Here is a 56,295-nt window from a genome sequence, read left to right as displayed (position 1 = left end):
CCCCCCGCTGCAGCCACCAAAAGGAGGAACGTTCATTAGTTGCTGAGCTGAAGGTCCCAGCCTGTCGAGGTCAGTGGATTGCTTCCTGGGCTCGAACAACAGTTTGGTCATCCAGGTCATAAGTCATTTTGGGCCCGAGAGCATTGCAAAGATAAAAACACACAGCTTTTGGAGGGAGGAGAGAGCCTTTTAAATCTGTGGTCAGATTTTAGTGCTTGATATTCTTAAAAATAAAGTTGACGGCAGGCAAGAACTGCAACTTTTGTATGCTTCCTGTCCACGTAGAGGTTTGTAGTAGCCCTTTGTTTCTGCCCCCTCAGGCCTTCTCAGGCTTCCTAGTTCACCCCACTCCAGCTTTTGATTTCGGTACAAGAGTCATCTTCATGATGATTTCCAGCTACAATGGAAAAATCATACTCTAGATAACTTTTTTTCTTTTTTCCCCCCTACTTCATCACAATTTATAACTCACTGTAATCGCATAAGAATACCATACTCTCATCTCCTTGCTGGAAGCGCTCAGCTGTTAGAGAGAAGGTCTGTTTCCACAGTTGTTAAGAATTGGTCTTGGATTCTGGTGTGGTTGTCCCCAGTCTTCATTGGTGCTCAGCACTGGCTGTTGGGAAGCAGCATGCTCCTATGGACAGAATCCCATTTGGCTTTTCCTATAAACATTGATTGCTTTGCCTCAAGAGTTTCCAGTGGGGGTCTTAGGTAAAGGTTGGATGTGATACAGTAGGTTTGGGCCTGTTGTTGCGATGCTGCTCTTCATGCTACATTTCACGTGTTTGTGCTATGTCCAGTAAAAGGTTTCATAAGAGCAATGCTCAACTGATGTCTGTGTTTGTTTGGTTTTTCTTTTGTTTAGATATTCCTGATAGAGCTGCTAAACATGCAAGAGTAGGTACAAATGTCGTGTTGTAGAAGTGGTGCCTTGTCTGCCCTCATTCCCACAGCTAAACTACACCAACATTTTAGCAATTTGTTCTAAAATTCCCCTAAGTAGATGGGGCTATAACACTTACAGAGACCCAAAAAATCTAGGTGGTTTCAGTAGCACCAGTAGTGTGACAGGCAGATGCTGTTTTGTTTGCAGAGGATTCTGGAAATGGAAATCATTCTAAGTCCTGCTGCTCCTTTGCAGCTAATTGCAAACCAGCTTTGTATTGTTACTAAAAATAGCTGTCATTACCAATTGTGAGTTCCTTTAAAATGTAAAAAATAATGTTAAAAACTAAACAACAACAACACAAAATTAAGCAATCTCTTCATATTTTTGGCTTTGCAAGTACAGTAATGAATTTGTCTAGTTTATTTACAGGGGGGTTGTCTGGAAAAACTGTTTTGTTTCAATTTAAGAGGTTATTCATTAAATATTACCTGTTGGGGACTTTTATTTTGGCTCTTGCACTATTGCAGCGGATTTGAAAGTAGGTTGTAAAATACTTGAAAGGATAAATGTTGTTTAAAATGGTTTAAAGAATAGAAAATATGGAAGCAAAACATGATTGTTAACTAGACCAGACTAGATGTCTTGGTTTCTTCAAAAGAAAATGGATGTGGAATGTAAACTTTCATTTGAAAAAAAACCTAATCTGTTGTAGGGCAAGTTTTCTCATGTAGCCTGAGTGAAGTTCTGGGATACCCCAAAACGGTGCTTAACTAAACTCCTGCTGCAATCCAGTGGTATACAAAAGGAAGCTCTAATTCAGATTTACAATGAAATTTATAGAATGAGTAACTTTAAAGCTAAATTTCTGGTTCACTTGAGTGGAGAATAGCAAAGAGTGTGTAGGTTTAACCAGTTAGTGCATCCTGTTTCTTACTATTTCAGAGGAAACTCCTGGTGTCCTCAGTTTCTGTCAGAAAAGATTCTTCACCTGAGAGAAACAAGAGACAAATCACTACCTGTGTCTTAAGTGTACAACTACAATCTGAACTTACATCTGAGTGAAATACAGTGATAGAGAACAATGAATGATTCAACTTTCAGTATTATTACTAAGCATCAAGATACAGCCATTTTTATTTGCAGGTATTAGAACTGGTAGATGCATACAATGAAGGATTGGATTTTTCTTGATTATATTTGTCTGCTGTGTGGGAGGAGTTACTAAAAGATGTTGGTACAGAAATGCTGAGAAACAATGACTGAACTGTCATGTTAACTATGAGGTTTAGGGGGAGGAGGAGACTGTGTTTTTTGCTGGGGGGCACAAGCAAGGTCTCTATAAAGAATTAACTTGCCTATAAGCTAAAATTGGATAGTCTTATTTTATTTTGCATTTTGCAAACCATTATGTATTTAAGCTTTAAATGCTTGCAGCAAAATTCTTTTATATATATATATATAAGTGAATCAGCTGTGTGAATCATATGTGTGTGAGAACGTAATATATTAATTACGCAAAAAAGCCTACCTTCAGTTATTTTGGGACATTGGGGGGGATAAAGCAGTGATCTTTTTAAAATACAACAGTTTAGGGAATGGTTTAGATCACAAATATTTTTGTACAGAAGGAGAAAATTTGTCCTCTTCTAATTTCCTGTTCAGTCCTTAAATTTGACATCACTAACGCTAACTTAAACCCTCAATCAGAAGTATGTTGCAAAAGATACCGTGAAGCTTATTTCTCTTAAAGTTTTGGAATACTTATTCATGCACTATTACATTGATGCAGTAAACCATACTTCAAATGTAGGATCTTATAACTTCCTTGGTAAACCATGGGGTTTTCCAGCTGATGTAGCAGCAAATTCATAACCAAAAGTAAAACATGTAATTTAATTTAAAAAAAAAATAAATAAAAGCTGAGAGATGAAAGGTCACCAAAAACTTTTTCCAAGACTCTGAAAAAGGAATTTGGCTTTTAAGTAATGAAGTGATAACCATTTGTTTATTTTATAAAAATGCTAAATGATGGAAAAAGCTGTTAAATTGTAAAATACAAGTAATTTTCCACACACTGTGAATACAGGAGAGAACCAGCTAGTAAACGCTGCAAACAGTAGGTTTTAAGTAGCTGTAACTGGTTCTGTTGTCAAACCCCACAGCATGTGTGTCCTGACCTACCCTTGCAAAGGACGGGTTATGTGCGTGGGGAGGAGGGCGGGAGGGACGAAGGGGAGTGGGGTTTCTAGCTGGAAGCCTGTTAGTGTTTAGATTTCAGTGGCAGAAGGCCTGACCTCTTTCTGCTTTTTTGTTCTCTTTTCTGTGCAATTTCATGGTGGCTGACTGGCTTCATGATTAGTCTAAAATAAATACGGAGTTGATTCTTAAGCTCCTCCTGCCCCTGGCCCTCTCTAGCTAGATCACTGACTGTGAAGTTTTTAGAGGAATATCAGTTTTGATTCTGAGGAACTGTATTGTCTGGTTAAGTTTCTTTACAAGGAATCGCATGTAAGCTCCCAGAAGTCCTCATGAAGGCATAAAAGTACAGAGGAACACTTTTTTAGAGGGTCGTCTTAGACTGGTTTCTTCTAGGTTATGGAAGTGGTGACTGAACCTCCACGATGTTAATTGTCGTGATCTTGGTTGTGGGTTGTTTGTTTTGTTTTTTAACTAGACTTAGCTGGTTTGCATTTATGGAAAACTAATTTCTTCTTTTGCATCTCTTCCAGTAATAGTTATGCACGAGTGCGAGCTGTGGTGATGACCCGGGATGACTCAAGTGGTGGATGGTTACCACTTGGAGGGGGTGGACTAAGCTGTGTCACAGTCTTCAAAGTCATTCCCCAGGAAGAGAATAGCTGTGCTGATTTTCTTATCCATGGAGAACGACTCAGGGATAAAACGGTAACAATTTACATCCATTTAGTGTTGCTATTAAAACTACATAGGACCTAAGAATAGATGTTTGCTTATTGTTTGTCTAGATTAGAAAGTAAATTTATATAAAAGCTGAGCTTTTATCCATATCAATGATTGTATACACCTGAAGAGCCAATTATTTGTTTTAGGTGTAATATCATGCATTTCTGGAATTAAGCATGTTGATCTCTTAGAAAGATTAAAACATGCTTTTTTTCATTGCGTATTTCCATCCATTTTGCTATTCACTTTTTCCCAGTGGAGGGTTAAAATTAAATCTTGTTAACCTGGTTATACACCAATGATACAGTATTTAATAGGAGTGTTGGAAAATGAGATAACTTGTTAAAACCACAAAATCTGAATGAATTACTTGGTAATGAGTCAGTTAGTTGTGGAATTTGGCTATGACAAAAAATAGCTGTTTTAAATGAAAACAACTTTTGTATTGGAAGAAAGCATGAAGCTGACAGGTCCAAAAATTCATCTGACTTATCAGCTACGTTAAATAAAATACCAGTAATAAACTTGTCTTAAATAGCATCGTGAAAGTCAGCCTCAGAAAAGGAAACCTGTCCTGTAGGACCTCAGCCGTTTCTAGGTGCAGACCTATGGAAGACAAAATTGGCTTACTAAGGCTTGCTTGGTTTCTTGTGTGCCAAATAGGTTTCTGAAGGGGGGGTGTCTTACTGTGGAAACAAAGAGAAGTGGGGAAAGCGCAAAACCTCCATCTTAATGACTTTATTGAGAACTTACTATTTTCTGCTGATAATTTACAACTCCCATGTAAGCTTAAAAGGTAGAATTACTTCTTATACTATACTGCTGATTATTTCTCAAGCATACCAATTTCTCCCTCGAGGCAGGACTGCTGAATTTTCTGCCTTGACTATGACTGTTGTAGGAAGAGAGCATATAAATAGAAATTCTGCTGACTCAGTTGTTTCAGCGAGGCGTAGTGCTATTAGCAGAGTACCCTGTGTTCCTGCACAGCTATGTGCACCTGCAGTTCCTTCCTCACTTTGCAGTAGTTCCCTTTAGAACTTTTTTTAGCCTTATTGAGGCTGGTTTTGAGGAGCTTAATTGCATTTAGAAATAGTTGACAATTTTCTTTTAATTCTTAATACTTTTGACGTTCACAGCTTGCCTTTGGAATCTGAGGGTAATAAAATGCTCAGAACTGAAGGCTGGTTTAATGTTTCTCCAGTATGCATATGAAAATGTCGCAGGCATCAGTGTCCTGATCTGTTTGTGCTCTCACTCCTGCTTCCCCTGGGCAAGCCTTGTTTTCTTTCCACTTCTGGTAGAAGGCTTAAAAGTACAATGTACCTGCTCTTCTTCCTGTCCAAAATCTAGCTCGTGTTAGTATGAATATGTTTTCCAAGCCTTTATTGTCCTGAGCAAGGGTTTTTTGTTTTGTTTTTATTTTTCTGGTTTATTGTGTCTTGTCCTGTGTCCATCTGTCCCTCCTTCCTGCCCCCAAGTGTGACCTACTAGTCTGTCAGAGCAGATTTTGATCTTGCTGCAATTTTAGGAGGTTGCTGTTAGAAGTCAGCCCCTCAAAAACACAGTATAAAAGAGGGGAGAAATGAAGCTGGGACGAACATCTATCCGATGTATACTGAATAAAGCTCAGCTAACCAACAAATACAGATTTAGGTGGTGAGGAGGAACGCTGCAAAGCCAGTGATGCTTTGGTAACGGAGTAAAAGGAAGCTATGTATGCATGTATTTCTTCAGCCTTCAAATAATGTGCTTATAAGCAACAGCAACAGTTTAATGAATAAACAACAAAGTTGCACAGTATGCAACAAGGCCCCTGTTGGCATAAAAGAAGCAAGATCCCACACCACGATATGTGAGGACGTTAAGTCATGACACTTTTTCAGAAGGACTGTAGCAGGGACTGGAAGACAAATTCTGTTGGACGGGGATCCAGTCACTTATTCTAAAACAGTTCTAATCCTTGCGCTTTCAGTATAGTTCATGGCTTCACATTTGTTCTTAGGATATTCCTGTGGATTCGCTGTTCAAGCACAGTTTTTAGCCTTTTCTTTAATGAAGCCAAACAATCAGGTTTTTAGTCCAATAGAACTGACAGGTGACTATTGTATTTCATAATGCAAAGAAAAGACCAAGGAAAAAAAACACTTAAGAAATTGAAATGTAATTGTCTGTTCGAGCTGAAAGAGTGGAGAAAGCTGTGTTCTCAAAGAGGCAACCCTGAAAAGGACTGTGGAAGATTACTTCAGTGATACAAAAGACCAAGGAAAAAAAACACTTAAGTTGAAATGTAATTGTCTGTTCCAGCTGAAAGAGTGGAGAAGGCTGTGTTCTCAAAGAGGCAGCCCTGAAAAGAACTGTGGAAGATTACTTCAGTGATATAAATTTTTTATTTTTTCTTTAAAAATGAAGTAACAGTGGAAGTTGTTACGGGTTCATAAAGTTTACTATTGAGTAGGGACCAAGTATTTTGATCATCTTCTGATTTTGAGTAAGTTATACTGAATCTGCTGTTTCTGTGCTCAGGCATCACTCTTATCTCATTTTAGAATGGCCTCAGTGTGTAAATTTCTATATCTAAATAATCTTTTAGTTGTATGCTGTTTAGTTGGTTGCCCTGCCATTGTATTTGCAAAGAGAAAGTAGCAATATTGTTTTAAAACGAGCTTTCTAAACAATTTTGAACATTTCAGTTATTAAGACTTTGAGCATATGTGTCTTCAGGAACGTTTACTCTGTTGTAGTATCTGTAAGTCGTTCTGGCTCGGTCAGCTGGACCACTGATTTCCAGTTCACTCACTTTTTGCAAAGTACACACAGCCATTTCTGAAAATACTTCTGTGGATTTAAACAAGAAAGTAATTCTTACGAATGGAGTCTTCCCTCTACTCCCCAAGTCACATTACACACTGTTAAAATACCTTTATAACTAGATTGTATTTTTATTTCCTCTGGGCAGTAAATCTTTCTTTTGTGAACTGGTTCAGCTTCCAGAAAAGGTGCAGAAATTCCCTTACCCTGGAAATCTTATAGCGTGGAACTTGGAGCGCTTTTCTGGGACGCAGAGAAGCGTGGCTTTTGAAATACTTCAGGTTAGAGAGTAAACGGAATTTGTATCTATGGCTTTTACTTAAGTTATATGGGAAACATAACACCAGTATTACTGTTCAACGTATGTGTCAGTAGAAAGGTGGAACTTATTCTTAAGCAACTTGAAATCCATAGGTGAAGAATTTAATGGAGGTATCTTCCAGTTGCCTTTTAAATGGCTATACTCAAAAAGAATCTTTTGTCTCTTCTCTTTCTAGTTTTTGTAAACTAGCTTTAGGTGCTGCTTCTCCAAGTACTGCTTCTGACAGCACATTGCAATTGCAATGTGGAGGTCTCTCCATATATTTTATAGTATATTCAGGCATTTAATTAGGACTATAGATCTCAGTCTGTAAGTCAGCTGTATGAATTAAATACTTAGGGACTCAATGTCAAAATTTGAAGTTCCTTGTTTGGGGGGGTTCTTGTCGTTTCTTTATATACCTGAGAATTAGATTGCTATCAGCCCTTTTACGAACCAGCTTCAGGTTATATGTAGAACTACCAAAATTTTCATGCTGTGCTGAGCTATTTAAAACATTTCACAGGGTTCACAAAAAGCATCCAAGTTATCTGAGAAGAAAATCAAAGTGGTGGCACCATTGAATTAATTTAGGAGAGGGAATGCTCCCTGCTAGTTTGCTCAGGTTGTTTAGATCTGCTTTGGAATGTAAGGGTATTTTGTGAAGACTTTGATATAATTACACGTTTCCTCCTTTATTATACTCGCCTTCCTAGATCTGGCTCCAGCCAGTCTGCTTGGAACAATTGCGCTCCTTCCTAACCTGGTCAGGTCTGCTGCTCTCTTTTACTGTGTTTACAGTAGCTCTCTTCTATCTTAATAGCAGTAGTGTTAACATACATTAGGTTCAAGCTGTTTTAGGCTTTGGTGAATTTTACGTTCTTGAATGAAAAGTCTAATAGACTTCTCTGTTCTGTTTTATTTTCTTCAATCCTTTAACATGCATGTTTTTACTGAAGGAAAAAAAAAAGTATCTTTTGGATTGTGAGTCAGGAGTGACAAAGTTAAAAATCTTTCTTTTGAAGAACTGGTAAATGTGTAAAACGAGAGATACAAAGCTGAAACTGGTTATAAATACTGTTCTCTTTTAAAAATCTGCTGTTCAAAAACTTTATTTATCATTTTTTTAAATTGGCTTTAAAGTTTGAGAAAAAATTGATTCTGATGGGATGTAGTGCAGTCCTTACATCATACTTTTGGAATTGAAAAAAAAAAAGCATGCACAGAGTAATAATCATATCACAGGGTCACAGTGGCACTGGGGCCACATTCTCTGTAGCATGGATATACTCAGGTCGTGCTGCTTGGTCCCAAGACTAGTCTGAAGAGGCCTTTAAACAAAAATTGCTAGGGGAGGGGAACCTCAGTCCATCCCACTCCTACCAGTTTGATGCCAGTGCCAGCAATAGATGCCCAGAGCCTGGAGAATGATCACAGGTCGGCAGGGGAGAACCTGGAGCACAAAGGAATTCCAGCCACTCCAGCCAGTAAGTCAGCTTCATCGGAGGCCACGCTTAAATGCCTCTATGCAAACCCACCTTAGTGTGGGGAACAAACAGGAGTTAGAGAGGTGCGCACACCTGCAGGGCTATGATCTTATTGGCATCACAGAGATGTGGTGGGGTGGCTCCTATGACTGGGGTTTACTCTAGTTGTTTATCTCCAGTGTTACTATCTTGTAAAAATATTTGTTATCCAGGTATGAATTTTCAGTATAAAGTAATCTGGATTGACTCCTTTGAGAGCAGGTATTCATTGACATGCTATAAAACCAGTCTTGCAGTACTTTTTGTTGATATTTTGGGTGAAACTGCACACAAAATACAGTGTGAAAATAGTTTGCATTTAATATGGTAGAAATCCCCCAAAAGTGCTCACAGACCTAGAAAATGCAGTGATGTGAGAAATCTTCTTCATTTTTAACTCCTCCTCTTTTTAGGAGGAAGCAAGTTTAAAATCATCAGAAGGAACAGAGAACGATCTTTTAATACACCTTCGAACTGCAGAATGATACTTTTTTTTGCTGCAGCACCTTTTCCTGTGCATCTACAGCAAATACGAGATTCCTTCCTATGCTTTCTTGTAGGTAGTGGTATCTATGTATTGTTGACCATTTAGGGAATTTGGAGCAGAATAACAAAATTTATTTTAATGCTGAAAGGGTTTGTGTGTGGAAGAAATGTCATCATTCTAGAGACAGAGCTAAACGGCAGTAAAACTCAAGACGATTAGTCGTGGGGTGTAGGGTGGGGGGAATAAATAATGAAGAGCAGGAGAAAAAAACCTCTTTGCCTATGTAATAATGAAACAATGAAAGGAGAGGAAGAACACAAAGGATATGTAAGAATAATCATAGTACAGACAGTTGTTTAGTTGTTTTTTTTAAACATGGAGATTTTTGTTCTCTGTTAGATTTATAATTAACCTCATTTTCCACATACTGTAAAAAAGTGTATTTTTCCCTCAAAAAGCTGCATATGTAACAAAATTAAACGAAAATTTTGCAAATACATTAATGTTGAAATGATAAATATTAAAATTCCTCATTCACCTCCCAGTGTAGGTTTTAGACTACATGTTGTTGTCAGATTTGATGCATTAGTCAGTGATACCTTTTCCTCCTGTCTTCTTTCTGGAAGTGCATTTTATTATACCTACTGCTACAGGAGCAGATCAGTGCATGTCCCTCCGTACTTTCTTGTTTGCCTTGGATTATTTTTTTTTTTAATCAATAAACATTCTATATAACAATGTTGCGTAAAATACTTTTTGCAGGTACATTAAATATGCAAATATATCTTAAAAAACAGCCAATTTAAAGTGGGGAAATGATGTGAAGACTGCGATTTTACTTCATAACTGCATGTGTGTGTATACCAGTTTTGTAGCCAAATAATTCTGTTAATTATTCCTAATTGCTGTTCTCATTAGAGTTGAGCATGAGCCATAAATATATTTGTGTCTAGGTACAGGCAGTAATACATACAAAAAGATTTTAGTTTTGATTAATTTCATTTTTTAAAACAATTCTCCTGTATTATTTTCTCTTGCGTAGTAGCCTTTCTGGGAGAAAACTGGTATTGTCTGAAAGCAGCATAAAGTTAGTCCAGTGCTCAGAAATTTTACAGATTAAATTCCTAGTGATATAGTAATACTTGATGTCAGCACAGTAATGTTTGGGGGGGGGGGGGTATGGCCATTTTTATTTGCTGAACATCTGGCAAGTCTGTACTGAGAGAAGCGCTTTCTGCAGGTATGAGATACTTTTGAGGCTGGGAAGATTTACTGGTATACAAATAGTGTCCTTAACAAATACCACCTATTAGCAACTGTTACTGAATAATTTGGCCACAATGAAAACAACGTTATAATTACATCCTTGCAACTGGAAGAAATTTCAACAGAGACTTTTATCTGCTCTTATAATGTATGTGTTCAGGTAATTCACGAAGACTACATGTTCTCAAATTTGATACATTAGTCAGTGATACCTTTTCTTCCTGTCTTCTTTCTGGAAGGTGGTCTTGGAATGCACATTAAAGAAGGACCTCGTTTACAACAAAGTTACTCCTACTTTTTACCACTGGAAGATTGATGACAAAAAGTTTGGCCTCACATTTCAGAGTCCTGCTGATGCAAGAGCATTTGACAGAGGTATTCGGAGAGCAGTAGAGGATATTTCTCAAGGTATGTATTTCAGGTGAAGGGGTTGGTGGGGAGAGGGGAGTGTTTTGAGCATTTAGTAAATGAGATAAGTCAAAGCACTTTGCATAACGTTAATGCTGACAGTATTTAAGGATGTGGATTGATCTGTAGCATACTGAAATTTTAGCAGTTTTTAAATAGTACTTCTGGCATTTCTAAAGTGCCGTTCATCCAAGTGTCTTAAATTGTTTCACAAACACTAATAAGGTAATTCCCCAAAACATCACTATATAATAAAGCATTGCCTCTTTTTTTAGAGATGAAATGGAGGAAGCTAGAGCGTTACAGTGTCTTACTTGGATCTTCTTCTCAGGAGCTTGTTACAGCTTCTGTGTTCTTAGAGGATAAGCTATGAAGTTGGATGATTTGAGACCCGTTGAGTTCTTTGTTTACTAACAGCTGACAGAGTAGTTCTGAGGACAAGTGCATATGGGATGGTAGAAGCATTTACTCTAGTAGTAATATAGCAGCTAGTGAGCAAACTGAAGATCATCGAGCCTCGATTCTCAGCTGAAAACATGATAAATGTTTTGCTGGATGGGGAGAGGGAGGAAGGGAAGAGAACAGGTGTCTATTGAATAGAAAGAACATCTCTTTGAGGCTTGTAAAAAGTAACTCAAAGGGAGAAATTTAAACCAAATATTCTGTGCTGTGCTGTAAATTTAGGGATTTAATGTGTGTTATTATATTAGCAAAGGGAGAAACATGTTTCTGAAGTGAAATGCTTTTTGACATGCTAGAATGACTTCTTTGAGTTGTGCTGGTATCATTGATATCTCGGCAAGAGAAATTAATTAGAGAACGTATAAGTCCTTTTTTCTCTTAGGGTCTCAAGTTCCAATTTCTGCTGATTTATAGCAAAATACAGCACAGCGTGCATTCATGCCAACCATATATATCTGCCTTTACTTTTCAAAATGTTATATTAACAAGAATGTACTCCCTTGCTTCTGACTTCCGATGACACTTTGAAAATGCTGTTACAAGGAAGGTGCGAACGAGAGAGAGGAGTGTGGCTAGGAATACTCAGTATTATTATATTAGCAAAGGGAGAAACATGTAGAAATGAATGGCATTTATTAAAATCAACTTGAAATACAGTAATCTACTGGTTAAAAAAGTAAACGAGCATATTCATGTCATCATAGCTCGATACTGAAGGATTGTGTGGACTATTGGAAGCAGTAAACTGTAAATAAAAAGAAAATAACCTTGTCTTTTTTTTTTTACTCTTTCTGTAGGTTATCCACCCTCCCAAAATGATGTTGAAGTGGCAGAAGACTGCTTTCAAGTGAGTAGTAAAATTTTTAAATTAATTGTGCCATTATTTTTTTAAGAAATTAATTGAACATTTTTTGTTTCCATTAGTGAGAATAAGCAAAATAAGAGCAATAGCAAACTTCAGTTTAATGAAATAAGTTCCACAACAGTTATCTGGCAGATTTACAATATTATCTGTCCTAAACTGAGTAGTCAATATTTAATCAATAGGATGATTAACCATCCTGAGTTTAATTTTTAAGTTTACAACGTCTGTTCTAGGTTATTTGTCCTCTTTGGACTCATGAGAACATGAAATATTCTTTGGGGAGGGTGGAGGAAATAGAGGGGTCAGGAATCTTCTTCTTTTACATGCACATTGTATTTGTTTTTCTAGATTTCACTCTGCAGTGATAGACACTTTTAAGATTGTATGGTTAGAGTTGAAAAGAGGCTGAGATAAGTTAAAAGTATCTAGTTCGAACAAGGATGGAAGTTCGGATGATTTTTAAAAACATACTGAAGATAAAGTAGCCACTTGTTGAGACTCAAATTATTATTGATCCTTATTTGCACCATTCAATTCCTCTATGTCATAATGGCGTAAGAGGTAAAAACTTACTCCTACTGTGCTTCAGAGTTACAGTGCTTTAACACAAATGCCATATAAAGTACTGTAACACTGATGTGTAGCACTGCCTGGTAATATCCAAGAATCCATGTAACTAAAAAGCCAATATAAATAAATATGGAGATATATATATACAGTAAATAGCTGTAATATAACTGAGTAAAAACCTACTTGTGTGTATGTGTGCTTGTCATCTCTTCTTTCCCATTTACAGTTTCAGGGAAAGTCCTAACTTCATTCACACGTATGTTCAGTTTTCAGAGTGCAGATATTTAAATTAATATGAAACTGATATAGAAACAAGCTAACTCCGGGGTCGTAGTGACTATTCAGAAACTTGATAGTATCGCTAAGTGGTTTCTTGAGGGAAAGGGTTTTGTCATTTATGCAATATTAAATTATTTACTGGTGTAGATAGATGCAGCGTAGAACCTCTGCAACACAAAATCAAGAAAATTAGCAGCCTACTTTGAAGATACGGGTAAGAATCAAACTATGATAGGAGACTGAGAGTCAGGTATTTAGAAAGGATACTGCAATGCAGTAGCAATGCAGAAGGGTCTCCTGATTTCTTTCCATTTTATGGTGGAAGTGTATCTCTGTGTAAGTGTTGGCTCTGCAACCACCTGTTGCTCTTTATTAAAGTGCCTTAAAATAAAGCACTGCAAAAATTGCTATAAATATTAGATATTTTGGATTTAAAATAGGAATGAGATTTTGACAGCGTGGAGGAAATGTGTGCCAAAGTTAATGCAATCCTTAATCAGCTTTTAAAAGACTTGTTTAAACATGCTTTGTTGCAAGGATTAATAATTGAGCAATTTCTACTTGCCTAATGAGATTAGACAAAACTAATTACCTCTTGATTATGCTGCCTAGTTATTACATTTCTATATAAGGATGCCAAAATTGAAGCAAATATCTATGATTCTTTATGTTTACGAAGTTTGTTATTGGGAAAGTGGAGAAAAGTGTATTTACATAATCTATTCTATATAGATGTAAATATAGATATATTTAGATATGTTAAATAGATGATATAGATTTACTTTTTATATATTTAAAAAAATACATACATTTTAAAAAAACCCTCTTTCTGTATATATAACTTCCAGGTACAAACAATCCTGTTTGGTGCAAACTGCTGGTAGAATTATCTGTTACATTCCAGACAGGAAAACATATTTCATGACTTCACCACTGCACACGTTGCTTAATTGTGGACTTGTGCTGTGGATAGATGGCAAGAATTACCCGTTTTCTAGAGGCAAAAAAGCTAGCCAATCTCTCTTACCATATCTCTGCGTACCAAAGTAAAATAAATGATACTAGAATTGACTATTGATAACAAGACCAGAATGGGGAAAAGAAAAGAAATGCAGGGAAGGCTGAAACTACCCTGGTTGAGCTATGTTTCATCTAAATTAGGTTTATGTATCTCTAACAGGGCCATAATTTCAGGACTATGAACGTCAGTATAGAAAGGTTACAGCATTTTAGTTACAGGCACCAGGTCTAGTCATCAAGAATATCTTGGAAATACCAAATCGTGTACATTCTCCTTCAAATGATTAATTCCTTTCCCCTGTTGTAAGTGGAACTTGATACCCCAGGTTTTTCTTAACTTGAAAGTCTGCTAAGACCATTTTGTTTAAAGAAAATGTATTATGTGTTTGAAGAGTCAAATGTCCCCAGTGTTTGTCCCCCCTTCTTCCCACCCCACTATAGTTAAAAAGGCTTAATGATTCCCCCCACATTTATTCTGTGCAAGCTGTTTTCCCAAGTCTCTAATAGTATTTTTGAGTTAGTCTATGCAAGGGCATTTTAGAGTGTGGATAGAATGTTAAAGAGCAGGTTGACACTTAGATATGAGGGCAATGGGATGTTTGTTGTTTCATCAGAACACTCTTCCAGAATTGCACTTTGTAACCTCTAAGGAATGAAGTACAAAAGATAAGCAGTGGAACTCCTCTGTTTAATTAAAAATATAAAGTAGTCATAAGTTGTTTCTAAAATATCAGAATATCAAAAAAAGAAAAGGGTTATTTCACACTTCTGTCCTGGTTTGAGTGGCCAGCCCAGCCTAAACCATGACGCTTTTCATATATTGTTTCATATTTCTTAATGCACTTACGTTTTTGTCTATAACCTGTAATAACTGTCATATGTATTGCTATTCTTCAGTTTAATTTTATGGTACATAAAGTCCTCGGGATGTCATCAAGGTACATTTGAAAATATTAATTTTAATAGATCTTTGTCAGTTATTTCATCTGCTGTCAAGGTGTTTTGCCTATGCTGTTCTAGTCATCTTACACAACAGGAATCCTATATTTAGTGCATATTTGAAGTATGAATATAGTATGTAGTTTGTGCATAAATTTCATTAACAGTGTTTTTTTAAAAATGAAGATGATTAGAGATGAAGAAAGCCAAACGTGCTTCAAAAGTTATTTTAGTGAATGGTTATATTTGGTGCTACAGAGAGCAAATAAAATGATCCAAATTAGATCAAAACACACAGCCTTTTGATCTAGTCAGTAGCACTGCTGTTAAACCTCAATGCCTACTTGTGGTAAGTATTATCATATTATATAGATGTAGCAAACAGAAATGGAGGTTGTCCAAAACTTGTACATGGAAGTCTTAAATGCAAATCCAAAAATTGAACTCGTACCTTGTGCTTTCTAGGCTAGCGTTTCGCTTGCTATATTGTATTTTGGTGTCCTAGGTTTAACCCCAGCAGGCAACTAGGACCACGCATCCACTTTCTCACTCCCCACCCCCCTCCCAGTGGGGTAAGGAGAAGAGGGAGAAAAGTAGAGGCAAAAATGCCGCATGGATTGAGATTAAGACAGTTTAATATAACAATAATGGGAAAGGAAAATAACAATAATAATAGTAAAAGAATATACAAAATACAGCGATACAACGCAAGGTGCTCTCACTGCCCAATGATCAGTTGCCCAGCCTGTCCTGAGCAGCGATCACAAATTCCTGCCCCCCAGCCAACCCCTCTTTATATACTGAGGATGACATCTGTGATATGGAATATTCCTTTGGCCAGCTTGTCCTGTCTGTGCTTCATCTCAGCTTCTATGGGAAGTTGAAAAAGTCCTTTAACAATGTAAATATTACTTAGCAACAACTGAAACAATATGTGTTATCAATATTATTCTCATACTAAATCCAAAACACAGCAGCTGCTAGAAAGAAGATTAACTCTGTCCCAGCTGAAACAAGGACACTTGGATCACTAGATTATTTTTTTTTAACATTCTCCAAATAAAATCTCACAGGGAAAGCATTCTTCTTATTGAAGATCAAATTTACCATTTTAAGAAGACATAGCTTCATTATAGCTTCTTTAGATGCTCTGTTGTTCACAAATAATGTTAAAATCTTAGTATTAAAAAAATACTGCCACTTAAGGGTGTTCATACTTGCTTGTAGAGGTTGCTTAAATGATTACAATTACTGTTAGTTGTTTAATGAACATATTCTATGCAAATTGATTGTATCATTAAATAAGCCTTAGTCTTACTAGGTTAATTTCAAATAGAAATACACAACTGAGTTAATGCAGAGCTATCTGGCTTTCTGTAATGTTTGTAAATGGATCCTGAGAATGTATATATACTTATATGGAAATAGACACTGGGAACTTATTTTGGTAGGAGGTTTGGATTTTTTTGGTATAAAACCAGGCATTTTGAATGCAGTAGGCAAGCAGCTTGTCTAAGTCAGTTCGCTTGTTTGTTCAAAGATTGGCTCGGATTCTTTACCAAATATAAACTTCTTGCTCTAAAACTTATCTAGCTTAACTGAAAAAATGTAAAAATCAGAGTAATTTTTTCTTCTTAGAAGTAAATCTGACTAAATTAAATCTAGAGCTTATGCATCTAAAAGTATTTTGTGGGGTTTGGGTACTGAAAAACGTACATCTTGCTTTTGAGTACTGAAAAATAGAGCAGTTCAGTCTTAATTTCTTTCGGGCTTTGATTCAGCCATACTGGTGTTATTTGTAGGCTACCAACACATTTTAACAGTTTTGAAATAATAAGAAATAGAGCACTTATGCTTTTGGGTTTCTTAATACTGGCAGGAGAAAACTGTAGACTGGTAAATTATAAGCAGAAAGAGGTTGGCTTGTTCTTTCAGAAATAAGTACATTGGGCATTTTGTCAATGTGAAGGGGAGAAGGCCTGCAACTTATGCATCTTAAGTGGTTCTGGTGCAGGCAAGGAGGACATAAATGGTTCACGTGCCTCTTTGTAAATGCATTATTTAGTGACCATTCAACTTATTTTGTCTATAACAAAAGACTCGCAGAATTTTTATTTTACGAAAATAACTTGGCATTATGATTTGTAAGGAAATGTGAAGTATTTTGCCCTTGACACTGTATAGTTTTTATGGAGAAGAAAATACTACATGATAAAACACTAAGGATTAGTAATATTTGGTGCACTTAATATATTGGCTAGGTGTGGTTCCTAGAACTAAAAGTAATACTAACTATTATTATCCATTTAAAACAAATCTAATAATTGTGCCAAAATTATTTGGGTTTATTAAGCTTTTTTGTGGAGTAGTATTCAAAAAAGGGGAGGAAATTTTATTTTTTTTTTCTCACCAGTATCTCTAACAGCCTCTTTACATCTCTATCTCTCTCTTATTTCCTCAGAGTTATGCTTTTTGTTTTAATTTATTAGTTCCTTCCTTGGAATCCCTAAAAACCTCTAGTATGCTTTATACATTCTGGTAGAACAACCTTGGAAGAAAAAAGCATGTCAAATGCCTTATTTTTTTATTTTAAACCGTATGAAACAGAGTAATCTAGGTAATATTTCGGTACATGTCAGAAATACATACCTGATTATAATAGATTTTCTTTGCCAAATATGAAAATAGTTGCTCCATCAGTCTTAGAAATAGCTAAAGCAGAAGGAAGTTATTCAGATGTTTTTGAAACCTGTATCATTTATTCACGATTTAAAAATTAAGGAAAAAACATTCAAACGCTTCTTGTGTTGGTTAGCATCAAACAGCAGATTTTCAGGCCTCATGGGAAGTAAATACAAGAACTGGGATGCAACGGAAATGTGGTCTCTCATCCATCCTTCTGTGTAATCATTAAACTTACTTAGAGCAGAACATTTTTAACAATGTTTGCAGAACAATGTTGAATTCTCTCCCAGAATTAACTCTGGCAAACTGGGAGAAGTAAGGAGAGAAAATCTGAAGAAGAGAAGCTCAGTCTGGTTTTCATTTTCTCTACAGCTGTCATCTGGCTTTGAATTCTGCTGGAGAGCTACAGCTGGAGTCATTTTATTGCTTTACCCAGCATCCTTTTGCCTGCGCGCACAGAAATGTTTTAGTAGTCTTGGAAAAAAATTCAGAGTATCTCTTAGCAACCATAGGACAGTAATTATTATACCAGCAGCTGGGAGCAAATCAGATTTCCGTTGTGCATTAAAAACTGGCGTAGGTTACTTTACAGATGATACTGAATAACCTATGCCAGTACTGTACTTTACAGGCTGTGGTTAAAGGATATTGAATGTGGGCGGTGTAATTGCTTTGGACAGTAGAAAAGGGGAATGTGTACATCTGTGTTTGTGTGTAATATTCTGTATGTTTAATATACCAAGCTCTTAGTTCCTGTGGAAAACTTTACATGTTTGCTTTTTACTCAAATGCATTTTCAATACAATAGCATTTTTGTTTCTAGGGCCTCTCCCTTCAGGTTGTCAGTGTTTCCGTTATAAATGTGGCGTTTCAGGTGTTTATGACCTTGTCGTAAAACATCACACTGGAGCAGGAAGTGTCATCCAAAGAACGCCTTTTTGATACTAATAAATGTGGTTTGGCTGTATCTAAGCTATCAGTTTATTTAAAAACGCAGATTTCAGGATATTCATCTGGCATTTCTGTGGTTCTGCGTAGTGAATATTTATAGGCTAAGTAAGACCATAACTGACCAGATTGCTTTTCATTTTTCATAAATACCAGCAGTTAGGCCATGTCCGCTTACCTGTAGTGTCTACGTTGGTAGGCTAAGCCCTGTGCTTTCTGAACAGCTGTCTCACGAGTTCTTGCCTTACAAAGGTCAGATGCCTTTCTCTGTCTCCTGCCACCCCCAAATTTGTCCTTGAAGTCAATTAGCTTGAATTGTGGTGTCTGTGTTGGAATTTTATAAAAGCATTCCTTTATAATTGCTGCGCATAGGGCACAAAGGCTTGCTTTAAGATTAAGGTTTGTATTTCATACATCAGTGTCTGGCACTGCTAGTTAGCGCTGTAATAGATGATCAGTGCCTGTATCCTTTATTAGACGGAGTCCTTCTTGACTGCCGAGAGGAGCATGTGTGTCTGTCTGTGTGAGCACGTGCACGTGTCCTTTTTGCTCTATAGTGTAGGTAGTTTATTTCAGAAGAAAAAAAGGTGTGAATCACCTGCAGGGACAGGAAATAACGCAGGCTGTTGCAAATACCGTCCTGGGATAAAGACTGGCTTGTGGGTAGTATGTGTTTTTTCCCTGGGAAAGGAGTAGTAGTTCTTGCAGCTCTCGTCCTTCTCCCTAGACCTACTCACATTGATAGTAGCTGGGGGGTAAGAGGGTTAGGTACTGCTTCTCACTGTGGTTTCTGTAAAAGGGCTTCTAGCTGTTAAGTGTGTTCCTAGGTTAAATAGTAGCTGCTTGTAAGCATTTATAACATTGCTCAAACCAAAAATAGTTGTAGGCATTTCTTCCTCGTTCTGAATGCAGGTCTCCTGTGGTTTGAACCAGTGTTTTGGAAGCTTTTTATGTCATTGGGCAATGCATCTGCAGGAGTACCTCCTACTAGGAAGATGTTTAATGTTGCACTAATAATTGATGCTTTTTCCTCTTAAAATAAGTATACATCCATGAAATCTAACTCTTGCCATTCGTTTCAACATTTCTTTTGTACTCCTTTCCCAACAGTGTTTGACCAGAAAATTTAATTTTGACAACAACAGGGTTGATTGCTTAGTGGAGTTGGCATGCTTAAGGATCTGAAAAAAGTACTTCTTTCTGGAGTTTTGTCTGTCTTCAGAATTTTAAATGTAACTTTAACCTGATTCAGCTATTGTCTTTCATGCGGTGTATGCTCTCTAGTATTAATTAAAGCTGATCATTTAATTAATTACTAATTCTAATGTTTTTCCACTCAGAGTGCTTCTGAACAATATATAAATTCTTAGTGATGTAATGATTTTTCTTTCCCCTAAAGATCAGTTACAGACCAGCTACTTCCACTTTGTTTAGATGTCTTAGAACTCGGTCCATTAGGCTTTTATGTACGTGAGGTGCTAATGTAATCCCAGAATAAGTTCCTTAAGGTTTTTGATAATGAAAACTAATGATTCGGTGTTAGTACATAACCTGCCAAAATGTCAGGTTTGCCTCTGCCTCAGTAGTTTTCTGCAGTATTTTTATAGTTTCCCCCTTAATATTTTCTTGCTATATACAAATCCTTATAATAAAGCTGAAACGTTCTTATTGCTGAAGTTGGATGATGCCAGAATTTTCTTGGTGCTATCAGATGATGACAGCCAGTTAACTTTACAGCATCTCTAGATACAAACAAAACATTCTACAGTACATTTTTTGGCAGCCCAATGGGTTTTTTATCAGTATACTCTATGGTATCCTAAGTATATCCCAGTCAGTTAAGCTTAGAATGAGAACTGCCTGTTTTTTCTATTCTTCTCAGAAATTGGATCGACTCACAAGCCAATAATCCACCCAAACATACTTCCTCTTCCTTATTTTGAGTGGCACACGTCCTGCAGATATCTCATTATATGTTGCCACATGGTCTCATTTTTGTATCAAATTGCCTGATATAGCCTTAATTTCAAAAAGACATTCATTAGTTGTTTAATACACACTTGCTGTAATTAGATATTTTAATTGAGCAAGTATGTGTTAAAACTGACTTTCTATTCCTTTCCAGCTGATCTTGTTTTGAATTTATTAAAAGGGCTGACTAGCTTTTGCCTTAGTAGTCTCAGAATTTTTTTCCTCCAATTGTATATTTGTAAATACTGGCAGCCTTGTGGGTAGTTAGAGAAAGCATAATCTCGGAAACTGGTCTCATCTCTCCCTCCTTAAAGAAATTCCCCATCTGATTTGGCAACTGAGTTACAAAGGCACATATCTCTAATGCCCAAGTTGTGTACGCTCTGCAGAGAAGGAACTCTTATTTTTCCAAGGCTGACTCGTAGTAAAGAAAATAATTGCCTACTGATAAGTATTTTAAAAATGTGTATTTAAAAATACTTGTTTTTATAGATACCTCTAACATGATGTGTAGAATTTTCATGCACTTATGTATGAGCTTAGTGGTTTTGGTGTGGTTTTTGTATAAATGCAAAATCATTTCAAGGGAGTTCTTCTGTATTCTAGGCTACTCAAGAAAATACATCAGGTTCGTTAATGAAAGATCACCTTTTCCAACACGAAACTGTAGTAACCAGTGAACCTTACAACAGTGCAAATTTAAGGCCTTCAGCATTTGAGGATTTCAACACCAGGAGAGCCTGTTTTCCTAGCCAACCTAACCAGGTAAGACTACCAACAAAAGAAGCAGTTCTTACTTTGCTTGCTGCATTAATGGCACAGTATGTAGTTTCTGACAAGAAAGCACTTTCATTTTAAGTCCATGTGCGTTGTATTATACTCTCAACTTCTTGAAATGATCAATATAAGCTTTGCAGCTGAAATATTATAGCATTATTATGGCAGAGGTAAAGCTCTGTGAAGGTATTTACCTATGTTTGTAGTGCAGCAGACTACATGAATAAATCTTTCACTTTCTTTGAAGTCAGATTTCTGTATTACAGACTTCTGTATATGCAGCCTTGAAAAGCTGTTTAAATTTGTTCAGAAAATGTTAATTGACCTTGAGCTTAATCTGTGTTACATGTATACTAATAATGTTTTGATTAGAAATACTGAGAAGTATCCTTAAAGTGCATACCTTGGATCCATTACACAGTGCATACCTTGGGTCCCTTTGCTAAATATTTTTAGTGAAACATTGTTTATGCTTTCTAACTGCCGATTAAATTAACATATTCTATTTTGGTCCAGAAAGGAAAACAATGTATCAGTTATGGGTGAAAAGTATTAAGCTACTGATAAACAGATTCTTAAAACAAAAACGCTAACATGAGGAAGGCTGATGTACAGACACTTTTAAAAAGAGGTCCTATTCATACAACATTAGGTTAGAAAGGCAGTGTTACAGCTTTTCCTTTAACTATATACATATTGCTTTTTTCTAAGCCTCAGAGGACTGACAGTTTTTGTAGACTGTAGAAGTAGACTTCGTAGCGAGTTGGATAATAATTAATTTGAGGGTCTTATGCCTACAAGCAAAGACATGGGAAGCTTTTTAGAATAAGCTTAATAACAGAAGTCAAAGCAGAATGCAAGTTCAAGTAGTTGTGAAAACTTCATCAGAAAGTATTTCTGCTCCTTGAAATAAAGCTTTTAATACCCTTGGTCGTTCTTGCAAAGATAGGATTGTGTTAAAGTCTTGTATCAGCTGCTTTCTAACTGCTTTATTGGGCAAAAGAAGCAGTATTATCTGGAGAACTAAAGAGCCTGAAACTATGAACTTCTGATTTTTAATCATTGATCTGTTCCAATTATCTCTTTGTATGTGTCACCTTATTTTTGCCTCTTCCCATTTACTTGCAAAGAGAATTTAAGAATTTCTTAGAATAGAATAGATGGGTATTGCAGCTAACACTTAGCAGCTACGGTAACCTCTGTACGTGCTGTTAGTCTTCATTGAGTTGTAAAGAAAAGTGCCGTAGCCTAAAATACCTCTATGTTTTAAGAGCACGTATAGAATTGGCCACTAAGAAAATTATTATTTAAGCTGTGGTATACTGGGTAGTGCCTGTCTTATAGAAATTAAATAGGAATTTCTTAGAAATTACCATGCTAGAATTCACTTCTAGTAGACTGAGTTATGGGAGATTCCGTGGAAATTTAAGTAGATATTCTTTAAAATATTTTTCTCATATTGTAGCAGCACCTGCATCCGACACTCCATGCTTTTTGCATGGTCCTGTGGTGTGCACATTTAGAACATAGGCAAGTCAACAAAATCTCACATTCAATATGTGCACACACTGCAGTGTGTCTGCTGAACTCCATGCATGTGGCTGTGTGGCACAGCAGATCTTGAGGTAAATACCTATTTTGTTTTGATTTTATATAAATAAATTTGAATACTCTTACTGTGCTTGTAAGTTGAATAGCTCAAGAAGTACATGCTCAAACTGAACGAGTGATTAATGACGGTTCAGATCTTTACCTATAATACTTTGGTACTAAAAAATACCTCAGTCCCTCAGCTCTTCAACTTCTGATAGACCAATGTGTGTTTAACTTAATTGTAGTACTTCGCAATGATGTATTCAGCTGCTGGCATCCTCATATTGTGGAGTTGCAAGCTGAGCAAAATCGGGTATATCTGAAGAGAGACAGTGAAGGCTACAGTACCAAGCAAGTGTCCATGCCTTGTTTAAAGGTGCTCCTCTTCAAGTAAGGGGGAATACTAGTGAGTTCAGTCATGTCAACAAAAACTTTCTGCCTAATTTCCAGTTAGCTAATGATGTTCATATTGAGATTCTCTGTGGAATTTGCTGTAATATTCTTCCTCCCTTCCTGCTTCAGCTGTTACACAGAGATGGCACTTGTACTGAGTTATAATTTTGAATGGCTAGAGGACTATGTGCATTATTCTCATTGAATTTTGCAGGTATTTGTACTGAACTGAATCTGTATTGTGCGTTGTTCTTAAGGTTTCATGTACCTCGTGCTTTCATATAGGCCCCATTAAACACCCAATATGCAAGCAATTTATTTATAAAGCTTTTCCAACATTCTTCCGGTTTGCTTGTTTTTCAGCATTTCCCACTTGCTTTCTGAAAAAATGATTTCTTAATATGAGTTGCATAAAGAACATAATGCTGCTTTGTTTGTAACATGTCAGACCTTAAGCATTTTAGTAGGTGTTTAGCTGGGGACTTGAAAAAAATAAATGAGTTCTATGCATGTGGTGTGTTCTGCTCAAACAAACAAAAAGCCTTCAAAGACTAAGAAGAGGTCAGATTTTACGGTTGTTAGTATTTGTAGTGATCTTTAATGGTTATTAGCTGTCTGGGGAATGGGAGATTGAGGGTGGGGTTTTTGGTTTGAGGTTTTGGAGTTTTTTTTCTTTTAAACAATGGGTTTTATTTAATGTCTTAAATGCATGCGTAATATTCTGCGTGGACAGTGGGGTAAGGATCCTTTATGCCTCTAACATACAGAATTGTAATGACATTTTTGTTGCTTTTTCCTTTAAATAAATTTATGCTGTTAACTGTTCAAAAAAGCCAATTAGCCATAGCTAGTTATTGATGCTAAAACAATAGGCTCTTTCTCTTGTTTGAAAACAGAATAGAGTTGAGAAGCACTCTTAGGGAGGTCTAACTGCTCCTATCGGAGCCTGGGGAAGTATGGAAGAGCAGTGATGTTAGCTGAATAGGATATAACCTTTCTTCACCCTGTATCCTCAAGACCTTGTGGGAAGTCCAACCATGTGGCTTGGAGCCAAGAAAAAAAAAATTATTCTTGTTAGCATACTCCAGGTGAAGCTCCCAGGGCAAAGCAGCTCTAATTACAGTTCTGTACTTAAAATATATCACACAAGGATTATCAAGCAGGGAAGTGATGGTTAGAGCAGGCTACCGATATTCTTACATAATTAGAAGCTGGCATATTTTAAGAAGCTATTCCTTCCTCTTTCCCAGCTGCCTTCCCTCTTCCCTCTTCTGCCTCCTACCCCAAAACCAGGGCGTGCAGACTTCAGTCTAGTAGGAGCATGGACACGTGGCAAAGTGAAATAAAGTGTGTCAACTTAAAACATCATCTTCAGCAGTTGGTTGTTACACACTGCAGCAGATTAGGAACATGCAGTTCAACTGTTGTCTTAGACTATAGAATGGTGACATGTTAATTCTCATTAATTTGATCAGTACTAATAAGGTAAACGGTCTCAAAGCAATGATACTCATGCCAAATTTGCATTCCCGAATAATTCATGATTCTGGAAGAATTTGTAACGCTAATGCGTTAGGGAGTGATTTTCTTTTTTTCAGTCTTTTCTGTGAGATGGTTTGCAGGCTGTGCACTTGACAGGAGAAAAAGGCGCAATTTGACTTGAAGCTCACTTATATTCTGGCTTCGATTATAATAGCCCTACAGTGTAGGAAAATAATTGCCTGTCTGAAGGCAGGAATACTGGGACATACTGAGACTTTTGCTTTTTTGCTGCGCTATCTGCTATTTTTCTGGAGCTCCTTTCATACACGTGCCAAATTTTTATCCTGTCATTATTTGCACCTTTCCTTGAAAGTCACTTGTAGTGTGATTTTTTTTTTTTTATTAACATTTAGGGGCAGTCCACTGTCTTACAGCTATATCTAAGGTCTGCAGTATTTCGAGTCGGATGATTCAAATTTGCCACCTTCACCAACTTTTTCATGCCCTTCCATTGTAAGGCAGAATGAACAAGAACTCTATCTTATCTCTCTGCTGCTTGTTTTGTATGTATTTAGCATGTTCCTTCTTACTTGCCTTTTGAGGTAAAAGGTCTTGAATTACGGCCAGTTCATTACAGGTTGAGAATTTAAGAAGCACTTAGGTGTTTGCCTGCCGGTGTCCTAAACTAATCGATTTAATTACTGTATATTAGCTAAGGGGAGATGCATTTAGAAGCTACTGTTATTGATTGATCATGCCAATGAGTATTATTCTTCATATGGCAAAATCCTTATCTAGAATACCACTTTGAGAATAAGTAACCAGTATTCAATATTCATGTTGCAGAAGTGGAGGGAGTTTGAAAACTTAAAGCAGGAATAAAGGAAAGCTTCTCCTAGATAATATGAGTAACTCAAAGTAAATGTATCAGGGAGTTAATCCTACAGCAGTGGATCATCACTGACATGAAATCAGCAAACTCACAAAAGACGTAATTGATGTGTGGAATTAGTTGCTAATGCAAGATGTTAAAACCTGAATTTTGAGCATAATTCAAAGAACAGTATCAAATTTTATGTGGGCACCAAAATATCCAAAGTTGTTATGAGGTACTAAAAAGTCAGGAAAGAACACTAACGCTCACGGGTTCAAAATCATGCAAAAGGCTCATTCGTTATTGTGGGGAATTCTGTACATCGTACTAAGAAGAAAAGCTGAAATGTTTACCTTCAAGCAGCAAGGAAAAAAATGCTGGTTTTTAATTCTTTAAGTTTTACATTGTAGGTGGACATAAATTTGGGACTTCGCTATAGTAAACCCATCTTGCTTTGCTGTTTCAGGTCCCACTGAAGTCAATCAGACACGTTAGCTTTCAGGATGAAGATGAAATTGTTAGAATAAACCCTCGTGACATTTTGATACGTCGTTATGCAGACTACAGGCATCCTGACATGTGGAAGAACGACCTGGAAAGGGATGACGTAGACTCAAATATACCATTTTCTAAATCAGACAGTAAAAAATCTGACTATTTATACCCGTGTGGGGATGGAACTAAGTTGAATTCCCTGAAAGACTCAAAGAGTTCTGTGGTATTTAAAACTCAGCCTTCCTCATCAAAATTTAAAAACTCAAAAAGAAGAAAAGAGGATGGTGAGCGTTCCCGCTGTATATACTGCCAGGAAAGGTTTAATCATGAAGATAATGGCAGAGGAAAATGTCAAGATGCGCCAGATCCTATTAAAAGATGTATCTACCAAGTTAGTTGCATGCTTTGCGCAGAGAGCATGCTGTATCACTGCATGTCAGACTCTGAAGGAGATTTCTCTGATCCGTGCTCGTGTGACACTAGTGATGACAAGTTCTGCTTACGCTGGTTAGCGCTGGTGGCGCTCTCGTTCATTGCTCCGTGTATGTGCTGCTACCTCCCCTTGAGAGCATGCCATCACTGCGGTGAGGTATGTGGGTGCTGTGGAGGAAAGCATAAAGCTGCGGGATGAATCAGTCGTGTGCCAAACGGAGCTGAAAAATCTTGGTTTCCAGGAAGCATCTAACTTGGATTTGTGGAAGCTTTTTGGCAAGCTGAAGGGAATCTTCTTTCGTGCAAGAGATGCTTGATGTGGAGGAAGCAACAAGACTTGTCAGACCTTGGCATTTTACAAGTGCTAGCCATGCCTAACTATTTCCTTTGGGCGCGTGGCATTTGTTGCAAGTTGTGAAGGAGATTTTGCAAAGGAAAGCCTATTCTTATTATTGGCTATAAAATGAGTATATAAACTATGATTATACTAAAAGGGATTAACTTTTGCCACTTTGTACATTCATGGTTTAGGTGAGGGGGCTCTTTTAAAAGGATTAAAACTTACCTGAGGGGAAATTTTAACTAAAAGTGCACTAGTGACAGTTGATTTAAGATTAAGAAAAGTTAATACTCGGCAAATGAGAAATGAAACTGATTTTAAGTGCAACTAAATCACTTATTAATAGTTTTTTGGAAGCGACTTTATGTATAAATAACAAATGTTTATATTTAACTAAATGTGTAAGGTACGAATTATTACATGTTAAACTTTCCTTCCCTCTGATATAGTAGGTATGGACCATATCTACTGTCACATTCCATGGTAGTATTTTAAATATTTAATTAGTTAATTTAGTCACATTTTTATTCCAGATGGAAAAATTGATATTTTCAGTCCTGTTTCCCTTCAGCTACAGTTTGTGTTGAGTAGTATCCATACATTCTGATAATCTAAAAACCTTTAAAATATTAATTATTCTAGTCTTCAGTGACCAATATTTTTTTTGTTAAGCACAGATGTAATTGTCTAAAATGTTCTTGTTAGAACATAACATTTATTTTTATATATAAATGACTTTGATTTCAACATAATAGCAAAAAGGAAGTTGTTTCTGTTGCTCAACCAGCAAGTTGTTTTCTTTTGGGGTGTCCTCCAAAAATGCTTTATTGCATATTCAAATGTTCATTAAGCGAAAGGTACATTAAGGCAGTTGTAACAAATTGTCATCAGTGTTCTTGTTTATCCTTCTGTTAAACTAGGATCCTGTTCAGCTGTTTATCAAGTACTATGATTAAAACAAAAGATTAATAACAAAAGTGAAATTGTTTTCATTATTTTGAACTGCAACTTTTTCTTATTTGAATGGGCAAGAACAAAAGTACTGTGTGTTTTGTTCAAAAACAGCAACAAAAGACTTAGCTTGAGAAATAAATTACAGCCCAGGCAAAATTGGAGTGAACTTCTTAATTGAGGAAACTTGGAGGGAGGATGGGGGAGGGAGTGAGAGAGAGAGAGTGAGTGTGTATGTATGTGTATGCACAGTGGTATATTGTGTGTGATATTTGTTACGGCTTTGTGCTTACTAACTGTTTAACTTTCAGATAAGAATTAACTGATTAACCCGTAGAGAATTTTTGAAAACTTTACATGCTTTGCTCTGTTATAAAGTCAGAAACATTGACTTCTCATTAAAGATACGTAAAGCACTAAAAACAGTCATAATTCATTAGTGGAGGCGCCTGTTTGATATCCTGGCTGGAGTGGGACAGACTGTCCTCAGTATATATACACCTTTGTTGCTAAACAAACAAAAAAACCTAATTGACTTTAAAAAATGCACATGACTGACTTTTCTCACTTCCTATGCATTTCTTCAGTACCTTTTCTTTCTGCATGTATCAGTGCTCTTAATTTTCCTTTGTAGCCCAGAAGTAAAATGAGCAAATGTATATAACATTATCTGTCTGTAAAATACTTTTTAAAAGAAAACATTTATATTTATATTACAGCTTGAATTGACCACCTTGTGTACATAGATCATCTCAAAGTATTATTTCACATTGAAAAGAAGACAAATATATTGATAACTGTAGAAGTTACGGAAGAGCTTCTAGTTTTGTATTAAGAGTTGATTGGATGAATTAAATCCAAGAATATGACATGGTAGCAGCAGTCTTGGTTTTTACTGTTTATATATTTGAAAGCTGCTACTCTGGTTGATTTTCATGCTTCACACATTTTCAGCTAAACTTGGTTGCCTAGAATAGACTGTTAACTTTAAAACCAACTTTGATTAAAAAAAAAAAAAGTGACGTTTTTCTAGTGAATTAGAGGAATTTAATATTTGTAAGTGCTAGGTTCCTAATTCAAGGTGAAGAGAGGTATGAACAACCTAAGAAAAGAACTTGCTGGCTGTATAGGAAAATGCTGTAGAATTCTATTGTGTATATACTTTAAAAATAAATGAGTTTAACAGTTTCCTCTGAGCACTATACAACACAGTGAAACTCCTGGTCCTGTACTGTATTTTATATGAAACATATACGCTTTAATATTTTTATCGAATGTCTGCATTAATATTTTTCACCTTGCATTTAACCCCTTTGCTGCTAAAATGTTTTCACCTTTTGCTTTCCTCCTTGGAGACTTGATCTGTCTAAAAAAGGGTTACTGAACTGACATGCGTTCCCCTTTTTCTCCTTGTGCTGGGAGTGCCAGCCTGCGTGCCCGCTTTGAGAGCGACTAAAAGAACCGGGAAGATGCGTGGTTACGTAAGGGTCGGCTTTAGTAGGATGCACACGTACTTTTTCTTCTGGTGGTGGGGATCGTGCCCACTGTCGCAGTTCCCAGATGAGTGTGGAGGTGGATACGCAGCAAACCCATTCCAGAACGGGCTGTTACATCTGTGCAGCTCTTGGTTTTGACAGCACGTAATGTTTGTTCTGTCTCTTCTGAAATACTTTCTTTAAGCGTTTGGGAAAAGAGACATTTCTTCCCCAATCCTTACTCCTCCCCTCGCCCAAAACATCAGAACTGTAGTTTGTCGGGCATGTAGCAGCAGAGCTTTGTGTTGCTTGGAGGGGAGGCCCGAGCCTTGGAAACCATCACTGAATATTAAGTCCCTCGCTTGTTGAAAGACTCAGTTACCGTGAAAATTAAGTATTTCTCCTTGAAAGTGGGGGAAGAAGTTAAATGGTAGCAGCACTCGTGCACCATCTACTGGGGGAAAAACATTCAGCTGCATTCAGGCACAATGTTTGATTACATGGCAATTTAACTGGCTATCGGTGCATGACTTAAGCTACAAAAATATGTTAAGCTTTAGTTATGAATTTACAAAATAGTAATTTGGACTCTTGCTGTGATTCTTTATCTCATCATGCTTCTTAAGTTTCATTATTAATATTGACTGAAAGTGAAAATGCTTTAACTGTGTATTTTAAGTTTAAAATAGTTAAGGTGGCCCATTACACAAGAGCATAAAAATCAGGAATGAAATGAAAATTCTTTTGATTCTGTCACTGCATTCATAAGAAATATTTATATTATTATTATATTTATTTATTTTTCCCTTTGAAGTTCTTTCCCACAGCAGAGTGATGGAGTTTTGATGTTCATGCAGAGGGAATCCGACCTTTTGGTTTGTGATACGAATCAAGTTTTGGGTATGCGCAGGTGGGTCTGTGCGCTCGCACACGCGATTCAGTAGTTGGGAAGGGTATACCTACAGCTGTACGGAAGATTAAAGTAGTATTCTGATAATAATCTGCAATTGCTGTGGTAACTGTTTAGTAAACAGCAGCAAAGGATGGCATAAAACTCGGATGCCTTTCCAGACCTTATGTAAAGGATGTTCTGAACCATCTTAACCAGTGCAGTTTCCTCTAGAGAAACAGAGGTGTTTGAAGAATGTCTTAATTTTGCGTGTTGGAATATAACATTCCATTTCAGATGTGTTCTTTTCAGAATGATCTGTTCATGTGTACCTGGAGGATAATGTTGAACTCCCATGTAAATAATGCACAGGCTTAAATTAGACTTTAAATCTTTTCAGAGCTTATGGCACAGTATGCAGCCAGTACAGTGATACATTCATATTAGTAAAATGAAGATCAAGGGTGGTGGCTGGCAACAAAACAATAACTTTAAAAAGATTCCTTATGGTATTGTTAGTCCAGCAGCTGGGTGCATAAAACTTCCATTTCCTTCGGTGCACTGATAAAGACAAAGAAGGGTTGAGGGACTTGTTTGGGTTTGGTTTTAGGTTTGTTGGTTGTTTTTTTGTTTTGTTTTGGGGTTTTTTTCTCTGAAAGCTTCTCTCTCTTAATTGCAAAAGTTGTGGTTCATTTAAGAAATCAAAGCATTCAGTGAAGAAGAGGCCTTCACGATCAGAGCTGCAGTATAAGCTGTATATAGTTTCCTTTCTTTTGCTTGGTGCCATTGCTTTCCACCCGAATGACCTCAAAGTGCCTCATGTGTATATTGTTTCCATTAAACCTCAACTGCTATTTTGTTCTACTAAATGATGTATAATTTAGTTAACTCATCCCATAGGTGTTTCCTTTATGAATATGAATATAGCTTGTTACTTTGAGTATATAATGTAAATACGCCTTTAAGTTTGTAACTGGTTTGTTACATCATACCCTTGTAAGTTGACATAGCAGGTAACACCATAAAAATTGTTTAAATGTTTTTTTCCTGTAATTACCTGATTAAAACTATCTTGAAATGAAACAACTGACATGTTTTTCCATTCTGTGTTGGAATTATTCAAAACATTGTGTATGAAATTAAATGTTGCAGCTCAAGAACAGAATAAAAAGATGTAAATAGAGGTAATCATTTTGCCATAGTATTCTGCTTACTGGTTAAGCAAAATGTTAATTGGATCGTTTTACGATTTTAAGGCTGGTCAAGCAAGCATGGTATTACCTTCAAGCTCCAGCATCTTTCATCATAAGAACCATTTTTAAGAGTTGCTACAATGTTTTAAACAAAAATGTGCCTGTACGAGCTTGCTATGTATCCATGGCAGTACTTGTCTTTGAGATCATGCTACGGAGGGCAGGATTCCTTCATATAAATCATGTTTATTTGAGTTCCCACTCAACTCCACCACAAAAATGTGTATCTCTGAATATAATTCTAAGCTTTGTGCAAGTTAGAGTAAGAGGTACACCAGAAAAGGAAGGAAAACTAATCAGTCCGTGAAGAAAAATGAAGATGAACGGGTAGAAATCTGTGAGACTGTAATTTGAAAGCTCAGTGGTCAGGGTTTAGGATGAATTACTCTAAATTGAATTGCGTTTGCCTCTAGCTTTTGCCAATGTTTTCTTATTGGTTACAACTGATAAAGTAGTTCTCACTGCTCGTCTGATCAGTTTCTAACTTGAAGAATTTTATTATTGCTGGCTCCAATCATTACATGGACTATTAACTGCTGATACTTGAGCTTTTAACTGATGATTTGAAAATGCAGCTCTACCAGAGAAAGGAAACAGGCAAATGAATTAAGTGACTAACAAGGTGAGGGGCTAATAGAGAATATTGTAGGACTATGTGAAGACCACTTATGATAAAGTGACTCAGCATTAAACATGGTTTCATAAAAATCAAAACCCTAGCATTACATCTTGGGCAAATCCACCATAATGTCATGGATAATGCACAGTCTTCTGGTTTTAAACAAGAAAAAAAGGATAGGCAAGGGGGTGCTTTTTTTTTTTTATATATACCAGGTAAGTAAAACTCAGTTGCTGGGGTTCATAAATTAAATAAAAAAACTGAAGTTAATCCACAGTCTGTAGACCACAGACCTAGTGGCCGGTTCCTAAAGAGAGTTCATAAAAATATCCCAGTTAGTCCTTGCTGTATAACAATCAATACTCAGTATTTTGTATCACTGTTTCTTGAACCTTTTGCCTTACTGTCATGGATCACTATGTGCTCCTGTACCAGAACGGAAAGACTTTAGTCTCTAGAGTTATGTCATCACTTCCATCATCTGGGAACACTAAGCTATATAATGTAATTTAATAGCTTGGAAACATGCATAACAAATAAATGGATGAGAATAAAAAATAATTCCATGTTTCATACTTTTAATTGAGGTTGGAGAGTGTGTGCATGAACACACAATGGAATCTGACTAAAACATGCTTTGAGTTAGTGCATAATGTGGATGACTTGTAATATTTGCTTTTACCTAGAAGGAAAAGAAAGAAAGAGGTAAGTCAATTCTTCAAGAAGCTTGTAGCTCGACATACCTGTGCCATGACTTGAGAAATTTGGGAATATTTGAGAAGATAACGACTTTCACTGACAGTATAAGCCCCTCAGATGAATTGTGATTTCAGCTAAGTGGTGGTTTGGCAGACTCCAGGCACATCGCAGTATCCATCAAATTATATCTCATGGTTTTAGCAATGTACAGTTATTTATGTCAGTTTGAAGTAACGCACAGGAACAATTATTTCATGTTTGGCGTTTACTGCTTTTATTTAGTTACTTTTTAAAACCACCACCCCAAAAAAAAAAAATCTTTTGCATTCTGATTTTGAGTAATTGGGGTAAGGTAAGCTGACCAGAAAGTTCAGTGTTTGATGGGAGGATGGAGGCAGAGGGGGAAAAAAAGGAAAAAAAAGCTCTTAGTTCCTACCCAGGCCTACATGGCAGATAATGAAACAACTCCTAAATGAAGGCTGTTGCGGTCTCACCTGCTGTCTAAAAATGGAGACTTTCTGTAAAGACAGATTTAGCTGCTTTCCATGATAATGACCAACCTCTGTAAGAGAGAGTTCTGATTGCACCACAAGGTACAATATTTGGATGTTAATGAGCTTGTTAACAATAGAAAATACTGGGGGGGTTGTGATGGTAGAACCATATTTAGTGGGATCAACAGTAAATGTTTGAAAGAAAAGGAATTATCCTTTTAAACATAGGTACAGCATTGATTGATCGAGTCTGTTTCTCCAGTCAACGCTACAATGAGCTGTAAGAAAGCCTGTTAAGATCCTGTGGCATGCAAAACTGGCCGTGAATTATGGGCTAATCTCCCCTCGTCAAATATTGCAACCTGCCAAACCAGTCCTGGATGAGCTCTCTCCTTCCACTACTACATTTGCAGAAAGCAAACCTATTAGCATGTATTAAAGACCTCCTAGCCCCGAGGTAGCTAACTTGCCATTTTGTATCCCGTGTAAACAGCAAGTAGTGGGGTGCACTGTTTCTTTCAAACTGAGGACATGAGACTATTTTCGTTATTTCTGAAGTAAAAAGGGGTTGTGAAACAATCTTACTGTTGTCAGCAGCTGTCACTGTCCCTTTGCCAGAGCTGACTGTCCCTTCATATCTGCCAATGTGCTTAGGTGCTTTTCTGTTGTCGCCTTATATTGCCTATGAGGGAAGTGTTACAGTGGCTTGATCTTTCCTATGTTTTTTCCATAACTCGTTCCTTTGTCCTTTTATGTTGTTTGAAGGCTTCTTCAGCTTCATCTGCCAGCATATGGAGTTTTTACAGGCTGTGTATGCATCTGATGACTGTAGCTGCTGATTACTGATGCCCATTACAAACAGTATTTAAAAGTTGTATTGCAAGGGCCAAAAGAGTACAAAATCATCTCTCTTGAATATGGTAATGCTGAGAAGTTTTCTCTGTCATGTGGGCATCCAGCCACAGCTGACCAATCCAAAGAATTGGTTTCCAAGTCTGATATGGTTTTACCTATGTTTTCATTTGTCTCTCGCTTATTTGCATATGACTGTCTATAAGATGGGTAATGGGATGAACTCTCCAGTATGTTACTGGGCAACTCTTTCCAAGGGGAGGGGGGGAAACCATCTCTGAAGCTCTAAACAACTCTTGGTTTGCTCTTCTGTCCTAACAATCGCATCAGTAATACAGTTAAGTAATTTTAACAGTTGTTGAAACTGTGTTGAAAGCAACACGGTGGAACACCATCAGTTTGGGAGTGTTTTCACTGTTGGCCTTCAACAGCACTAGAAATGCTGTTGGTTCACCAGCTCTGCAGGATTCACTCTTCTTGTTTTCCATGACATCACTGCTATGTGTTAAAGTGCTGCTTATGAAGGAGAGCGCTCTTTCTCTTGCAGGGCTACTTCTGTCATGAGAATGATGAAATGGCTGTTCCATCTTCCTTGGGCTTAGTGGTCTTCAGTAAGTCCTAAGAAACCTGGAAATTGGTGGAGGCATGAGATGCGAGAATGGTGATCCCCGAGCTGAAGAGGTACAGCGTGGGACAGAGGTTAAATTTTGTGTGTGGAATAATGGGAATGGAGAGGGAGAGCAGAGGAGGAGGAGCATTGTCAGGGCCCTGTTCACAAAATTAACTTCTTCAGGATGAGTTGACAAGTGATACAGTCCTCACAAGAGGTTTCAAACTTTCTGAATACAGCTATGCAGCTTCGGACTTCCCTGGGACCTTTGAGCGTCATTGTGTACCTGAATTAATATGTAAGGTTTGTTACAGTCCAGGTCCTGGCTCTTCCACTGTCTCTGAAATCCACCAGGTCATCGTACAGAACACTTCTCCTTGTAAATAGTGTGCGTCTGGGATTTGCACAGATGAATAGCTAATTGATTGATACTGAAGGTTGACTGCTCTCCAGACATTTCAATTAACACCCTGTTCTAAAGTGTTGGTGGTATTCAGACTTCGGAATAATTTTAGCTTGTGGCAGACTTGCATAGACATCGCTGTGTTAGCTATGTTAGTAAAGTAAACTTATATTTCTAAAGTCAAGGTTGTGATCGAGTATCCAGAAGGCTTCAGTGGATTTGGAGCTGGTTGCCCAGAGAGGTGGACGAGTCTCAATCCTTGGAGACATTCAGAACTCCCGGCGTGACCTGCTCAAATTGACCCTGCTTTGAGCAGGTGGAGTTGGACTAGGCAATCTCCAGAAGTCACTTACAGCTTCAGCGATTCTGTAGTTTGTTTTTTCAAGAAAGACGAAGATTTTTTTAGAGAAGCAAGAGACCAGTCTCAGAAAAGTGATGTGATCTTGTGCCTGATAAATCTTGTCTCTGATTTGGAGGCAAATCCTACTCTTAATGCTTGAATATTTCAAGTACCATAGAAGAATTGTCATTTTAGTCATGTCATCATTACACCTCAATATTTTTCACTGACAGAATTATTAAAATATGAATACATTTCAGGAACAAAGGCTTCAATATAAGTAATAAGTATTAGCATAGCATTGAGGTGAGAGGGAAAGCTATTCCAACTGTTAGTAAGCTTAAAAATATGCACAGGTGTTTGCATAAGTACTGAACAGCTGCTTCACATGCTCTTTTGGCACAGAAAATGTTTTCCCAGAGTTGCTAACTAACTTTAAGATAGTTCAGTAAAAAAAAAAAATAAAATCTGGCCCTCAAAACTTTTTCCAGATTACCACTCTAGCTTAAAAGCATCTCTAAAACCTGGCTGGAAACTGAGGCAAGTTTCCTGAGCAAAAATGCTTGAGCAGAGTGTAGCTGGAAGGCACACGCATGTGCTTAGACTGAAGCATCAGTGTCAGGATGAGACTGGACACGGGTGTCCTAACGCGTGCAGAGCTGGCAGTGGCTCTGGGACCCTGTACCTACTACAAAATGGAGCCAAAGGATGGGTGGGGAGTTGAGAAGACTGAGTCATTCCCCTTCATGCTGCTTCTAAAAAAAATCAAAGTGGTGTCACTGCACACAAACATCCATCCTGGTCTCAGACAGACATTTGTCTCAAGTGGTAGAATAGATTTTAGCTATATAATTGGCAGCTCGCATTTCTTAGTCCCGTTTCGGTTTTACAGAACTTAGAATAATGAAATATTTTAAAGACCTTGGCCCCTTTTGTGTTTGTAGAAAATTCAAAAGTACCTGACCTGCATTGTTTGCTTGTCAGGTATCTTGTTGCCTATGGATGCCTGCTAGCTTACCTCTGGCCACTTCTAAAGTGGTAACTTTGGCTCATCAGCTTACTCAGTAACGTGCTGATCGTGACTCAAGTCCTTCCTGCACTATTCTTCTTGACTTCATGCTTTCTGTAGCTTTTCTCACCATTGAGAGAAAAGTCCAGTCTTTACAAAAAAATGCTTAATTATTTCCTGAAGCCTCTCTTCCCTTTAGACCTGTCACCTCTTTGCTTTCCTCTCTGTCCTCGTTTGTTCAGCCTGATACCTCTGAGCTGACTCAAGCATTCAGGAGCATGGTGACAGTTCTAACCACTGACAGTATTGTCTTCCTATATTTATTAATTGCAGATCTCATTTCTTGGTAAACACTGCCTTGGGGCCTTACAGTGGTGTAAGTAAAGCAAAACGTTTTTGCCTCTAGATCAACAAAAAAAACCCAAACCCAAAACCATAAAGCAACTCAGTCTCTTCTTCCAGCCAGGTGGGATATAAGCTGAGGGAAGGTGGGATTTGGTATGTTGGTTGTACTTTTTCATGCTACCACTCCCCAGTCTTGCAGTAATATACCTTTGGGCAGGAGGAAAGGTCACACAGGCACCAGTTAGGATTGTCAGCTACTGGAGCTGTAAGGCTCGCTCTAACTTCACACCCTGACCGTGTGGCCCATATGTATCTACTGAAATTCCTTTGCTGCAATAGTTATCTCCATTCTCTCTTCAGCTTCTCTGTTTCTACCTTTCAATTTCTTTAACATATACATTTACATTTAGAGGGAAAAGTAGGGTGAGAATGCTAGCAGATTTGTATTGTAACAGTACGTTAGGACAGTTACTACTATTTAGAAAAATTTAGAAAACAGGCTCAACCAGTTGAACTTTTTATTTCTAGATGGCTTAGAGTAGTTTTAGATCTTCCAAACTAACATTTACGATGTGCTTTGTTCAGTGCAGGTATTTCTAACTGGCTGAAGCACGACCTAGAAGTTACATTTAACAGACCCCTAGGGCTTAGGCTTCAGTTACATCTCAAGTGCAAAGCCACCTGCACTTGGCAATGGCTTTTTTCAAGTCCCTTTTCCTTTGATTTGTATTTTTTCACTCTCTTCCTAAGCAGCTGCACTTGAAAAATCTATTTTTAATCTTCTGAGGATGTTATAGAAGCCTTCCCCTTCATGGAGCAGGCAATCTTTAGGTAACACAGTGGAGTCATTTTGAGACCTGGACGGAACAGTGTATGGGCTTGCTCTTCAATGCACATGTAGCATGGACTAAATCAGTGATAGTTTGTGTTACCATCATTTATCCGCAAATGAGCCTTTAACAAATGTAGGCTTCCTTATCAGGCTGCTGGTTAAAGAACTGTCCTTTGCAAGATATCAAAGTTATACAGATATGTAAATGATGAAACCTAGATCCTGCTATGTGTGTGGACCTCTTCTGGGATTATGTGCCTTCTGAAAATTTTGCACGTGTGAAAAATCTCACTTAGTGTAATTAATGATTATATTGTAGAAAAGATCTTTAAGCACACCCAGTTCAAAACTCTGTGTGTGGTAACTGAATGTAAGAACATTTAAATGAAACTGCTCCCATGTGTTGCGAAGGTCATTTAGGAAAGGCTGACATCATGAGTGATTCATGTCTGCAAAAACAGAGCGACTGACAGACTATCACAACATCGCTTGAGATGAAAGTCTTGGCTGTCAGAGCATTTGGTGAACACGCTGCCAGGACTTGGTGGAACTTTGACATCTGTGATGCAGCCCAAGGGGAATTTCAGTTTGCATATTTACATGGATGATCAGATGGCACCTTATCGGCCACAGTCCATCTTGCAATTAAATTTTTTTTCTGTTTCCACTACATGGTGTAGTTAGGGCTTAACTATATCTCTGACTTGGAAGATCAACTCTAGTTGCAGTAATCTCACCAGCCGGTGACGTGTTTGGATAGTCACTTACCAGACTTTAAACAACTGCTGAAATATGGCTGGTAACAAGATACTAATACAATTTTTCAGTGAGTACTTTGTTTTCTTTTTTGGACAGTAAGTAGCTTGCCATTAACACATCTACAGTGACAGTTTAAGGAAGATGATAAGAGATTGTCCATTCACTCTCATCCTGATTCGTTGCAGAAGTGGAGAAAGCTCATCAAGAGGAGGGTAGGTATCAACAGATTCTTTTAGTGTCAGTGGACATAGTTAGAATGCAGAACTACTCAAAAGCCTGCCATGTCATTGGGTATTGTCACAATACCTGAAAAATTAGGATCTTACCTTTCTCAGTTTATGATACCGAAAACATGACAGTTGACAGTAATTTGTGATATCAAATCAGGACTGAAGCAAAGATTCTTCCCAAATGGAGTTGGGGTTTTTTTGGTAGCGTCCTCCAAGTGAATTAAATATTGCAACATAGCAACTTGCGGTGGTCATAGATATTACACATTCAGGATGTAAAATGGCTTAAAAAGTTAACTGGGCTCATACACAATGTGGTGAATGCAAAGAGTTGCTGAGTGCACAGCCTTGGTTTCTTCCAAAACCTTTAGCTTGCTGAAGACTTTTACATCCCGTAGCTATGTCAGTGAGCAAGCAGCAGTTTATCAGCCAGCGAGATAACACTATGGACAGTGTCTTTAAATTGCTTATTGACAGTTGTCTTCAGGTGAAATAGCTCCTGATGAGTTATTGAGGGCTAAACATCAACTGTATACAGTTGCCTCCATTTTTTTCAAGCCATTAATGGACCAGAATGAGAAAGCGGAGATGGGGTTTACCTTGGCACGTTCGTATTCAACCTTCCTCAACCCCTGCATGAGGTCTGCTCTTGCATTCAACTCCATCACAGCCGTTCCAGCTCTTCTACCAACACAAATATCTCACACAGCGCTCTGCGGAGACATGGCATGAACAGTTTCTTTTCAGTGGGGCAGAGCTTCATGAACCACAGCATGTCCCCAGGAATGCCAAAAATATCCACTCCCATGTTGAAACAGAATGTGGTACCTCAAGCAAAATCTCCATAGTTCCTCTCCCATCACCAAGTACATCCCAGAAAAGTGGGGGTTTGGTGTTTTTTTTTCATCTTGTTCTCAGTCACTTGTTTGCTTACATACAGTGTTACCTGACCAGCAACTGTACATGGTTAAGCTCTTGTGCTATTTGCTACCTGTAGCATTAGAAGGACATCAACTATGAGACTGTTTGTAGAAGTGTCTTGTCTATACACATGCTGCTTTAGAGTCCTTTTGACAGGGTCATAGCCAGCTCTTTAGGAGATCTGTTATGAGCTTGAATCTTTGACAACAAACGTCAGACAAGAATGTGGTCAATCTCACTCGTCGTCTTACAGGTTCCTGTGGTGTGACTTGAAACCTCCTGATGCTTTTCGTTAGTCTATCAGGGACAGAGCTGCATTTCATCAGGTACTCCAACAATGAAATTGCAATCTTGTGCTCAGATGTACAGACCATGACAGAGTTTTCTACCAGTCATCCCCTAGGAACAAAGAGAAAAAACATGCAAAGAAAGCATCTCCTAAACAATGTTTCAGGAAAGAGAAAGCGCATATCCAAGTTTCCAACAACAGTATCACAAAATTCTTCAGTTATCAGGTTAGAGGGCGTTGTACCTTCAGCGTGAGGTCCAGCAGAGGAAATTGATCTGTTCCTTTTGAAATGATGAGGTCTGATTAGATGGGCTCCCTGATCTATTCTTGTTTTACTCCAGCGTTCTTTCTTGCCCCAGAACTTCCATTGTGACCCCACTCTATTGCCAGTTAGTGTTTTCACTATTTTAGTGCATTATTAAGCACTACCCACACAGCTTCAACCGCTGCAAGGCTAACCTAGCCTTCTACCGCTCCTCCCGCACGTCCTGATAGGCCAGGTGGGAAGCCCTCACCTGCTTCCTATGCCACCAAAGCTCCCAAATAGCTAGTTTAATCTTCAGAAATTGGATCACTACGCAACAACCCAGAAAGGGGCACTGCCAATGTGTGACACTCCTGTGTGTTGTGTTCCAATGGCCTTGTTGTGCTCTGTTTTTAGCTCGCTTTCAGACTGTGGTTGTCCCAGTCCCACTCTCTCTCTTTGTTTGGTCCACTACAGCCGCTCCAGCTGGTAACGGGCCTCCGAGTTTGTCATTGCTCAATGAATGAACCACATTGATAATGTTTTTGTAAGTCGCATGGAGAAACACTGTTGTGCTTTTCCTCCTTTACTCCCTCTGCTGTAAGAAGCTTGCATAAATTTTAGTGTCACTTAGTCACACATGAATAAGATTCTTTCAGTGCCCTGAAAAAAATGTCATTGAAAGGCCAGTTTTGAAAACAACTTTAATTTCCCTTAAATCCAGTAGAAGCTGTATATATTCATTTTATCTCTGGATCAGTCCTTTAGCTAGTAGAACTTCTTACTTAAGTGGTGTTATTGTGCTATACATTTTGAGGGAAGACTTTTTTTGAGCCAAACTGCATGGATTTCAATGTATGGATTGAGGAATGCCAACAGAGAAGCACACGGAATATTTCCAAAATTGTTTTAACCCATAAGTGGTTAATGTTAACATTTGTCTAGTGCCAATAAAGTTAAATTTATGTGGCACATAATTTAGGAAATTGAGTAGGCAGAGAGCTGGTGGATGCCTTCTTAGCTAAAAAAAAAATGTTCACTTTCCGTTAAACGCTCACACACATTTGTCATAGCAACCTTGAAGGTGGCCATAATGCTAAGCAAAATAAACACTGCTAGCATAATGTTCACTGTAATAACATGTCTCATGAGCTAGTTCAGTACTCCTTTTTATTACCTTATTTTCATTGCTCATTCACTGTGTTGGAGTTCTGTTTTGTGGTTTAATCATTATTACATCATTTTCCTTTCTTAATTTAAAGCTGCTGCCCTTTTCCTGTCATTCCATGCCACCTCTTTACTATGTGCACGTATCCCTCTTAACTTGCTTTCTTTCTTAATAGTGAGTTCTCTACTCTATTAGTTCCCAATAAAGGCTAATAGTTGGGTAAATTTTGTATAAATCTAAAAACACCATGAAGGATTAATAGGAAAAGGGCAATAGAGTTAACAAAGTATGACAACACAAAAGGCATAGACAGGTTAATCAAAATCTATCATAGTCACAACACTCTGTCGTTTATAGCTAACGCCCATTGAATGTCATAAATCATGGTCAAAGCACCCACTATTTTGCACAAATCTTCAGTTTAAAGTAGAAAACCTGTTCTCTCTTCCAGTTGTCTTCTCTGCCCCTCTTCCTTTTGTAGATGAAGAAATCTAGGGAATATTGAGCACGTTTACAGAACAACGTAACAGAGATTTCCAGCAGATGGACAATTGTTACTCTATGTGCCCTCCCAGTCACTCCTAATACATATGGCAAAATCCCTGCCAACTCTCCCTGGGAAAGACCACCTGCCAGGTCAGGACTGAAGAGGGACAAGGATTCAGGGCTGGCACCCTATTTTACTCCTTTTACCCTTTAATAATCGGCAATAATGAAATAACTGAACAGATTATTCTTAAGCAGCATATATGTAGTGTATGAACAGGAAGAAAAAAATGAAACTACTCTATTACCCTTTTCCCTAGGAAAAACATGCTAGGTCATCAAACAGGTAGCTATTTTTGGGTGGTAATCCTCCTCATCTGAGAGATGAAACTCTGTTCACTTCAGGTGGCTCATGTAGAGGAAAAGAAATATTCGCTTTTCAAAACCCCTTCTGAGTCCCACTCGCTCAATTCTATGTGCATTTGGGAAAACGGGCAGTTTTAAAAAGGTTTTGTATTGTCCATCTTCTGATATTCTGTCCAAGTCTCGGTGTATAAATGTACGAAGACATGACCCTCGTCACATCCAAAGTACATCTCATGATGTTTATCGACAGTGCTATATTCAGGGAAAGACTATCTACAAGTGATGTAGAGTCCTCCAGGTTTTAATGAACAGCAGAAGGGACCAACAGGATGACAAGAAATCAAATTTAATGATACCTTATGTATATTAGCTTTATAATACCCCAAAGAAAATGTCACAAATCCTTTCCCCCAGTGAAAAAGATAATCCACAGAAAATATACTTGTTTTCAGGAGCTTTTCCCATCTGCTGATGCTTCACCTTCAATGATTACTGATGCAAATGGTGAAGTGCACCTAAAGCAGCAGAGTTGCTCTCGTTTAACTGTCTGCTCTGAAATATAATATCATTATGATTGCAATGGTTGTGCGGTTTCTCTCTTTTCTCACTAATCCCCCTCTCCTTGTGCAATGCTCATCTACCAGAATAATGGGGAGGAAATGCCATTAGGCAAAACTAATTTCCAAAGATCTATCTGCATGGGTAAGGACCTGCTTGCAATAGTGCAGATTGATAGTCTGGGGCAAATTTGGCTAAACCATGGTAGCTTCATTTAAAACCAAACCAAACAAAAAACCCCAACCCTTTCTTATTCCAAATGAAAAGGAAATCCATAGAAGCAATATCCTATAAATGGAACAAAATGTCTTTACTGGTATTTTTTTCAGCAGTACGATGTGACAATTCATTTATGGAATTGGATTTATTTGAGTATATGCACCCTAACCTTTTCATGCAATGGTATTCTGAAGAAAATAATAGATTAGCCAAGAGCTGGTGCGCTAATGCTGTTTTTCTTTCTTTTATGATGTTAATTAGGTTTACTTGATTGTCTGCCATTTACCTCAAACCACAGGATTAACTGAGTACCCTTCATATTAACTCTCTCATCAGATAATTATCATTGCTTTTTCCATGCAGTATTATTCCATACAACATTGACTTTCATTTCCTCCAAATATTGAATAAAAAGTGTATTCATTATATAATGTATTTACTCTTACAGTCATGAAGTCATGAACTCATTTTAAGGACTGAGGAAAAGAAGCAAATACAAAATGATTATGGGCAAGACATGCTGTCTGCCTCAGCAGTCAGTTTCGTGTCTGTCATGGGGAAATGTATTTTCCAAGGCCAATTGTGGCACAGTATTTTTAACTTGCCCTTGCTTACACTGGTTTAAATCTGGAGTAACTCACTAAAGTTAGAGAGTAGAAGCCTGGATGAATTCCACCAAGTGAGAAAAGAATTTGGCTGCTGGCATGTAAAACTGAAGCTGTTAATCTTCCTTCTGATTCTAGAGTTGGTCATTTCTTTATAAATGCTTACTACAGTTGTACTATCTGGAAAAAAAAAACTTATTTAACATTTTCGGCTGAAAATATATTTTGTCCTCTTGAAATCTATACCTCAGGAAAGTGTCTTATTCTATCAAATACATTAACCTCCCTCCCTTTCCGTACAGCTGTACTGCCTCTATACTTCTGAATCTTACCAAGTGGTTTCCTTTACAATACTTCCAGGAAGTAAGGGTGTGATAATATTCCCCTTTCATGAACAGCCAACTGAGTCTTATAGGGATTGTGGGCTAAATTCAGAGCAAGGATTTTTTCCTCAAGTGTCTCTATAGGCATGTACGGACACATTCAGCTGCCTTATCTACTCAACACGGAAAGGCACCTAGAGTCACTCAATAACTAATATTCCATGCGTGAAGTTATATTATCTGTTGGACAGGCATAGAGGTGCATCAAGTTGTAACCACCACAAACAAGTCACTGCTGGGCAGCTCCAGAGCTCTGCCAGGATTCACAAAACAGAGGTTCCTTATCATTTTTTATCCCTGATTCCTGATTTACTATTTAAATCTGGAGTGTAAGTTCTCCAGTAAGACGGGCATGCGAGGTGGTCCCAATAGCTGGGCCTGTCTGAGTAACCCCTTGGGCTGTGGGTCCCAGGCTTGGTCCCCTTCAGTGCTGGTGTGATGGCTCCTAGGTGATGGCTCCATCCATCAGGTGCTCTGACAAATTTCTTTAGCGGAGTTTGGTTTCTGTAAAACACATATTTGCTGTGCCCAAAAGGTATGGTATATTTTCAAGGCATGCAGCTGGGCAGGGGAGGACTGGGTTCTAGAAATTTCTCTGTGAAACCAATTTATTCATAACTGACAATCTTCAAGAAGAGGGCTTGCCTGAGAAAGCTTCAGCCTGTTGGCTACACAGTATAGAGGTCTGAATTTGGATCTCCCACAATACACAAAATGCTGGATAGTGAGTTGAAGTGTACCACCTCCAACTCTCTTTTTTTAGCTATTAAAAAAAATAATTTGACTGTTACTTAGAAGAACAGCGATGTGTCCTACTTGATAACCAAGCTATCTTCTGCTCAGATGACTCAGTCTTATGAACTTCACCCTTCAACATCTAAGTCTTGTCATGCTTCATGGAGTCTAGGCTGGGCACTTACATTACAGCTGGTAGCATGCAAAACCTACATGAAGATTTGAGCACCTCCATTAACTTGTCTGCAAGAAGACTGACAGAGCTCAAAACTGACCTAGAAACTCTGCTACAGCATGTTATCCTGATTCCTCCCTTCTGTCCACCATGTTTTTCTTCTTGAAACACAGCAGTGTCTCAGTGGAATTGCAAACCAAACCCTCTTTTTTCCATCTAAAAATATTTTTTCACTACCTTTATGTTTAGAAAGACAGCAAGAAGCACCAACCCTGTGTGAGAAAGGAGTGGTGAAAAGATCCTTGCGTGCCCATACAGTGTACTCAACTTGTCTTAGAGTAAAGGAACTTCTCCATTGACATCGTGGGACTAGAGCGGGCCATTGACAACTTGTATACTTGGTACGTGCTGTGACTTGTAACTGATGCCAAACAAAGAGCTTCCTGTCTTGCAAGATGCTAAACTCTTCATCTTAGTAGAGCCAATAGGAAACAGCATACCTCAAGGTTCGGTTGTGTCTCAACACTACTTATTTTTTATTCATATTTATGATTGAAAACTTTCTACGTAGTCTGATGTCCGAATGGGTGTCTACATTGTAAAAAAATAAAGCCAGGATGAGCTTTCAGCTTCTACAAGAGAACCCTTAAAAAATACTAACCTGTGTATAGGCGTCACCTAATGATGGGTACAAATCAGGGAAATGAAAATCTGTGAAGATCAGCATCAAGAGCTAAGATAAAATGTATTAAAAGTAAGTTTATTGCTAAAATTAGGGTTTTGGAAGACTGTTAAGGAACATCTTCCTCAAATGAGGACCTAAATGGATCTTCATATGGAGCTACATGTAGCTGTGTGTTTGGGGGTTACAATGAATATCAGTTAAGCTGGGAAGCAAACTTCTTTACTAGTTTGTTTTTATTTACTATCTTATATGCTGATGCAGAAGCCAGAACATCTACTGAAGCAAAAGACCTCTAAGAACACACCTGAACAGAAAGAGGAGTTAGAAAATAAGAGGCAAAATACATATTTTTAAGTTAATATAGCTAAAATTATAAACAGCTTGAATTTAATAGAATTTTTCTCCCCAGAAGTCCTTTCCATTCCACTAAGGGAAGGCTACATAATACTCATTGTCTACAAAACCACTCTGTGCACATACGTTGTGTATGTGATAACACACACAGCACCATCTACTGACATACAAAGAGCATGACATATTCTTCCTTCCTAAATCGTCTTCATTGCAGCTCATTTGTGATTCTTTGTTTTGTTATACCCCACAAACTGTCCTTCATTTAGCTATGTCTTCCAACTCTAATTCACACTACAATATGTAAGAGGACTATCAGGCAAATAAAAATATGATGGGAAGTAATCACGCTAAGGACTTGCTCTTCCTATGTCTGCAGCCAGCACGTCCTGAAAGTGATGATTTCTTTGAGGAATCATATCGTGTATATAGTAATAAAAATGTGAATTAAAAAAAAAAAAAATCTTCTTGCATTGGAAGGGAGTAAAACATGCATTTGCAGAGGCCGTAATCTCTCTTTCGTTTTCTCAGTCCGCGTAATTTACACCAAATCCCAGCTTGGATGAATTAAGACAGTAGTTTTAACTTCACTTGCTTGTAAAGAAACAGTAGAAAGTAATGTATGACAGGGATCGCTGTATCTGCATCTCCTATTAAGATGAGTTTAAAGGTTTTAGTAGACTATTTGAGAGCTGTTGATTAAGTACCCCTCTCCTTACTTCCCTCAAACAAGAGGAAGTGGTGTATTTCGCAGTTCGTATTCCTCTGGCTCCTGCCAGACACACTGAGGGGGAAATTTCATGACTGTGCATAGTAGTTTTGCTGCTGTCACCTTCCAGATATGAGCTTGTGTCCCTGAAGTGGCTCAGGTAACAACAGTCTGCTGACAGGAGATGGTGCAGCTATGTGAGAGATGCATAGAGCTCTGCGGGTTACATATTTCTAATGCGGATTTCCCGCCTCCCCAAGTTTTATAGAAATGAAACACAGCTCCACAGAAAGAAGGTATGAATGACAAAACAACGTCTTGGAAATAAAAAGGAAGTTGAATCTTCCTTACTTCTCTGTTCCATAGTATATTTAATTTTTTAAAAAAATCAAATAAAAAAAAAATGCGAGCAAGAAATCCAGATACTTTTCCCTGTCTGTGTAGTTTAGCCAGTAGTTACTTGATGTATGAACTAGCAATGCAAATAGTGAGAAGGAGGAGAGTATTTACAGAGTAGCTGGAGGGTTTGTGGAAGCCGTCACACACGCATGATGACAGTGTCTCGGTTTCACCCACATTACTCCCTCTTCTCACTTACAGAGCCCCCAGCTCTTTGAGGAGCAGCCATATGGTTGGGGAGAGGGGAACTGATGCTGCGCAGACAGCATTTGGGTTCTTTCTGTGCTCTCAGACAGAGATCTCCTTGGGGACAAGCTGGGCTTAGGTGGTTGCATAATTTCGCTATATTTCCTAAGCAATTTTTTGCAAGATCCTTTTCAAAGGCTTGCACAATTCTACTTTTCTTAGTTTATAATCTTATCTTTTGGTTTCTGTCTTAATAACTCATGTGAAGGTACGCCATTGGAAAAACTCCGTCGTTTCACAAAGGCAGTCCTTCATGGCACAGCCAATATTTTGAAGGATTATACTAATATTAAGAGGATGCACAAAAATCCTGCCAGATTCTTTCTGAAAGAATTGAAAAATTTCTGAGCTTCCTGAGTATTGCCCAAAGGCATTTAAAAAAAAAAAAAAAGTCATTTGTGGATGGCCCTTCTGATTTCATCTCACCAACAGTATGTTGAGGTCATCTGAGATTTATGCAATGCAGATATTTGGGGAAAGGGAGAGGAGACTGTTCTTAAAGAGCTTCAAGGCTGTTAACAATTATTGTCATTATACGTCACCAGTAAGCTCAGAAATATATTAGGAGCCTTCTAAGAGCATCAGCCGTGATGATAGCATTTGCAATTGGACCCCCAAAAAAGAAAGCATAAGCAATAAATATGCCAGAAGGTCAGAGGAAGAATTTGGCACTGTCAGAATGGACTGGGTCTAAGCATTTTTCCTGATGGGGAAAAATAGCCATTAGAAAAATGATTGTTGCTATTTATGAACATCATGTTGCTAAGTGACATCATGTGATGTTCACTGCTGCATCGGCCACCCACAGTTCTCAAGGAATAGCAACAGAGGGGGTGAAAGAGGTGAAAGAAAACCAAAAGGCTGAGTTACTATTTTAAAAAAAAAAGGGACTACAGTTCAAGACAAAGTAAAATAAGCTTTCTAAAAATACCTTCTTTCTTTTTCTAGGAGAATCCAATAGAATTAGGTTAAGAACTTTTTAAAAAAGTAGTACATAGGTAAATCATTTGAAAGAGAGAGCCTAAGAAGCAAAACCCACCCAAGTATAAGTTAGTGACCTGCTTTTATGTGTATGTATGTATATCTATGTATGTGTGCATGTATGTGTGTTTGTATTAAATTTTCCATGAAAGGAAAGGCCATGTCACACATTTTAAATTGCTTCTAATGTTGTCAGACTTCAATCATTTGGGCTCAAATGCTTCATGCTCCTTTAATTTACTGAATTTTTTATTACTTTAGCCATGTCAGCTCAGCTGCTTCACATAGATTAGATTATTTAAGCAACCATTTCACTGAACATTTAACACTTTCTGCGCTATGCAGTATCTTGAAATTCATAAGCTTGGATGTAGAAACAGAGAAGATGGAGAAGAGACAACAAAGTGGACATCTCATTTTCTTCTGTTGTCTCGTAAGAAAACCTCTAATGGTATAGGTTGGAGGCCAGCATCCAAATCCTCACCACTTCCTATTTTGGATACTCCTCATACTCAGGACTTGAGAGGCACAGGGCGTAAAGCAAGCATGCTTAGCCTTTTTAGCCAGAGTATTTTTTTAGCTGTTAATATTTAGTAGTTTTTTAAAATTTTATTTATTTATTTATTTACCTGTCCCATTATGATTTTTCTTTGATGGCTTTTTGAATGGTTTACTCTGGACCACAAGCATTCATCTTAACTTTGTTTTAACCTTTAATACTACTATATAAAATGGTCAAATATATATATATACGCTAAATGTCCCTTCTCTCACCCACTCAGCCTCCTGTTGCCTCTCCTCTTCAGATACTTTCAGTCATGTTATTCACAAACTCTGACAGTTTCTATTTTTAATGAGCATAAGTACAACAGGTTATTAATTTGATGTCTTTTGTCCAGAGAAAACAATTTAGGATGTTGAATTAATTTTCTCTATTCTGACATACAGTGATTAGAAAGGAAAGGCAATTTGGTAGCAGTGAGTACTGGGATAAATGTGTCAGCTAGGTAAGTTAGGGGGAATGTTTGTTGGTTTTTCCCTCACACCATGATTATCACTAAGTACCCATTATTGATATAATTATCAACTGTCCGAGTAGCGCACACAGAGGTGAGTAGCCTGTTTACAGTTTCAGAATCACAAGTTTATGCTGATTTACATTCAGATCACACTTTGATTTGGAGCTTAATTCCCTACCTAGAAGGGAATTTCTGTCAGAGAATGCAAAACGTTGGGTTCTAATCTTGCTTGTTGAACCCTTTCCACTACTAGGCTCCCTGAAAACTGCTTGTGTAGCGCTACTGAAGCCTTTAAATTAGAAGCGTGTCTTCTTTTAGAGAGGGAAAAGCAAGAATTTCATTTCATGCATGCTTCTTTGTTGACATTTTCATTTGTGCCGTTGAAAAAAAAAAACCAAACCAACAACCAACAAAAAGACAAATATGCCCTCAGTTCATTTTCCCATGCTAGCAGAGTAGCTTTTTTTTTTTCTGTGGCAAACACACCTCCCAGACAGGGAGTTGCTTTCGGACTTTAGTGGTTCACTCCCTTCCTGTTTGAGACCAATTACGTCTCATTTGCAATACCATTAGTCAAGGAAGTGGCTATCCTGAGGTCACTTCTCAGCCCACCCTTCCTAAATGGCACTGGTATGTCTTTCTTCCAAGACACCGGGCCGTGAGGTTGGGCCCTCTTTGTGGTGGAGGCTCCTCCAAACCTACAAGCAACGTAAACCTTGCAGGACTGGCTACAACTAGTGCAAGTTGAAATCCTCCAAACTAATTTGAAAGCTGTGGTTTGAAAAATGATGCTGGCTATTTATTAAAACAGCAAGCATGATCAGACCAAGCCAACTCGCCAGTTTAACAGATGGAAGCTTGTTAAAAATCTTTATTCCAATATGTTAAGAATCCAGTTTTGCTACAAATTGTGAAGTATGACTTGTGAGTCAAGCCCCAGTGGAATGGATGTCTCATACTTGGAGAGTCTCAGCTTTACATTCAAGACCCAAAATTTGCCACTTTATGATGTTTTGATTTGGTTGTTTGGGTTTTTTTTAGAGGTAAACTATTCTCATCATTTAACAATATCCCGTGCTTCCTGTCTTTTATTTTAACTGGGACAGATATTCTGATACTTTACATTTTATCACTTGAGAAGAGTGTGGTTATTATTATTATTATTATTATATTTTCTTTTCTTAAATTTATTAAGTTCTGGTCTACCATCTTTAGTACCCAGATAACACTGTTTTCTACACTCGAAGCACAAAGAGTTTTAAGTGATTTCCCAAGGTCACACTGTGTACATGACTAGCAGAGAAACCATCTTCTCTTACTACATGCAAAAGACCTCCCTTGCTCCAATTTCTGTTCTCATCAGAAAGAAGATAATAAGGGCAAAAAAACCCAAAGAAAATTCACTTAACTGTGGCAAATCCATGGAATAAAGAAACAAGTAGTGATAAAAAAAGAGTCATGAGCTGGAAGAGGGAGCTTTTGCAAATCTATATGCCCAGTTTCCCTACGGAGGCGGCACAGCGCCTGTGGTGCCCTTGCTTTCCTGGAGAACTCTGCATCCTTCCAAAGTTACTGACGTAGGTTGTAGGGACTCGGTAGCAGGTTTCTGACCTCAGAGAACCCCTCTCAGGCGACTCACACACCTGGTCGCATAGCTTCTTCGCCATTTAACTATTCAGCATATTTTAATTAAATTGGTATTTGCATAAGAACTATCATAAAACTTCGTTGTACTTTCTTAAAATGAAAACAGAATAAGTATCAAACAGGCACCTATGACTACATCAGACATAAGTATAAAAGCTTAAAATAAAAGTTTGTGTACATTTTTGAGGAGATTAATTTTCAACCAGAAAACTTAAAAGCAGGAACACTCTGTGCTTGGTTTTTCACTCCTGTAACTCTAGTTTTGAGCCGAGATGAATAAAGTTACCTTTCAGTGAAACAAGTGAAAGAGAACAGAGAACGGCTGTCATACATGAAGCTCCTCACAGTGAAGCCCCACCACTTAACTTCTAAGAAATAATGTCAGTGTAAATCATGATGTGATGAATGCTTCACTGAAATGATTCATGCCATATGGTCTGAAGAGCAAAACGGGCACAGTTTATTTTTAAAAGAATGAGAAATACGAACTTGGAATATTCATTGCTTTGTCCTGCCAGGCTGAACATTTGCTGTAACAGAGGCCAGACTCACTGCAGGTCTGCCTTTTCTTGCTCACTTATGTTGCACTAGTTTGACGCTTCAGTCTCATTCATAATGCCATAATGTCCACAGAATTATGACCAGTACTCAACAGCCTCTTCTGCAAACAAATGTTCACTGGGCACCTACAGACTAAATCATCTTCTCACTTTCTCCTTCAAAAAAATCCAGGAGAAACTTCAGAAGCAAATAGTCCTCACAGTGTAATGATTACCTTGGTAGCGAGAAGACAACTAAATTGAAACCCCTGACAGAAGCAGAAGGCGTTGGTAATTCTGTGAGTCGCTCAGCTTTCCCTTTTGTAAAGCTGCTGATGGTCAACACCTTTCTTGATATATTGCTGGGTATTAATATATTCAATGTGAGACTCCACTTAAGCAAAAAGAAAGGTAGATTCTTTCAAAAGTCATAACACCTCTCTTGTAATGCACCACAAAAAAAAAAACAAAACAAAAACACAGAAGCAAATAAGTGTAGATGCCTGGTCTGCAAGGAATTATTTATTTTTATCAGTGATGCTAAAAGGTACAAGCACATCTCGCTGAAATACTTAGGCCCCACACCTATGCCTTCAAAAGCAAATGACAAAAATCTCAGTAACTTCAACTATCTGCAATTAAATCTATGATATTTCAGAGCTAGACTGTGCCTTATTCATTTTATTCCAACTCAAGGACAGTGAAAAGCCACTGTCTCCTTAGACAAGTACTGGAAAAAGGGGACTAGTCAGTATGTTGCAGTCATTGTGCAAGGTGTTGATGACTGCCTGGTTCTGACCTCTCCTCCACCATCTGTGCAGAGACGTGTGCCCCAGGAAAGTATTTTGAGAGCAGTCCATTTTCAAGAAATTGACATTATCGTTCTGCAGAATTTATCAGCGTGCGTAATTTCTCGAAATCATTCGTTTTGGATTGAAGACTGTGATGTCACTCCTTCAGGTGGCTTGGTTTGGTCTGGGAGATGTTAGAAGGGTGATTTCTAAATCAAGTGTTTATGATGGGAGGTCAGCTTCACCTTCAGTAGTGCAGCCCTTAAACTGATGGCCAGGATTCTTGTAGCTAGTATAAATCCGTTCAGGTTCAGAGAAGTTAGTATACCCATCATTCACATCTACTTTATTTGCAAGATTGATGATCAATTTTAACTTGCAGTCTGGTTCCACAATGATGTAATTAAGTTGATACTGCCTGCGGTGGGTAGTCCCAAATCATCCTTAAAGATAAGAAGGAGTTTATAGAAGGATTAAAAGTGATTTAACATTAGTTTTTAAACAAGCAAGCTACACTTGTTTAAATGTCAGCAAGTCTGAAGAACAAGCCTATTTTTTTGATAGATTCAAAGAATGGCTAGTACTTTTTTACAGATGGAAGTTGAACAGGTTTAACCTGTACTAGTTTAAACTGATGAGAAAAATCTGTGTAAACAAGTAATTTCATTTTAACAATTAAACCTGTTATTGATCTGTTTTAAATTAAATTAATATAAGCTTCTTATATCAGCTTAAGCATGCATAAAGTGCTGTCTTTTCTCAGTCATCAACTGTGCACATACAGTACATCGCACGTAGGCAAGCTTGTGTTAGAGGAAAGCATTTATTATGTAGTATATTCAAATCCTTCTCCACTCCTGTGATCCCCTCTAGTGGTCAATAATGGTCTGCTAACCATTTCTTGGTACTACAAATTATTTGTACCTCTTCTGCAGAGGAGGTCTGTCTTCTCCTCACTTGAATTCAAGAGATCGGGGTGGGTTTTTTTATTCCTGTGCTGCATATGAGAAAGACAAAGCAACCAAATCTTTCCAAAGGTGCAGCTAGCATACCTGTGAGCAGTTTTATTTTCCCTACCAGGAGCAGACGGATTGTACGCACCCTATACAACCAAAAGCCTGCTCTGTTGGCAGTGCAGGGACGCGGAGGTGCCGGCCCTGCTGCAGCAGTGAGCAGGACCCTGCCACCCCACCGTTGCCGCGAGGCAGGATGAGAATGCCCGGTGCCCACGGGCCCTGTGCCCATGTTCCTGGCAGTAGGAATACTTCTCGAGCAGTTTTGAACAGCGTAACAACATATGACTTGTCACGTTCATACAAGTAGTTCAGCAAGTGGTGGAGGTTTACCTTAGTTTAACGTCAATAGAAAATTGAGTTATGTATTTTGGTTTTTAGTAAGATTACAGGCAACTTATAATTGCAAAGATTTAATACGGATTGGCGGAAGACCTATCCCCCAAATTCCTATGTTCACGTTGCTTTCAAATCACGGTGCTTTCCAATATACTTAAGAGAGGTGTAGACGGCCGCAGCTGCATGCTCAATTAAGATGCCGTTTCCTATCAGGTCAAGTCAATTCAAGTCAGTGCTGATCCAGTGCCATCTTCATTTTCTAAGCTTGGCTGTGCATTTCTACTCCTTCCTCTGCTAGCACCGGGACTTCCCTGACAGCTGAGGGAGACAGCTAACTCCCCGGACGAGTGAAAAGGAAATCCTGACAAAACCCAAAAAGCCCTAGGGCGCTGACGACCTAGTTGAAAGTTGAAGCCACGTAGGCCTTTCAAGCGAAAGTAATGGCTGTACACTGAGACCTCTTCCTTTGGTGTTCTTGTTTGTATATTACAAAGGGCATGGGGCAAAGGCAAGGTCCACTCCCATGGGCGTAGGCTGATACAAAATATTTTTTAGCCAGCTTTATCACAACTTCTGTTCCTCCCCCAGGAGGGTGGGAAAGTCTGGAATGGACATGGAGCAAGTTGTGGACTGCATAAAGGGCAAAGTTGTGAGAAGGTGTTAGGCAACCTAAGTGTATGATCACAACCAAAAATGTCTTTCACTTGTGGGTGTCAAGACACAATTTGTGAAATTCAGACTTGTATTTCCTCATACACATAATATCTCTACTATACAGAAAAGTTAGTATTTTTCAAAAAAATCCTGCGGAATTAAAACAGTGATTGATGGATCCACTTGGCTGTTGTATCTATGCAACATTATCAAAAGACAGTAGGAGAAATTACTAGGTTATGTATTGTCCTGTAACAGAGATTAGCAAAAGACATTTATGGCACGTAGGAAAATTTACAGGGAGAGACCCAGGGAATAGTGCTGCCACCTACTTGTACCACACAGTACTGCTTAAATTACCAGATGATTTTTTAGTTTCGATAGATTGTTATGCTAGTTTCACTTCCAGTTGTTCCCAGTTGTTTTTCTTAGTGTGCACTGTTGGGTGACATGACAACTACTCGGTTTCTCAGAAGAACTGTACAGTGATGATTCACTGTGTGTAGCATAAAGATACAACTTTAGAAAAGAAAGGGAAAGAAAACTGGCTATTTCTGTCTGTTTCTGCATATCTTATTTTCTCATTCTACTAATTGGACGTTAATGTTTGTTTAAACAGCAGTAGAAGTTCTTATTTTCAGAATCTCCGCTCTCAGCTGCATCCTCCTTCATTTAGACAAATGATTACGTTAACCCATTTGAAACAAAAGTCCTCTTAAAGCTCAGTCATATGGAGCAAGACACGCTTGAGAGCTGTGAAAGAGACCACTGAGCTCCTGGAACTGATGTACATCATATGGCCGACATAAGCCTATCAGACTTTAAGATGCTCTTCTTTCCACTGACTGCCATAAATAATGTATCTAATTTCTAGATTTCTGTCTCTGTGTGTGGGAGGATGTCATGGCTGTCCTGATTCCCATTTTTTTTAAAGCTTAGTACTCAATAAAGCCACATCTTCTGCTGAACGGAAATAATTCAAAATAGTTGCTTCAAAAATTGTGGTGATTTTGCTCATTAAGAATATCTATGCTGCAGTTACTTCCATCTGATTGCACACCTTTACGAGTCTTCATCACAGATTCAGCTGCTGGATTTTCTGAGGGTCCATATAAGACAACACTGGTTAAAAAAAAGAATAAAATGCACAATTTTCTTTCCAGTTAATAGAAAAGATAGGAGTCTACATCTGAGCTAGAGGAAATCAAAAACTCTGAGGAGCTAGTGTAGCAATACTGTTTTAGAGGGACTTTGGGGGATGCTTCACCAGAAGTGGCTGTGAGTGAGGGATAAAACAGGGATAGTTTGGGACCAAACAGACAAATGAAGCTGACGCTAGCTTATGTCTCTCTCTGGACATTGCTGTCACTGAGAAAAGCTTGGAAATGAGAACCTAGACATCTCAAAACAGAAGACAAAAGAAAATCAAAGATCAGACAAAGTCATGTGTTTTGGGAGACCTGCCTTCTAGTTTTGCAATAGGTCTAACAGTACCAGAACTGGAAATCCCTAGAGGTCACAGAATCACAGAATGGTCAGGGTTGGAAGGGACCTCTGGAGATCACATAGTCCAACCCCCCTGCCAGAACAGGGTCACCTACAGCAGGTTGCACAGGATGGCATCCAGGCGGGTTTTTGAATGTCTCCAGAGTGGGAGACTCCACCACCTCCCTGGGCAGCCTGTGCCAGTGCTCTGCCACCCTCAAAGTAATGAAGTTCCTCCTCATGTTTAGATGGAACTTCCTATGCTCAAGTCACAGGGCTGAGAAGTGACGTGCCCAGAGAGATGCAGTGGGTCATCCCACGCTATTGCATGCCGTACACAAATCCCACACAGCCTGCAAAGCCATATGCCCCTTCCCAGGTCTTCGCCACAACGGCCATGCGTGGCTGGAATCCCAGCGCTCCTCGGGCAGGACCAGCTCCTCGTGCCCACAGCCGGTACCATCGCTTGTGTTGGTACAACACAAAGCACCTAACCCAGCTTCTCTCCCTAATTTCTTAAAAATACCATAAACAGCCTGGATTTTAAGGTCGGCCAGGCTCCGGGAGCTGGTGCCCCTGGGCAGGGCCAAGGGTCCCCCACAGGGGAAAATCGGGGTGAGGGGGGGCCCTGCAGTCGCCATCTGCGCCGCCTCGGGGAGCACCTCAGCGTTCTGGACTTGTAGGGATCGCCCAGAAATGCTGCCGGGGTCCAGTCCGAAGAACCCCCTCTTTCTAACCACTGCCCAGCAGAGGCGTAGGGCAGGCCGTGAGGGTGGCAGGGCTGCCTCCC

The 56,295-nt window shown here is 38.2% G+C and overlaps 2 protein-coding genes across 3 annotated transcripts in view; both read left to right on the top strand.

Annotated features, from left to right (window-relative positions):
* The first annotated feature begins 3,619 nt into the window (after positions 1 to 3,619).
* Positions 3,620 to 27,715, top strand: SPRED1 (sprouty-related, EVH1 domain containing 1). 2 transcript variants are annotated; one of them, XM_009886919.1, is made up of 6 exons: positions 3,622 to 3,698; positions 3,740 to 3,796; positions 10,445 to 10,613; positions 11,873 to 11,922; positions 20,959 to 21,117; positions 25,938 to 27,715. In XM_009886919.1, the coding sequence occupies exons 1-6, from the start codon at positions 3,663 to 3,665 to the stop codon at positions 26,595 to 26,597; spliced, it is 1,131 nt and encodes a 376-aa protein (XP_009885221.1). In that variant the 5' UTR covers positions 3,622 to 3,662; the 3' UTR covers positions 26,598 to 27,715. The 2 variants fall into 2 exon arrangements, with proteins under 2 accessions (XP_009885222.1, XP_009885221.1); XM_009886920.1 differs by having other exon boundaries at positions 3,620 to 3,796; positions 25,938 to 27,709.
* A 28,187-nt stretch (positions 27,716 to 55,902) lies between these two features.
* The window catches only part of FAM98B (family with sequence similarity 98, member B), a 16,545-nt gene continuing 16,152 nt past the window's right edge, over positions 55,903 to 56,295 (top strand). Inside the window, exon 1 of the mRNA XM_009886998.1 lies at positions 55,903 to 55,979. Within this exon, the coding sequence (XP_009885300.1) occupies positions 55,903 to 55,979 (77 nt within the window). The remainder of the gene's footprint in view (positions 55,980 to 56,295) is intronic.

Source organism: Charadrius vociferus, unplaced genomic scaffold (assembly GCF_000708025.1).
Source record: "Charadrius vociferus isolate BGI_N301 unplaced genomic scaffold, ASM70802v2 scaffold14, whole genome shotgun sequence".
NCBI lineage: Eukaryota > Metazoa > Chordata > Aves > Charadriiformes > Charadriidae > Charadrius > Charadrius vociferus.
The sequence above is the reverse complement of the archived record's forward strand: the minus strand, read 5'-3'. Positions and strand labels throughout refer to the sequence as shown.

Coding starts and splice junctions, on each gene's coding strand:
- SPRED1 (XM_009886920.1), top strand. CDS start 3,653: ATGACCCGGGATGACTCAAGTGGTGGATGGTTACCACTTGGAGGGGGT. Junction 3,797..10,444: donor AACGACTCAGGGATAAAACG/GTAACAATTTAC, acceptor TCTTTCTGGAAG/GTGGTCTTGGAATGCACATT. Junction 21,118..25,937: donor TTCCTAGCCAACCTAACCAG/GTAAGACTACCA, acceptor TTGCTGTTTCAG/GTCCCACTGAAGTCAATCAG.